The 72,089-nt window shown below is 41.1% G+C and overlaps 1 protein-coding gene across 3 annotated transcripts; it reads left to right on the top strand.

Annotated features, from left to right (window-relative positions):
• Positions 1-23,630: 23,630 nt before the first annotated feature.
• On the top strand, positions 23,631-70,772 carry LOC138808326 (uncharacterized). 3 transcript variants are annotated; one of them, XM_069994399.1, is made up of 12 exons: positions 23,631-23,706; positions 26,106-26,222; positions 41,236-41,306; positions 49,308-49,332; positions 51,271-51,332; positions 52,207-52,231; positions 54,446-54,496; positions 56,217-56,263; positions 57,298-57,373; positions 57,454-57,537; positions 68,396-68,454; positions 70,706-70,772. In XM_069994399.1, exons 1-12 carry the CDS (start codon positions 23,679-23,681, stop codon positions 70,715-70,717), a joined length of 657 nt encoding a protein of 218 aa, XP_069850500.1. In that variant the 5' UTR covers positions 23,631-23,678; the 3' UTR covers positions 70,718-70,772. The 3 variants fall into 3 exon arrangements, with proteins under 3 accessions (XP_069850500.1, XP_069850499.1, XP_069850501.1); XM_069994398.1 differs by lacking the exon at positions 70,706-70,772 and adding an exon at positions 70,048-70,495; XM_069994400.1 differs by lacking the exons at positions 68,396-68,454; positions 70,706-70,772 and adding an exon at positions 59,717-59,877.
• Positions 70,773-72,089: the final 1,317 nt, after the last annotated feature.

The raw sequence follows: 72,089 nt of genomic DNA, 5'->3' as shown, positions 1-72,089 counted from the left end.
CAGATTCTCCCCGTTCTTGCTGAGTTTCAGTAGATTGTCTTTTCTTTCTACACCCTTCTCTCTTTTGTGCCAGTACTGGGGCTTGAACTCAGAGTCTCACACTCTTGCTTAGCTTTTTTTGGCCAGGCCTACTATTATACTACTTGAGCCAAAGCTCTGCTTCTGGCTTTTTGATGGTTAGTTGGAGATAAGAATCTCACAGCTTTTTCTGCTCTGGATAGTTTTGAACTATGATCCTCTGAGATCTCAGCCTCCTGAGTGGCTAGAATTCAGGTAGGAACTACCCTAGCACCTGGCCAGTAGATTTTCTTGAATAAATGTTTCATTATTTACTATAGGCCCTTAACACTATTTCCAGAAACAAAAAGTAGACAAATATATTTACACCTGCATGGGTGTGCATGCACACACAGACACACAAAATGTCATTCTAGAAGTAGAACTTCTCCCCACACCCCAGAACAGTTTTGAAAATCTAAATGTGGATACAAGCTGGTGTTTATACTATCTCTCATAGCAAAAGACTTGAGAATATTTCCCCAGTAAGTCAAGTCCTCTACTTGATATTTAAATGAAAGCTTTAATCCTAACCACAGTTGGTTGATATTGTCTTGATTTTAATTTTCCTAGCCTTTAGGGGGGGTAAAGAGCACTTACAATCTAGCTGACCCTTAATGCAAACAAGTAGTCAGAAATCCCCCTTTTAGGACTGGATCCATTCTCTTTGCCTCCTCAGAGGATTCAGGAAATGGGAAGCAAGTTGTGTTAAGGGCCAGCACTTTCTGCACCACCACCTGGTGGACGATTTGTGTAGAACACATTGAGCTTGGATTATAGTTGATGGCCTCTGCTCCATCCTGTGATGAACCATCTCAGCCTGGTGTTTTCTGCAAATCTGATGCAATTTCATTTGTGATGAGGTCATTTTTGTTTTACCCAACGAGCTATACTTTGAACTTGTTAGTCTAAAGAGTATGACAACATGTGACTATCTATGGTCATAGGTGTCTGGGCTAGCATTTCTACCCCATTCTACCCTGACCCCATTGGTGGGTCAGGTTTGAGCTCTTGAGAGGAATATTCAAGCTATGTGCTTCCCTAGTCAATATTTATGGCCATGTCAGTGTTCAGAGTCTGCACCATGATTTTGGACTTTTGTAGTGATCCTAACAGATTTGAGTAGTAATTGTAAAGTATATATTGAGGCAGCCTTACATAGTTCTCTCCTAGTTTTGCTGGTCAGTAGTGAAAACACCAAGAAAAGAGGCTACTTTGGAATCTTGTTTTTACAACGAGACCTTCAAAGGACACAAAGCATTGATGTTCCTTCTTTTTTGGGGTTGCTGTTAGCCAGATCTTTATATCTCCTGCCTAGTGAGCAGTAGGGAATCACTTTCATAATTTGAATCTAGTTATTTCCTTCCAGGCTGATCCAACTGCAGATATACTAAGCTTAGCTATTTCTTGGTTTCCAGGACAAGTTACCTGAATTTGAACTCAGGAGCTGTATTCTGAGGTCCACTTAGCTTTAGTGGTTGATCAGTCTCTAGGTCTTAATTATTTTTCCAATTTACTTTATTGTTGTTTTAGAGGTGATACACAGTGGGGTCACCTTTACATACATCCAGAAATACATTCCTTTCACATAGTGTCATCTGTTCCCTCATTCTCTCCCATTCCCTCTCTCCCATCTTTGCCCACCAGTTGGATATTCACTTTCATCACTGACTGGTACAGCCAGTGTGCTCCACTGCTGCACTTTTTTTTTTTTTTTACCCTTTTTCCTCTGATTCTGTGCCCTGCCCTCACCATCCCTCAGATGTGGATGTGAATACACTGTTCATACGGTAAAAAATACAGAGTCAACAACAACAACAAAAAACAAATTAAGAAAAAAATCCTTTGTTTCCATATCTTTGGAGTTTGTTTCAGAATGTTTATTACTTTCAATACATAGAGGAGGTGCGTGAGTATTGCACCTTTGTGATTCTCTCCTAAGATTATCCTCTTTCGGTCTCACTGTATGTGGGTATCTAGAATTCTGTATATTTTGTCATTTCCCAGTGACTTTTAGATCTAATTTCCACATATGAAGGAGAACATGTGCAGTTTGTCTCTCTGATCTTGGCTTACCTCACTTAACATGATTTGTTCTAGTTCCATCCATTCCCTGCAAATGACATTATCTTATTTTTTCTAATGGCTATCTAAAATTCCATTGTATATAGGTACCACAGTTTTTGGATCCACTCATCTATTGTGGGGCATCTGGGTTATTTCCATATCTTGGCTATTATGAATAGTGAGGCAATGAACATGGATGTTTTATTATATTCTGGCCTATGATGCTCAGGGTAGATGCTAAGAAGTGGTATGGCTGGGTTGTTGAGAATGTCTATATTTAGTCTTTTGAGGAACCTCCAGACTGCTTTCTATAGTGGTTATGTTAGTTTTCCCAACAGCAGTTCAGTAGGGTTCCTCTTTCTCCACATCCCCACCAGCATTTGTTGTTAGAATTCAAAATGCTGGCCCATCTAACTGGGGTAAGTTAGATGGTATCTCAGGGTTGTTTTGATTTGCATTTCCTTTATGGCAGGAATGATGAACATTTCCTCATGTGTTTCTTTGCCATTACTACCTCTTCTTCTGAAAAGTCTCTTCTTAGTTCCCTTGCCCACTTAATGATTGGTTTGTTAGATTTGGGAGAGGTTAGTTTCTTGAGCTCCTTGTATATATTGGATATTAGGTCTTGGTCTTAATTTTACTCATGATGAATCACGTCCTGAGTAGTAGTTTACCCAAGAATGTTGCTTTCAATTATTACAAACTGTGTTTTATAGCCTTCTTTCCCTCTAGGAGGCTTCAACTTGATAGAAGCCCTTAAACTACTGATGATCATGTTTGAAAATATGACCCTGGAACCCTTGAGGATCAGAGTGCACCTCCTGTTTATGTGACAAGATAATACAACAGTTTCTGTGTTTTGTTAGACAAGTTGGAGCTGAGTGGACAGCTTCACTCTCATCCCATAAAGTGAAAGCAAAGGCTATAGGGAAATCACTTCCCTCTTTTTGTCTTACAGTGCAGTATAGAACTCTCAGGCACCTGATTTGACCATCACTTTTTACTACAAGACCTGAGGTATTTGCAGGTGTTTTTGTTTGACCCCAGGAGGTTACACTTGGAGTCCATGCTGTTGGACACACCTCTGAAATACAGCATCCTGAACTGAATCTCATGAATCCTAGTAGATATTTGCTCCACATTGCTTGTTATGGAGGAAGCGAACATCTGATCCCTCCAATGGCTGTCCCAAAGACAGCTGCCTGGCTTTGTACTTGCTCATATCTATCGTGTCCAATTTAGCTTAGATTTGGGTTGTCCTAACCAGCAATTGGGCTGTCGGTTGCAGCACTCACACTATGCTATTTCCTGTGGCAGCTGGCCATTTGCATTCAAGACCTAGTGCCTGGAGGCCTATCCTACAGAACCCCCAGAGGAAGTTGAATGTAGAGGGTAAGCCTCAAAGCTTCAAGAGAGTCAGGTACCAAGTATTGACCTGTTTTGCAGAGGTAGGTGGATCTCTCAAGAAGTCTTTGAAAATGTTTACCTCAACACTATCAGCTTTGTGTATGTGGAAAAATTGGGAAGTTTAGAGAGGTCGGCTTCCTATATAGCTAATGGCAATTGATTTGTGTGTGTGTGTGTGTGTGTGTGTGTGTGTGTGTGTGTGTGTGTGTGTGCGTGCGTGTGCACGCGTGCATGCATGCATGTGCACATACTGAGACTTGATCTCAGGGCCTTGTATTCTCACTTAGCTTTTTCTCAAAGCTGGTATATTTACCACATAAGCCACACCTCCACTTCTGGCTTTCTGCAGGTTAAATGGTGTATTTATATGATTGGGTATTCAGTGATTAGGATGAATGAACTAAATCTATAGATTATCATGGCTAGATCTAAAAAAACACATTGAGCCAAATGCCAATAGCTCACACTTGTAATCCTTGCTATTCAGAAGACTGAGATTTGAGGATTACAGTTCGAAGACAGCCTGGTCAGGAAAGTCCAGGAGAATCTTATCCCCAATTAACCAGAGAAAATTTAGAAGTATAGCTGTTGCTTAGATAATCAACATGAATTTCAAAATTCAGAAATAAATTTAAATTTTTTATCACACTTTGTCATTACCTGTTAACTATTTTTGTGTGCAAGTTTATTTATATCTTTCCTGCTTTTGAAAAAGGCTCTCTGAGGGCATGGACTTTGTAGCATTCACTCTGTATTGCCTTCTGTTTCCACACAGCTCTTAGGTAAATAAGATTGTTCACACACTTTTGAAAAGTTTGGCAGTTGCTTACAAAAATAAGCAGCTGCTAGATATTGTGGTACACATCTGTAACACCAGCATTTGAGAGGCTGAGGCAGGAGGATCTGGAGTTTGTGGCTATCCTGGACTACCTTGTAAGGCCCTGTCTTGAAAAACAAATAATTAAATTTAAAAGCATAGCCATTAATTATATCTGTCATGCGACCCAGACACGCAAAATATTCACCCACAAAGCAAATTGTATTTATACAAAGACTCATTCACAAATGTTTATTAGAATACTGCAAGATATGTAGTAAGTGGTCAGTGGATACACTGAGTGAATGACTGAGTAATGAATGAATGGTTGAGAAGGGAAAAGATGTAGTATGAGATGGGCGGCTGAGTGACACCATTCATCCTTAGACAGCATGAGCCAGCAGTTGGCTGACAAGTTATCTGTCCCATTGTCAGAGGACACAGGCCAGGTCTGCATAGGTGTGGCTCATCATGGCCAGAAGGTGAAGAGTATTGGAGCTGGTCATTCGCTGGAGAGAGAGTGTGCTACAGTGGAGGTAGCGGCCATATGGTCATAGTGGGGTCTGCATGCTGAGCAGGAGGTGGTTGGTCATTCAGGGATGTTGAGATGCAACTGGGCCATCCAAAAACCAAATTATAGGCTTCTCTGCCACACCTAAAGGAAAGCAAACAGGAAAAAGATACTAGCTTTCTGCTTTGGCCTTGTATTGTTCCTCTTGCGCCCTCTGTTGGCCAAGTCTAACATCACAAAAGCTGCAAAGGAGATGCTTACAGGCCAGGTTTGTAGAGTTGGGCAAGGGAGGAAGAATTTGGAGCCGAGGCATTAAATCAATAACTGGCAGAGTCCATTTGTTTTCATTCAACTTCTATATTCATCCTTTTACATACAATTGCACTGTTAAACAACTGAAAAACAGGGCTGGGAAGGTGGCTCAGTGGTAAAGTGTTTGCCTTGCATGCTTGAGGCCCTGGGTTCGATTCCTCAGCACCCATAAGCAAAAAAAAAAAAAAAAAAGCCGGAAGTGGCGCTGTGGCTCTAGTGGTAGAGCGCTAGCCTTGAGCTGAAGAGCTGAGGGGCAGCACCCAGGCTCAGAGTTCAGGCCCACGACCAGACCCCAAATAAAACAACTGTATTTTCACATCGGGCAGGGGATAGGCTTGTGGACAGAAGAAATCATTTGATCTGGCCCTCAGACAGGACCCAAAATTCAGTAGAGCAATTTTATAGCAATATAAATTTATATCAAATGAATCATTATAATAAAGCAATTTTTAAAGATGGATGACAGTGGCTCACACCTGTAATCCTAGCTACTCAGGAGGCTGAGATCTGAGGATTGCAGTTCAAGGGCAGCTCAGGCAGGAAGTTTCTGAGATTCTTATCCAGTGAACCATCAAAAATCCAGTAGTGGAGATATAGCTCCAGGAGTAGAATTCTAGATTTGAGCAAAAATGCTCAGGGACAGTGTGCAGGCCAGTACCAGCACACATACATAAAATTGTTCTAAGGAGCAAAGCAAAAAAAATGTTTATTATTATAGGGATAACACATAACAGGACAGATACACATTCTTCTCACCAGTTGCTGTCATCTATCTTATTTCAGTGACTCAGGACAGTCAATGTCAGGCAAAGTAGAAATACATATGTTGTAGAAGTGATAACACACTGTGGAAAAACTACAGAGGTCAGATGAAGTTGATTCCATGAGATATTGATGAACTTGCCTCTGATGACTGGCAATAATTTTTAGACTTGTTTGTCAACACAAATGATAACTTGATTCTCATCTTTATTCACATGTCTGTGATCAACAAACCTTGACACAACTGAATCTCAGATGAAGATTATGGAAATTTCAGTATACAAAAAAAGACCTCAAGGATCGATGATGCCAATGTTAACTATGTTGCAAATCCAACAGGATTAAAACTGTGCAGGATTAGAACAGTGTTCAAAGCAAAATAATCATGTTGCTGGGTGAGGATACATTCACACTGAATAGTTATAAAAACTTGAGTGGGGGCTGGGAAGGTGGCTCAGTGGTGGAGCGCTTGCCTTGCATGCATGAGGCCCTGGGTTCGATTCCTCAGCACCACATAAGCAAAAAGAAAAAAGCCGGAAGTGGCGCTGTGGCTTAAGTACTAGCCTTGAGCTGAAGAGCTGAGGGACAGTGCCCAGGCCCTGAGTTCAGGCCCCACAACCGGACCCAAAAAAAACAACAATAACAACAAAAAACTTGAGTGATGTGACATTCTATAAAGGACAGCTACAAAGTAAAGTTGATGCAGTGTTGACCTTTCCAAGAGAAATGGACAAATGATGATTATGATTATTATTTGTGCTGGCACTAGGTCTGGACACCGTCCCTTAGCTTTTTTGCTCAAGGTTGGCCCTCTACCTTTTGAGCCACAGCTTTTTGATGGTTAATTGGCTGGATTTGAACCATAATCCTCAGATCTTGAATAGCGAGGATTATAGATATGAGCAATAGCACCTAGCATTATAGTATTTTTAAGGCAAAGGCAAACTTGTGCCTGGCTTATGGCTGTTAGCAGTAACAAAAAAAAGGCTTACCTGGAGAATTAGTATAGCACAAAATGTGCTAAACTCAATAAACTGGGAGACCATTTGCATCTGTATAAAATCAATGTTCCACTGGAGTTTGGAATCACAACAAGCCATTATCTATTTGTGACAAAGACAACATTATTCAGACAAGTAATGTAGCAGTAAAGCTAATTGCAAAGAAGCTGAGGCTTCATGTAGAGGGAGAGTGGAGAGTCTGTGAGAGTGTGGTGGAGTTGTAGGCACTAAAGTTCAGGTTTCAGAATTAGTTTATCTTGGAGAACTACTCTCTCAGAGCAGCTTACTGATTTAGCACAAGATATGGAAAAAAAACATTGAAATATTCTACAGGAGATCTCCAACTTTTCTCTCTGGCTTGTGAGAAGACAATGAGTATAACAAATACTGTCCAGCTGGCTGTTTTTGTTTATGGGATGACTTCAGAATTTCACATGTGAGGGGAAGTTCTGTCACTGGAACCTATGCCTGGCACTACAAGAATGGAGGACTTGTTTTTATCAATGAAAAAAGAATTTCAGCTAACATTTGAAAAGTGGCCTTACTTCAGACAGGGCTCCAGCCATGGTGGGCTCACAAAAAGGGTTAACTGCACTTATCAAGATAAAACTGTAGGGGCTGGGAAGGTGGCTCAGTGGTAGAGTGCTTGCCTCACATGCATGAGGCCCTGGGTTCAATTACTCAACACTACATAAGAAGACCGGAAGTGGTGCTGTGGCTCAAGTGGAAGGGCGCTAGCCTTGGACTGAAGAGCTGAGGGACAGTGCCCAGGCCCAGAGCTCAGGCCCCACGACTAGCAAAAAAAAAAAAAAAAGATAAAACTGTGCCAAGGAGCCAGTGGCTAATGCCTCTAATCCTAGCTACTCACGAGGTCAAGACCTTGAAATTGTGGTCCAGGAGTCTCTTATCTCTAATTAACCACCAAAAACAAAAAAAACAGAAGTGGAGCTGTGGCTCAGAGTGGTAAAGCACTAGCCTTGAGCAAAAAAACTCTGAGTTCAAGCCCCACAACCGACAAAAAGAAAAAGTAAAAGAAAAACTAAATGTCTCAGCCTTGATTCGTCCGATTTACTTCTATGTCACTGCATCACGCACCAGAAAAGTCTGTGCACTGCCATTGCAAGCCAACATTGTGATGTAAACAATAGAATCAAACATTAATTTTATCAGAAGCAGAATGTTATCCTCCAGTTTAAGAAGTTACTGACTGATCTTGATTATGAGCTCAGTGATCTTGATTATCGCTATGAAATTGTCAGAGCAGTCTCAGGAACATGTTCAGGAGGTTTGACAAGCTTGAACTCAGGGCCTGGGCACTGTCCCTGAGCTTCTTTTGCTTAAGGCTAGCAATCTACCACTTGAGCCACAGAGCCACTTTTGGCTTTTTCTGTTTATATGGTACTGAGGAATTGAACTCAGAGCTTCATGTATGCTAGGCAAGCACTCTACCACTAAGCCACATTCCCAGCCCAGTGAATATACCATACTTGAGTCAGCTTCATCTTATACACACACACACACACATACACACACACACACACACACACACAGATACACAGAGCCACACACACACACATACACAGAACCTGTTGTTTCATATATATCACACACACACACACACACACACACACACACACACACACACACACACACACACACACACACACACACACACACACACACAACCTGTTGTTTCATGTATATCATTACTCGGGCCTGGGTGCTGTACCTGAGCATTTTTTTACTCAAGGCTGGAGTTCTACACTTGAGCCCCAGCTCCACTTTTGGCTTTTTGATAGTTAATTGAAGATAAGAGACTTAGGACTTTCCTGCCCTGGCTGGCTTCAGATTGCAATCCTTAGATTTCTACCTCGCATTATAATTGTGAGCCACCAGTACTCCACCAGGCTAATTTTTAAGTTGATCATTTTGTATGGTTTGTGAATGATGTTATAAATATCCAAATTTTACCCTCTCTGTAAATGAGGAGACATTTACAGGGCCATTGCACCTACAGCTAATAAAATCCACTTTCTTTTCAATTTAGTCACAGTTTCTCTAAATAACCTGTTGACAACTTATAATTAAGAGAATAGAGATAATGAAAAAAATGGTTAATAAATACAAACACATAAATACATGGGACAAGCAAAGAACTGTGCCAAGTTACTATCATCCTTCTTTTCAAATTGCTCATGAATAGGGTTGCAAGGTAAAAATGTAAGCTACATCTACAATGAATGACTTTAGTATAATTATGTTTCAAATATTACATAGGACATACTTATGGTAAAAATATTATTTGTTGTCTGTCTGAAGCTTAAGTTTCACTGGGCATCTACATTTTGTTGGTGGTTGTGGTTGTGGGGTTTGAACTCTGGACCTGGGCGTTGTCCCTGAGCTCTTTTGGCTCAAGGTTACCGCTTTGAGCCACAGTGCCACTTCTGTTTTTTTGAGTGGTTAATTGGAGATAAGAATCTCACAGGAACTTTTGTGCCCAGGCTGGCTTTGAACAACAATCCTCAGATTTCAACCTCCTGAGTAGCTAGAATTGCAGTCGTGAGCCACTGGCACCTGACTTGTATCTGCGTTTTTATCTAGCAACCTGTGTCTAGTTTATTGTCTCATAGTATAATACCAGTTTGGATACATTACATAGACAAAGAGGCTTATTTAGGCTCATGGCTCTGTTCCAAGGTTTAGGGGCTTCATCTGGTGATGGTGTATTACTTCAAGAACCCTGTGGTGTGACACAGGACATCATATGGCAAAACACAAGGAGAAGCCTAGCCAAACTGGCTTTTGTAACAACCCAACTTCTAGATAACCCATAAATCCACTAATCCATTAATCACATGAATGGATTAATCCATTTGTGAAAGTAGAACCCCTAATCACCTCTTAATGACTCACAATGGGGATTAAATTTCAACAGGCCTTGCAGAAGGAAAAAAACCATATTCCAGTTGTGATGCTTAGTTGATGCCTGTGGTTTTTATCTTCCACCACCCATTTGATATCTTCCTGGTCCTCAACTAAAACATTAGCTGACCATGGATCTTTACCCTACGGAGGGATCTAAACCTTCTCGTGTGTGTGTGTGTGTGTGTGTGTGTGTGTGTGTGTGTGTGTGTGTGTGTGTACATGTGCATATGTGCCAAAGCTGTCTTCTACCACTTGAACCACAGCTCCACTTTGGTTTTTTGCTGGTTAATAAGTCTTACATACTTTCTTATCCATGCTGGCTTCAAACAGTGATCCCCAGATCTCAGCCTCCTGAATAGCTAAGATTAGACATGCACTTGACTTTAAACCTTTGTGATTGAAGGGTCTGAATATGAAGAAGTACTAGGCTGCTTGGTACTCTGTGTTCTAGATAAGCCCCCTTTGTCCTCATTGTGTGGCAGTCCACTGACCTTTGGGAATCAGGATCAATTCATCCACCTTATTCCAGTTGGCTTCAATGCAATGGAACCATTGTTGCATCTCCTGCTCCAAGCATTTTAAACTGAGGGACTAAGGTCTCTCAAGCAGCAGAGGTCAAAGCTGCTGGGACAAAAAGCAGATATTAGCTGGGTATATTGTTACCTAATAATATACTTCACTTCCATCTCTTTATTCTCGAACCCATGTATTCTGGCTCCCAGGGAGACTATGTATATTCACCATGAGTTATCTCTTCCTAGAAGGAGAAAACAGTGCATCTTTCATATGCCAAACTAACATATCCAGAGGTCAGATCTTGAAACGCTTCCTTTATTGGATTCTTATACTTTGGGCCAATGTCCTTAGGTCCTTATCACCCCAGGGCCAGGTACTAGATATCTGCAGACATTCGTTGTCCCTCTGTACCAGAGATAATTGAACTTATTCAAATTAGTCATCCCATACCTGCTCATCTTTTCTCCCTTGTTCATTCCAGGCTCCTGTCCATGTCTCTCTCTTCTCTGCTTCCTGATCTACCCTGGGCTTCCCTTTGTGCCTACATGCATGATTGTGTCCCTTTCTCTAAAGATCTGTGAATATAACCAATTTCTTCCTTTATATAGGTCTTTTCTGTGTCCATGTATCTTTGCCATTCCTGACTAAAATTACATCATCTGATGGTCCTTGATTTGAAGCAAGAACTGCATCCTATAAGACAGAACCCTGTAGTTCAGGGTGTTGTCCCTTAATCCATGTTATGTCTGGGTCTTCAGTAAGCTGCTCCACTTTTTCTTATGCCACTGCTTCTGAGTAGTGGGTACTTATTAAGATCAATTAATTCCATGATGTACTTACTTTGCAGCAGTCAAATTCTCCTATTAGACAATTATATTATGATGGAGGCAACAATGTCCTAAGAATCCAAGGAAGGGGGTGAGGTAGAGGTAGAGGTAGGAAGAACAAATCCACATCCATGGTAGAAAGGGTGCAGTGCCATCAACTGCCACGAGGTGGCTGCCTTGTACTTGGGGAATAGTGCTCTCTAGAGCTTTTTGTTGGTACTGATCTCTGCTCTTGACAGAGTAGCCACTTGGCACATGACAGCAGTAGTCAAGTCAGCCTTGTATCAGGAGCCCTATTTGTGAGCCTATTGAGCAGATATTGGAATAGCTGAAGAATGAGATTGGGTAACATCTCTGGAGTGTGTCACTTTGTCCAGCTGATGAGTGCAGCATCCTCTGCAGTGCTGATAGAACATTTGGTGAGCAGCCAGGTAGGGTGCAATAATCTTCTCATGGAGTTTGTTATAAAAGGTCTCATCTCATTCTTCCTGATTCATTTTCAAATCATGATCTTGGATATTTTTTAGTCCCTGCCCATGCAACCACTGTTTACTAACTCTTCATAAACCACTGTATATTCGTATATTTTTGTCATCTCTCAATGCAGGCAAAGTTGGCAATGAAATGCATGTCCAATGCCTTGTTCACTGTTATCCCTGGGGTCAACCCTGATTGGGATTTCAGTGCTGCAACTAGTCATTTCCAGGTGGTACCAGCATGATGTAAATCTATCTGTAGACAGCAGCCAACCAGCCCTAAGGAGCAGCCCAGGAGGCCTTGACTAGATTGAACTGACAGAGAAGAGTTGGTGTTGTGAGGGTCTCTGGGTCATCTGCTCATGGGATGTATTTATTCCAACTAATCCAACAGAGACCAGCCTTTATATGCACTTTTCCTTGATGGTTGATTGCTGCTACAGCTGTGTGGATTAGAATACTCAGTTCATCTGAGACCAATGGTTACCTAGAATCTTCTGGTTAAGTTTTCAGTCTCTCTCAAGGCCCAGTTGTGACCTGAAACTGTTTCTCAAAGAGAGCACATTATCTGCAGAAGAGTCACATACCTGATCCCAGATCATATTGACCTGCACTGTGGTTCTCCCGATGCTTGCCAGTGGCTCCAAGCAGCACCCACACCTGACAAGGGTTCTTTTGCTATTATTGAGCTTGCTGGATCATAGGATGTAAGTGGCAGAGACCCCTGCAATGGAGCCTGGGCAGAAATAGACTCCATGTCTTATCTAAGGGGAGGTGAAGGGTCACTAGTGCTGAACCTGTATCCTATGCTCAATAATGTGACAGGTCATCTGCCAATATCAGATTTGAAAAGTTTGTAGTCAAGAAACATCACTTGAAATGGCTTGAAGAAGATTAGAAGGCTTTATTATTTGACTTAATAGATTTACATATTGAACATTGAACCCAGAGTTATAATATACATATTATTTCCAACTAGAAAAGAAACATTGATTAAAAAATTACTGTTATGGTCTGAACGTCTGTGTCCTTCTCAGATTCACATGTTGAAACCTAATCACCAATGTGATGGTGTTAGAAAGTGGGGCCTTTGGGAAGTGGTCATGAAGGAGATCAGTGCCTAGTAAAAGAAGTCCAGAGAATGTCCTTGTGCCTTTCATCCTGTGAGGCCACAGCAGATAGGCACCATCTATGACCAAGGAAGTGACCCCCACCACACACTGAGACTCCAAGTGCCTTGAAGTTGGACTTCACAACCTCCAGATTTGTAAGAAATATATTTCTGCTGTTTATAAACCACCCAACTTATAGAATTGTGTGATGGCAGCTCAAATGGACTAATCCAAGGACCACATACCAGGCCATAAGGTAAGCCAGTTTCACATAGCAAAATCATTCAATATATGTTCCGTAGGAAAATGCTAGAAATAAACAACAAAAGTTTACATAGAACATCCTCAAATGCATGGGAATAAAGAAATATGCTCCCAATGGTTTAGATAGGTGCTCAAGTTGGAAATTAAATAACATTTGGGACTAAATAATCATGAAAGCAGTCCATAAAACCTCATGGGATACAATTAATGTAGGACACAGAGGGGAATTGGTAACCTGAAGATAACCTGCACATAAATTCTAGAGATGATAAATAGCCTTAATATGAACTGAGCATTTATCTCACAGTTAGAAGACAAAGTAATCGGAAGGAAAATTAGAATGGAGAAATTAGGAAAAGTCAAATACTAAGAAAATAGCTAGCAAATATCCAGTTGGGACAGATAAGAGGGGAGATGACTCCTTTATATTACTGAAATTAAAAATGTCTTGGTGAGTTTATCAAGAATGAATGAAGACACAGACCACTCATATCAGTAATAAAAATATTCTTGAGAGACTGTGTGTGTGTGTGTGTGTGTGTGTGTGTGTGTGTGTGTGTGTGTGTGTATGCTGGTACTGAGGCTTGAGCTCAGGGCCTTGGTATTGTCTCCCAAAGCTAGCGCTCAGCAGTTTGAGCCACATTTCCATTTCTGACTTTTGAATGGTTAATTGAAAATAAGATTCTCGTGGATTTTTCTATCTGGGCTGGCTTTGAACTGCAATCCTCAGAGATTCCAGTCAGCTGAGTAGCTAGGATTACAGATATGAGCCACTGGCACCCAGCTTCCTGACATTTTTAATACCTAAAAATAGATAATGAGGGGCATAGTATAATATAAATGAACCAATAATTTGAGATAAAATTGGAACAATTTTAGAAAAATCCAATCAAATATACTTGATTCAAGAAGAAACAGAGGGGCTGAGAATGAGTCTTGGTGGTAGAGAGCTAGCATGTGAAAGATTAAAAATTAGAGTTACATTTTACAATTGCTAACTGCTGGTTTTGCTTCTGTAAACTTGCTTGCGCCAGCACTGACCCTTCCCCTCCCTGGAAATAAATAAAAAGTTTCAGAGTCTAGATGTCGGCCCTGGGACAAGCTCTGTAGTCGTAAATAAAGAGCAAACAAGTAAATTCCCCAAGTGGCCAAATGGGACCCAAGATAAGGACCCAAGATAAGGATCACCTGGCAAGTCCAGCAAACTAGGCCAAATGTTAATCACAAGCCTGTAACTATGTAAACTCCCCTCCAGGGTGACCGCTCCCCCTAGACTTGCCCCGAGCCAACTGTTTTACAAAGAGTGTTATAAACTTCCCTGCATAGTAAAAATGATTGCTGGAGTACATAGTGACTTTTAAATGGGCCAATCCCGGGGACACCTGGCGTTATATGCTAATCTTGTGGATTTTGCCTTTAAGAATGCCTGTAACCGCGGTTCGGGGCAGAGAGACCGTTTGCGCAAACGCTGAATAAACTCCTCTTGCTTATTGCATCTCCTGGCCTGGAGTCTGAGTTTTCTGGGGCACCCTCCCGTTGACGAAAGTATCCCAGGAGTCTGGGGTCTTTCATTTGGTGCATTGGCCGGGAACCAGGCGCCCCCAGACCCCAAATTCCAGGACCGGTAGGAGGTAAGATAGAGCTCTAACGTTTTGTGTCTTTCGTGTTTGTCGTTTTAGTTTTATGTTCTGGGATCCAAATCTGTATTTGGACTAGAGGGAAAAGCAGACGTGCCCAGTACCCTAGTCCCGCCCTGGAGCCCTGCTCCAGGGTCGTCTGAATCTGTATTTGAGCCAGAGGGAAAAGCAGACGTGCCCAGTACCCTGGTCCCGCCCTGGAGTCCTGCTCCAGGGTCATCTGGAGGAAGGAGGAGATCCGAGTGTCTCTCTGTTCTGGGGAGGTTAGGCACGGCCGGCCACTCCCATCTGTAATTTCCTTCCTCATCTGTATTCACTCGGTTGCCGCGCGGCATCTGGTTTTGTCTGTCTCTGTTTAGTGTTACTCGTTTTTAATGTGTGTTTTGTATTCCCTATAGAGATGGGACAACAAGTGAGTCCACTCCTAGGACACCCGAGACCTTGTCCTAGTTCGTTTAAAAACAAAAACCGCTGGTTCTGCTTTTGTAACTTGCTTGTTTGTCAATTCTGAAACTGCCACTGACCACCTGCGAGTGGCCTCAGTTAGATCTCAGCCTAGGGCCTTGGCTCGGGGGTCTGAGCGTGGGGGAGAACCTGTCAGTCTGAGGGGATGGCCGCTAGGGACTTCGTTCCCTTGCCCCAAGATGACTGGGAATTCTCCTCCACCTTGGAAGGCCCCTGGGTCAACGTCTGCAGGAATCTAAGAGAAAAATCCTCCGGAGGTGAGTAGGGGGTTGAGTCCCCTGGTAAGTAAATGGTGGTGAGATGTCGCCCCATTCACTGAGACCTGATTTTGTCCTTGTGGCCACTTGTTTGTCTTGTTAACTTTAGTGTATGTGTTTGTTTTATGTTTTCTGGGGTAGGGAAGTTCTGGGTGAGTGTGGCAGGCTCACTCAGCAGACTCTGGATTCAGCTTGCTGAGTGGGAGCAGCACAGAGTTCCAGTAGGGATAAACTGGGTCCCATTAGTCCCCAACTCAGCCTTTAGTTCTTGTCTAGTTCTGTTTTAGAATTGGTACCAGTTTTAAATGTGGATCCTTGGTTTTTGTGTTTATCTGTGTTTTTGTTATTTATTTAAACATCTCTGGGGGAATAAAAGTTCCAGCTGGGCTCAGTCACAGACCTGCTATGCCCACCCTCCCTGTGAGGCATGGAAGGTTACTGGGCTAGTTTGGTTCTCTTCAAGCCTCAGGCTGCATTTTCTCCTTGTGCAGGCTGCCAGCAGGGAGGGTGTAAAAGGCTGTGTGCCTGGTTTGGACTTTTTCAGCTAGTCCTGACAATGTAACAATTTGTAAAGTGCTTTTGTCTAAAATTGGATTAAAAAAATCTGGCCAGTTTAGTTTTAGGTGGCCCCCTCCCCAAGCCCTCCTCCAACAGAAGGGATTCAAAAGACTAATTAGTGAATTGCCTTGCTAGACAAACAAGCTCTGGGAAAATAAAGCCCAACAAAGGTACCTAGTTTGAAAGAAATACTGTCTTAAATTTTTGTTTAAAAAATTTAAAAGGTGTACGTACAACTGATTTTGATTTTTGCGTGCTTTAAGATCTATGTGAGTATTTTGTGTGTGTCTGTGAACGTGTTCAAAGATAAAAATTGTCAGCATGCTGTAACAATTAGGTGAGTTTAAATTTAAAATTCAAAAGGTTATGAGGTTTGGACATTACCAAAATTTTTTTTTAAAAACCTTCGCATTGTTTTAAATGGCTTTGTAAAGAATCTTTAACTTGCAAATTAGAAAATCTGGTATTTAAAAGACTAATGTTTTAAAATGCATAAGACTGTTTATACTGTAATCAAGTTATCTGGCTTAACAAAAATGCATTGGCTGTTTGGGATCTAGTTCCCTTGGCTAAAATTTGGGGATAAATATTAAAAATTTAAATGTAAAGGTTAGTTTAACACTGTCAAAGATGTTACCTGTTCTGTCTGTCTAAAACTGTGTATCTCATTCAAGAACCAAGAGAAGAGACAGGGGAAAAACTTAGAAACCTACAGAAGACCTTTAGGGGTGAGGGGTGAACAAGCAGAAGTGCAGTTCAGCTGGTCATGCATGGTGGGACAGGCCCTGGGAGGAGCCCACACATGGTGAGGCAAGCTGGCACAAACGCAGTTCATCTAACCCTAAAGAGTTGGATTGAGTGTGTGCCTATTCCATAGAAGGGGCTGAGTGGCCCATCTTTGTTCTCTCTTCCCTGCAGATAGAGACTGAAAACATGATGGTTAAAATGAGTGATGTGATGATCTGATTAGTATTGCTAAAACTTCCCCTTGGATGTGTTAACATTAGAATTAGAAAGGCCTTAAAAAGAGGGCTAAAAAGTTATTTGTATAATGTGACTTGCTTTTAATGTTTTACAATTAAGATGTTTTTAAAAGTTATAGAGGTGTTAAGTCTAGCTTCGTGATATAATGATGGTGACTGTAATTCTTGCATTAAGGAAAATTGTCATTTGAGTTTAAAAATCTTAATGTGTGACTGTTTTAAAACAAGCAACCAAGAGGCAATGAGTGACACTTGGCCTCAAGATTTCAAGGGATCTTTTCAAAATGCAAATAAAAACTAAAGTATAAAATATTAAAGGTGATTAATAAGAGGTTTTAAAAAAATTAGAAATGGATTTTTGGATATAAAATTTAAATGTAAAATTGTTCTTGACATTGGCCTCAATGTGCCCAAAGGAAAAATTAGGATTACCAAAATAATTGCTATTCTAGTTTGCTCTTATAGATTTTTTAAGTTTCCAGCAAGCCCAGAGCAAAGCACAGAGGATTCTTACAAGTTGTCAGATGTAACTTTGACTCTTCAGGTAAGAGCATGCTTAAAAGCTACTTCTATGTTGACCACCTTGTTGCTTTTAATTGGAGTAAAATGGCCTTTTGTAAGACTCATTGATCTGCAAACTGGTTCAAAGCCAGCCTGGGCACAAAAAGGTTCCTGTGAGACTATTCAACCAGCAGAGTACTAGCCCTGGACTAAAGAGTCAGGGGACAGTACTCAAGCCCCAAGCTCGAGACTCATAGTGGCAGAGTACTAGCCCTGGACTGAAGAGTTAGGGGACAGCATTCAAGCCCCGAGTCTGGGACTCAAAGTGGCAGAGTGCTAGCCTTAAGCTGTAGAGCTGAGGGACAGTGCTCAGGCCCTGAGTTCAAGTCCAGCAACCAGCTAAGGAAAATGCCAATAAGGCATTTATCCAGTGTAGAGAAGACACTCCTGGGACAAGAGCAATGGAGGAGCATCCAGAGGCAGTAAGCCACTGCTTGGATGGCAGAAATGTCAGATCGTAGAGTCATTTTGTGGCCCTTCAAAAACTGGTCAGAGCCGGGAGGTCATAAAAAGAGTTTGTAAGCATGCCAAATGTCCATGACTATCTACCTTGTAAGGAACAGAAACTTGCCAGTCCTCTGTGATAGTAAAAAAAGCTAATGTTATAAAATGTGGGGGATAGTTTAAATCTCAACCCCTTTATGTGCCAATTGGCAGCTCTAATTGAGCTGACACTAGTTACATGAAGTTCATCTGCTCAGGAAAAAGTTTGTAAACCTGAGAGTGTGTTTCTATTGATATCATTGATATCTGTCTAAAGGCCTGCAAAGGTAACTTAGGCATTGTTTGGGATCATTAGAGATCACATTCCTAAGCCATCTAGAAAGATGCTTTTGCAAACCAGAGTGCTAAACAAGCTACACTGCTGTAGCTGGAGAAAAGGTCTGTGCAGTTGTCAAAAGTTAAATATTGTTCTTAATGACATCTAACCCTGATGGCCTCTTTGTAAAATAGGCTAAGGTTATAGGTTCCTGGCTAGGTAAGATCAACGCCCCTGAAGTCAGCTTGAAGAAGTTACAGAAGATGGACCTTCGCCCTTCTACTCCCATTTTAAGATCAAGGGTCCAGAGTCAGTTTTGGAGAAATGAGGCAAAATAGATAAATAATTTTTTAAAAAAGGCATAAAAAATAGTGTTAACAGTTGTCGGTGTGCAAGGTGTGGAGACTGCATTTGTCAGAGATGGTTACAAGACTAAGCCTTCTGAGCCTTCTGTGTCTATTTACAAAAATATCTGGTTAGTAAAAAAGTTGTGATTTTGGTAAATTGTCCTGGGCTATTGTTTAAAGATCTTAAAAACCAGCAGGATCAAAGCCTGCCAAGCCTATGCAATGTCTCCTTAACCAGTCTGTGTAGGAATTTACAGCCCAGCATGAGGTGTGACAGTCCCTTGGAGCCACTGAGAGACCCTGCTGCTGCTGCTGCTGCTGCTGCTGCTGCATACCCTAATGGGTAAAGTTCAACGACGGCCTGACAGCCACCTGGAGGAACTCCTGCCTGATTCCATCACCTGAGTCTGCTTCCTCGTTGACTGCTGCTAAATCTAAGATCTTGTGGGACATTCTTTTGGGTGATATCCAGAAACCCTCTCTTCCCACAGTGGATATTGGGGACAAGGATATCACTGGCTTGCTTGCCTTAGGTACTTCAGTGCATAGTGACTGGAAATCCACTCTATGGTCACAGCCTAGTTTGGCTCTGGTATGGTAATAACCTGAGTGTGTTATCAATGGAAGTAATACTCTTAGCCTTAAAATCTAGCAAGCTTCTGCATCACAGTGGTGTCTTAAGGCTGTTCTAAGATAAAGGTTCCGCAAGCCAAAGGAAAATTGGGCAGTTTTAAACTCTAGCCACAAAGATGCTCAAGGAATTTTAAAGAAAGAAGGTAGTAAAGAAAGCCTTGGGAAAGGAATTGGGGAAATTTGAAAAGTAAGGATTGTCTTTAAGACAAACCTCAGAAAGTTTAAGTATGTAGCAAATGGTATGAGTATGTAGCAAATGGTATGAGTATGTCTTAAAATTGGAGCTTACAAGTACAGCTGGTATAAAATTAAGTTAACTGTAATACACAGAGTCAGGACTGGTAAAAAAAATGTAAGGGGCTCTGGTACTGTTACTTTTGTTACAATCGGACCTTGTATACTCAACAGACTGGTGTCTTTTGTAAAAGAAAAAGATCAGCGCAGTCCGTCTATTAGTTCTGAGATCCAAATATCAAGCATTGAAAACAACTGACACCCCACAAGATAATATAGAGACACCCTGAATTTTAAGATTAAAATTAGTCCAAAGAAAAAGGAGGGAATGAAAGATTAAAAATTAGATTTACATTTTACAATTGCTAACTGCTGGTTTTGCTTCTGTAAACTTGCTTGCGCCAGCACTGACTCTTCCCCTCCCTGGAAATAAAAATAAAAAGTTTCAGAGTCTAGATGTTGGCCCTGGGATAAGCTCTGTAGTCGTAAATAAAGAGCAAACAAGTAAATTCCCCAAGTGGCCAAATGGGACCCAAGATAAGGACCCAAGATAAGGACCACCTGGCAAGTCCAGCAAACTAGGCCAAATGTTAGTCAATCACAAGCCTGTAACTATGTAAACTCCCCTCCAGGGTGACCGCTCCCCCTAGACTTGCCCGGAGCCAACTGTTTTACAAAGAGTGTTATAAACTTCCCCGCATAGTGAAAATGATTGCTGGAGTACATAGTGACTTTTAAATGGGCCAATCCCGGGGACACCTGGCGTTATATGCTAATCTTGTGGATTTTGCCTTTAAGAATGCCTGTAACCGCAGTTCGGGGCTCTCTCCTGTGCTGAGGCAGAGAGACCGTTTGCCCAAATGCTGAATAAACTCCTCTTGCTTATTGCATCTCCCGGCCTGGAGTCTGAGTTTTCTGGGGCGCCCTCCCGTTGACGAAAGTATCCCAGGAGTCTGGGGTCTTTCAGCATGCATGAAGCCCTGGGTTCGATTCCTCAGTACCATATAAACAGAAAACACTGGAAGTGGCACTGAGGCTCTCAAGTGGTAGAGTGCTTAACCTTGAGCAAAAGAAGCTCAGGGACAGTGCCTAGGCCCTGAATTCAAGCTCCAGGACTGGCAAAAAAAAAAAAAAAAAAAAAAAAAAAAAAAAGATGTAAAATCAGTAGTCAAAAATCTTTCAATAGAATGTATGGCATGGTGACTGTTGTTCCAGGTAGTCAGACTGCCCAAGACAATCACCCAAGACCTACAGTCTGGGTCCAGCATAGACAATGCTGTGAGACTATCTAAAACAAAACAACAACAACAAAAACACACACAAAAACAACCCCACCCCACAACCAAAATCCAGCAGAGAAACCTGGCTCCAAGAACATCACTAGTAAGAAATGCCCGCCTTACACAAATTCCTCCAGAGAATAGAGCAATTCTCCTAGAGAATGTGTGATGCCTCATTATATGAAGTTCACATTAAACTCATCTAGAAAACTCGACAAAAAGGAGTGAAAGAAAGAAAGAAAAGGACAGTTTTACTTCACTCAGGAATATAGACACAAATATGCTAAACAAAGTAGTAGTATTCCAAGTTCAGCTGCTGTGCTATCATACCCAGTACACAAGTCTGGAACACACATTCTAGGTTTGTGCCATCTACTCATCATGCTCAAAACTGGGTCCCCAAAGCTGTTGTTATATTTCCAGGGCCAGAAGCAGTGCTGGACATCAAACTAGTCAGTGGCTTCATATGAGATGAGTGACTCTGGGTTCCTCAAAATAAGGGGGAATAGGAGGGACTGGGGAAGGGAAGAAGGTGACCTTCCCTGACCCCAGTGATTTCCTTTTAGTAAAAGCATCTACAGTGGTTGACAGCTTGTTCATTTGGTATTTCTGCTGGAGTGAGGGGTGGAGAGGAGGATGTGATCATATGTGTTCCTGTTCTTGACTTTCCTGTTTTCTTTTTCTTTCCTTTTTCTCACAAAGCCCAGCCCTTGTCTGCACCTCACCCTACCTGGGAAATCCATCTCTGGGACTTTCAATCTTGGGAATTTCAGAAGGGTGAAATTGTCAGAATCTAGCCACATTGCCACCATGCATGATTCAGTACCCTGAACAGAGATGTCACTGTCCTCCATGGGTACCATGTGAAGGCAAGATGTCTTCAAGGTAGGAGCATGAGATCCTGAAGATCCTCCTCTCCATCTCCTTCCTCTGAGAGACAGCCCAGGCCCTGGACTCTGGCTGGACCTTTGAAATTGAAATCAAGCATCAGGCCATGTGGGAGGAGAGAGCACACTGATTTAGGAGTGGGTGACCAGATATGTCATGTCTCCCCATGTGAAAAAGAAAAAGATTCATACAGTCAGGATTTTCTCGTGTGTGTGTGTGTGTGTGTGTGTGTGTGTGTGTGTGTGTGTGTGTGTGTGTGTGTGTATGTGTGTGTCTGTGTGTCTGTGTGTGAGAGAGAGAGAGAGAGAGAGACAGACAGAGACACAGAGAGAAACAGAGACAGAGACAGAGATTTACACAATGGAGACTTTTAGAGAAGGGAAAAGTGACCACTAGAGGGCACTGTTGGGGTATGTTCCTGTAGACATCAGTGTGAGTGTGAGATTTGTGTGGGAAGGGATTTGGGGATTTGGGGATTTGGTGATCACAAATGCACATGGTTCACCTCCATGTATACTCATGAAGAACACTCAGGTGAGGACAGTAATAGCTCTGTTTGGGTGACACCCCTGCAAGGTGCATGATGGCTGTGTGGCTAAATCCTGACCATGAGAGCATCTTGCTCCCAGCATGAGTTCCCAACAGCCTGATGCCTTCTCCCTAGAAGTGGTCCTGAGGATCCTTGGGCTGGGGAACAGCTGGGGTGGAACCTGGGTCCAGGGTGAATGTGAGGTATGGGGTTACTCTGCTCCCCAGGACTGGAAAGAGAAGAGACATGAGGGGATGATAGGAAAAAAGAGTCTTGCAGCTTCAAAGTGGAAGAGCTGGGGTATTTCAGTGGACCCAAGTATGCCAGTCATGGCTGAGCAGAGAAAAGGGCCCATGTAGTCAGCCCTGTGTCTTTGCTCATGTGGGTCCCACCTGGAATGTCATCCATCACAGAGCGAAGTAATCAGATTCTCTGTGTCTCTCTGGAGACAGGTCACTGATGGCCAGAATGACCACCCCTCCCCTCCTTTATGGTGACTCCAGAGAAAGTGGAATCCTATATGGGTTCTTGGTTTAGAGAAGGATTGGGTTTATAACCAGAGGGATGGGGAGTCAATTTGAGCACAGGAACCAGAGATTCACCATAAGAGTGGGGTAGGAGTCAATTTGAGCACAGGAACCAGAGATTCACCATAAGAGTGGAGAGGATTGCCCAATTCTCTTGGTGACACTCACAGGTCAGGTGTGTGATTGTGTATATTGTGTGGGGAAAGCCTGGAGGAATCAAATGCTTTCTCAGGAGGGGACCTTGTGCCTTGGAGGCTAAGGGGTGCAAGCTAACTGGAAGAGGTTCATAGGTCAGAGACTCAGTAGGTGTGCACCAACCTCAGGGTAGGGAGAATCCCCAAGGGCTGGGTGATGCAGTTACCTTACTGTCTTTTCACCTCATGTGAATGGAATCCTCAAGAGTTGATCCCATGACAGATTTGATTGATTGACAGATTGATTTCAAATTTCCAGTTAGAGTAATATCATCTTACTGTTTCTCCTACCTGAAAAACAAATCATATATCAACTACATAATTTTTGGATGCTTATTTTATAATCCTGTCTGAAAGAAACTTTAATTTCTTTAGATAAGTCTCCATCTCAATAATAATTGAAATGGGTAGGGTTGATATTTCAAATCAGGAATGCAGCCTCTTTTTTAGTCTAAACATGTTTGCTTTGTACCTTATTCTAATCAATGAAAATATTTGAAGAGCAGGTCATTTTTTTGCTTGTTTACCACAATATTGTATACATAGAATAGCAATTTATGAATCTCAGATTCAATTTTTAAAACAAAACATATACTGTCCAATAGCAAACTGCCTGGTGGCAGGTGCTCACAGTGAACATTCTGTGATAACCTGTCACCATGGTGATGTGATGATGCATGTCCTGCCTTCCTATCCAACTGTCACTCAGAACTGAGTCTCATAGCTGGGGCAGTTGGGACGTCCTCAGGTTCCTGCATAAAGTCCCAAGAAATGGGAAATCTGTGCTGTTGCTGTGAAGGTATGTTCATAACAGATCTTCTGAACACTTCCATTTACTCCATCTACAAAACCCATGTTCTTCCATATCCTCAATTTTAGTTTCTTTACTGATTTTTAAGTGTGTTTAAATATTCTGCCATATTATACAATTTTGTTAAAATGCCAGTACTGGGCCTTAAACTGAGGGCCTTGCGCCCTTGCTTTGCTTTTTGTGCTTACTGCTGGCACTCTACCACTTGAGCCATACCTTCACTTTTGACTTTTTGGTATATAATTGGAGATAATAATCTTATAATTTTTTCTGCCCAGGCTGGCTTCAAATTATGATCCTCAGATCTCAGCCTTCTGAGTAGCTAGGATAATAGGTATGAGCCACCAGTTCCCAGCCCAATCTGATTTTTCTAATGAGTTTGTTTCCTTATATTGTAATAACCCATGGGGCCCCGATAATCAGCAGGGCCCAATAGTCAGCGTGGCCCTGTGGCCCGGCCTGCTGGAGGGGGCAGGGCATCAAGAGGCGAGCCTCACCGCTCCACAGACCAAGCCACCGGATAGAGCAGGGCTTGCAGAGGCTGAAGTCATGGCCCCACAGGTGAGCGCCATGCCTCTGGAAGGGGGCGGGGCATGCCGCCGGAAGGGGGCGGGGTGTGATATTAGAGGGGGTGGGGCGTTGAGCCCCACATGGTGAACTGCCTGTGAGGATTGGAGAGGGGGCAGCTTGGGGGAGGAGCATGAATGGTGGTTTGAAACCGTTAGTGGGGGAGGGCACCGCTTATCTGGGTAAAATTCCGAGGCCCCGGGGGCGGGGGTAGGAGATAAACAGTGGCCGGAGGAGCTGTTAGGGGGAGGTTAAGGGGAGTAAGGGAAAAACTGGGGTCCTGAGGAGAGGAGAGGTTAGGGGAAAAGAGTCCGGAGGGAGGAGAGAGGAGTCCGGAGAGGAGTCCTGAGGAGAGGAGTCCGGGGGAGACCGGAGTCCTGAGGAGACAGCGCGGAGGAAGGGGAGGAGCAGGAGTGCAGGAGAGACGGCAGGACCGGAAGGCCTGCCCGAGCAGGGCAGGCCTGTGGAGGACAGGGCAGCCTCGGGAGATCATTTGGGGCTCATGACCTCTGGAGAGGGAGACAATCCACTGAGGCACAGACTGAAAGGTGGACAAAGAAGTTTATTTAGGCCAGAAAAGGGTCATGAGACTACCTTGTCCTGGGCTAGATACCAAGAGCAGCCTCCACCACCAAACCTCCAATAGGCTGTCGTCCTGACTCCCCAAATTTTATTAGTTGGTCTGCAAACCTCCCAACCTCAGACCTCCGAAGCTCCAAAGCGAAGGCTGTTCCCTTTCTTCCCTTCCTCCTGCTCTGCAGGCCTCGCCACTCTGCACAGGCCTGCCCTGCTCTGCTCCTGCGGGCGCCTCTCCACAGGCCTCTCTAGAGGAAGGTCCCAAATGGCCTCCAGAGGAGGCCCCAAATGGCTCCTTAAGGAAGATCACAGGAAATAACATACAATCTGTGAGCTGCAGAGCAAGTAAAGGAAGAAGAGCGTATGGCTCATCTGTATTTAACCATTGTTAGCCTTATGACATAACTTAGACTATGTGAATACTTCCACATCTCCAAATAGGGAATTTAGGCTCAAATTGTATAGCTTCTAAGATGGATTTGAACCCAGCCACCAGGCCCAGTCCCTACTCCCACTATTTGATCTGTTTTTTTCTAGGGAATTTTCTCTCAGTGAAGGCATTTGTCCACACAGTCATTCTTTTTTTTTGGGGGGGGGGGTCCGGTTGTGGGGCCTGAACTCTGGGCCTGGGTGCTGTCCCTCAGCTCTTCAGCTCAAGGCTAGCGCTCTACCACTTGAGCCACAGCGCCACTTCCAGCTTTTTTCTTTTTGCTTATGTGGTGCTGAGGAATCGAACCCAGGGCCTCAGGTATGCAAGGCAAGCGCTCTACCACTAAGCCACCTTCCCAGCCCCCACACAGTCATTCTTTTACACTGCAAGATCTCCCTAGAGCTTCCTCTGACTCTAGTTGCTTTGCCCTCCACAGGATGAAAAAGATAAAAAGTTCAGAGAGAAGCTTCAGTTTCCTCTCCTCTATTTGAAATATGCATTATATTACTACTAACTATATTCATCACTGGGCAACCAAACAAGAGAATTTATTGCTAATTGAATAATATAACACTGAACGCATAGACCTTTCTCTCCCTGCCTTCTTGTAACTATTATTGTACTCGCAATTTCTACAAAATGTTGAATCCACTTTCCTACATTCCATCTATGAGTGAGATTGTCCAGTCAGTATCTTTCTGTACCTGATTATTTCACTTAACGCAATATCCTGTGAAGAAATTATTACTAATTGCTCTGGGGTCTTCTCCCAGACAAATGTAAAGATCTGACTCTATTGTAATATATTTCCCAGGTTCTTGCTGCTCAGATATTACGATAATTCCATGGAGGTCAAGACACAAGCAGCGGGTCACTAAAATCCATGTTCGTCAAATCAATAGTGCATGTTCTGCAGAAGAGATAAATGAAGGTATTATGACAATTCCATCATCACTTCATTCAGCAATAATGGTAGTAGTTTATTCAGGGTTCTATATTTAAAAGTCCTCTCTAAAAGTGCTATTCCATAGTTTTCTTTCAGGTGTGCAGATGTAGATCTGTTAAGCCAGCAATTTGTGCTACAAACACAGATCTATACACCACTTAAAGTTTGGTTTAGTTTTAATAGTAAACATCTCAAAGTAACGTTAATGCATTTAGCCAGTTGCTAAACATTAGTTGAAACTGACCTGTTCTTGAAGTATCAGATCTGGGAGTGGGGAGTGGTATTAAAGTTTGAATTCAGGGCCTTATACTTGTGAGGTGGGTTTTCTACTGCTGAGCCACACCTTCAAACACTTTTTGGCACTTTTTTTTTAAGTGGAGTCTTGCTTCCTGCCTGGGTGTATACCTGGACCATAATCCAGCTATTTTTGTTTCCCACCATTTTGCTGCGATGTCAAGCATGAACAATTTTCCCAATCTCAGCCTTCCAAGTACTGAATTATAGGTATGCCAGGCACAACATCAGATTTTTTTTTGGTACCCATCTTGAAACTTGAACTCAGAACTTGAGTGCTGTCCCTGATTTTTGTGCTCAAGAACATTACTCTACCATTTGAGCCACAGCTCCATTTCTGGCTTTTTGGTGGTTGATTGGAGATAGAGTCTCATAGACTTTCTCCCTGGGCTGACTTTGAACCATGATCCTCAGCTCTCAACCTCCTGAGTAGCTAGGATTATAGGCATAAGCCATTGGCACTTGGTTGAACATCAGATTATTATTTTTTTAACAGAGAATTTAAGCTGGGTGCTGTGGTTTTCATCTGTAATCCCAGATCCTTGGGAGGAAAAGATAGGAGGATGGAGATTTAAGGTCAGCCTGGGCAAAAATATTATTGTGATTTTATCTCAAAGAACAAATCATACATGATGACCACACCTGTAACCAACAGGTGAGAGGTGTCTTTAGAAGGATAGAACAGTGGTTCAAGGCAGCCTGGCCAAAGAGCAGGAGACTGATTAGGAAAAGCTGTCTTCATTGAAAGAGCTTTGGCTCTGAGGTCTTTGATTGATTCTGGTGCAGGGTGATATATAAGGATCTAGCTGTAGTTTTCTACAAGTAGTTAACCAATTTTGCCAGCACCATTTACTGAAGAGGCTGTCTTTCTTCCATTCTATTTTTTAGCTCTCTTATTGAAGATTAGATGGCTATAGGTCTGTAGGTTCATTTCTGGGTTTTCAATTCTATTCCATTGGTCCTGAGGTCTGTTCTTGTGCCAATACCAAGCTGTTTTGATTACTATGGCTTTATAGTACAGTTTGAAATTTGGTATTGATATTCCTCCAGCACTGTTCTTTCTGCTAAGGATTGTTTTTGCTATTCGAGGTCTTTTATTGTTCCATGTGAACTTTTGGATTGCCTCTTCTATTTCCTTGAAGATTGAGGTTGGAATATTGATAGGTATTGCATTGAATTTGTAGATAGCCTTGGGAAGTATTGCCATTTTCACGATGTTGATCCTTCCAATCCAGGAGCATAGAGGTTTTGCTACTTTCTAAGTTCTGTTTTGATTTCTTTTTTCAGGTTTTTAAAGTTTTCATCATAGAGGTCTTTCACTTCTTTGGTTAAGTTAATTCCTAGAGTTTAAAAACAATTTTTTTTTTGGGTCCGGTTGTGGGGCCTGAACTCTGGGCCTGAGCGCTGTCCCTCAGCTCTTCAGATCAAGGCTAGCATTCTACCACTTGAGCCACAGTGCCACTTCCGGCTTTTTTCTTTTTGCTTATGTGATGCTGAGGAATCGAACCCAGGGCCTCATGCATGCAAGTGCTCTACCACTGAGCCACCTTCCCAGCCCGGTATTTTATTTTTTATGGGGCTATTACGAATGGCTTTCCTGATTTCAGCCACGCTTTTCTCATTGTTGGCAAACAGAAAAGCCATTGATTTTTGAGGGTTAATTTTATACCCTGCTACATTGCCAAAGTTTTGAATCAGCTTGAGTAATTTGGGAGTGCAGTCCATGGGATTCTTCAAATACAAGATCATGTCATTTGCAAAGAGGGAGAGTTTTACTTCATCTTTCCTTATTTGGATGCCCTTTATGTTTGCATCTTGTCTTATTAATGTAGCTAGGCATTCTAATACTAGATTGAAGAGAAATGGAGAGAGTGGACATCCTTGTCTCGTTCCTGAGTTAAGAGGAAATGGGGGGCTGTGGCAACTGGGTTCTTCCTATGGTTCTTGGGATTCTCAGTTTGGGTGAGGTTTCTTGGCCTTTATTGTGGTCTTGTTGGTTTTCTATGTGTAGGACATCTTTAAGTATCTTTTGTAGGGCTGGTTTGGTGGAGATAATATTGTTTCCGTTTTTCTTTGCTATGGAAGGTTTTTATTTGACCTTCGGTTATGAAGGAGAGTTTAGCTGGGTACAGTGTTCTTGGTTGATAGTTGTTTGGTTTTAGGGCATGGCATACATCATTCCAGGCTCTTCTTGATTTAATTGTGTCTGCTGAGAAATCTGAGGTGATTCTAATTGGTTTTCCTTTTTGGTGATCTTTTCTCCTTGACAGCTTCAAAGATCTTTCCTTGGTCTGAATTGATCCTGTGTGGATTATAATGTGACAGTGGGATGTCCTGTTCTGGTCTGGGGTTCTAAAAGCTTCTTGTATCTGAATAGGCTTATCTTTTTGCATGTTTGGGGAGTTCTCTGCTAGGATCCTGTTAAACAAATTTCCTAGACCGTTAACTTCTGTCTCTAGGTGCTCTTCTATACCCATTATCCTCAGATTAGGCCTTCTGATGGTGTCTTCCAGATATTGAATAGATCTATCATATTTCTTGGATTTGTCTTGGATAGCTGTATGTTCTTTCTGTATAATATCTAGGCTGTCTTCAATTCCCGAGATTCGATCTTCTGCATGGTCTAACCTACTGTCAGACTTTCTACTTTTTTATTTCTTTTCCTTCTAATTGGTTGGCTTTGATGGCTTCAAATTCTTTGTTGGAGTTTTGTTTTAGATCTTGTATGAACTTCTTTACTTCCTTAATTTGGTGTTCAGTGTTTATTCTCAAATCACTTAGTTGATTGGTTATGGTTTCCTTGGACTCCCATTCCTTCTGTTGGTCTCCATTCAGTATTCCCTTTGTGGTCTCCTTGACTTGTTTCAGCTGTCTGCTTATGGATTCCATGAATGCCTCTATTGATTTTTGTCTATTCTCATCCTGCCCTCGCAGTTCCTGTATTGCTCTTTATTAGCCTCCTCACGTTCACGCAATTCCTGCAGTTCTCTTTGTCTGTTCTCAGCCTGCTCACACAATTCCTGTATCAATCTTTGAGTAGCTTCCTCATGCTCATGAGATTCCTGTATTGATCTTTAGTTTGCCTCCTCTCTCCCTATTACGCTCACACTGAGTCCTTTGCAGGTTTTCAATCTTTTCATTCACCATGTTTACCAGTAGTGTTTGTAGAGCTTTATGGGTACTCTCCTCTGGATTATTCATTATCTGTTGTGTCACTGATTATCATGAGTGGGAGTTGAGATACCCAGACCTGCCATTTTTCTTGTGTTTTTCCAGCTTGTTCTGCCCATTTGGTATGAAAGTAACACCAGTTTTGTGCTAGAACATTATTTTAAGGCAAGCATCAACCAAAGTCCTGTAGTTGCACAGTCAAAAGTCTGCAGATACAATCTAGTTCAACAGATATAATCTATTCAACATCAAACAACTATGTAATAATTGGCTATGAACAGCAAAGAGGAATTTGGCAAACCAGAAATTATTAGGTTTAGGGAGAAATGTGGGGAAAAATAGGAATGGAGGGATGTGGAAAGGTAAAAGGCGAGTGAAATTAACCAACTCCTAATCTCTTTTTTTTTCTTGCCGGTCATGGGGCCTGAACTTTGGGCCTGGGCACTGTCCCTCAGCTCTTCAGCTCAAGGCTAGTGCTCTACCACTGGAGCCACAGCACCACTTCCGGCTTTTTCTGTTTATGTGGTACTGAGGAATCGAACCCAGGGCCTCATGCTTGCAAGGCATGCACTCTACCACTGAGCTACCTTCCCAGCCCCCAACTCCTAATCTCAAAGAGGGAAATGGATTGGACAGAATGATAGGAGAGAGAGAAGAGAAAAAAAAGAGACAAGAAAAAATGGAAGAATAAAAATTTAAATTTAAAAATGAAACACTTAAAAATTATGCAATTTTTTAAAAGTAATATTGAGAGAAGAATGGGGATAAGATGAGAGGAGGGGAGGGATAGAAAGGAAACATGAAAAACGAAACAATAAAAATACTTAAAATATTATATAAGTATAAAGACATAATATTGCTATTAAGGAATTTAAGTCTAAGAGTTTTTGAATTGAGTAATAAATTTCTGGATTAAGTGTGTATACAATGGGGGATAAGGTCTAATAATTGACGACGAGTATATCTGAGGATGAACAGAATACCAATTAAGTCACGCAAAAAAGAATGAAAGAGAAGAAAAAGTGAAAAGAATGAGAAAGAAAGAAAGAAGGAAGGAAAGAAAGAGACCAAAAGGTCAGTTGAAATTTAAAAAAAGCACCCACACACATACACCCAAAATAAACATAAGAGGAAGAAAAAAAAGATAAATAGAAAACAATTTTTTATTAAAAATTTTAAAAAAGGTAAAAAAAAAAAGAGTTCTTTGTTTATTTTTTGGGGGGCGGGGGGTGGATTGAAAGATCCTGTATCTCCCTTGTGTCTGTAACCAGTCTCTTGGTGGAGTCTCTAGTCTGCTTGTGGTGTTTGGTTTTCCTATGGCTTGATTGGTTTCTTTGGAGTGGGGGGTCCAATTGTGGGGCCTGAACTCTGGGCCTGGACACTGTCCCTCAGCTCTTCAGCTCAAGTCTAGCGCTCTACCACTTGAGCCACAGCGTCACTTCCGGCTTTTTTTTTGCTTATGTGGTGCTGAGGAATTGAACCCAGGGCCTCATGCTTGCAAGGCAAGTGCTCTACCACTGAGCCACCTTCCCAGCCCTTGATTGGTTTCTTAAGTCAGTTTGTTTGGGCAGGCAGAAAAATGCTCTGCTTTACCCAGGATTTTGTGATCCTCCTCCCAGGCTAGTTCAGTGGAAGGGAGATCTGCTTTGAGTTTCACAAAAGGAGATGGCTGTTTGGAGATGCTTTGATGAGTCTAGATTTTGAGTAGAGTTGAGGCCTTTCAGCAAACAGTAGCTTTTCCCCAAGGGGCTAGCTTGTGAGACACTCACAGAGCCCAGCCTGGAGCTATTCTCAGGGTTTATGTTTACTGAATTTCAATTGATTGTCTAGGCTACTGTAGGGAGGGGCAGCCTCTGGCTCTGTTTACCCAGTGAAGAAAGCCAGTAGGGTGGGGCCGAGCTTTCTCTGCCTGGACTGAGTGACTTTCCCCTGGGTGGAGCTGAGCCTGGCAGGTCAGGTTAGGTTCCTGTGACCTGCTAAATGACTCTTTTGTTTTCTTCCAAGGCCTGAGTTGGAGCTAGCTGCTCAGCTGGGCCTTTATCAATATCAAAGATGGAGCTTTCTGGTAGTGGGGGTGGGGAGGGAGGGGTGGCCTTCTCTCCTCTGCTCCCTGAGAAGGAGTGAGGATGTCAGGGTTCTACTCACGCTGGAGTCTTGGTTCCTGGGTCATCTCTGGTCTGTGATCTGCAGGATGAAGATGTCTGCTCCTTGTCAGTTCTTGCTGGTGTTGAGTAGAATCCGCTCACCCACTGCATCTGGCGCCATTGTCCTGGACTTTCTGTGTTGCAGGTATGGCGGTACAGCTGCCGCTGCCACAGCCGCAGCCACAGCTGCTGGCAAGTGCTCAATCTGTCTCCTTGCCTAGATTTTCCCTCTCTGGCCAAACTCTCTGTACTGTGATGGCACACTTGGTGTAATTCTCTGGCCTAGGACTGTTCATTGGAACACTAAAACTGCTTTCTATGCGAGAGCTTGTTTAGCCTCCAGCTTCTTCTCTGCCATCTTCCCGGAACTCCCTCCTTGAGCTTTTTTACTCAAGGCTAGCACTCTACCACTTAAGCCACAGCTCCACTTTTGACTTTTCTTATTTTTCTAATAGTAGGAGTGTCACATACTTCCCTTCTCTGGCTGGCTTTGAACCATGATCCTCAGATCTCAGCCTTCTGAGTAGCTAGGATTACAGGCATGAGCGACTGTGCCCTAGTACATCTCTATTGTATTTCTGCTCCCAAATTTCAGAGTTGGAATCACAGTCTATGCAACATTTTTAGACTCTTGTACTTTATTTCCTAATACACATTAAATATTTGTTTTACTGTATATTCTTTTAGATCTATACTTTGCTGATTCATTTTTCATAGCAATCAGGATTTGAACTCAGTACTTTGGGCTTGCTAGACAAGCATCTTACCATTTGAACCATACCTCTAGCCATAGCTAAATGATTTTTAAAAAATTACTGAGTAATTCAGGTGCTGGTGGTTCAGACCTGTAATCCTAGCTACTCAGGAGGCTGAGATCTGAGGATTGTGGTTCAAAGCCAATCTGGGCAAGGAAAGTCCATGAGACTTATATCTCCAGTTAACCAGCAGAAAATAGGAGGTGGCAGTGTCCCAAGTGGTAGAGCTCTTGCCTTGAGCTGAAGGGACAGCGCTCAGGCCCAGAGTTCAAGCCCCATGACCACCACCAACAAAATAATGAGTAATATTCCCCTAGATAAATGTTCTAGAGTTTATTGGTCTATCCTCTAACTGAGAAACAAACAGCTGGCTTGCATTCAGTTTAGACAGAAATCTTTCTGTACAAGCTTCTGTGTAAAGATATATATGTAGATAGATATCTATGTCTATACCCATATATGTTTAACTAGGTAAGTGTCTAGAATTAAGATCACTTGTTTGAGTGGGAAGATTATGTTTTCCTTTGTAAGAAAGTACAAGTCTTCAGTTATTTCAATTTTCCATTATGTGCTTGCATTATGTGCTAAAATATGATATACTTTGGAAAATGTTCCATGGACTTTTGAGAATGAGTATTGTGATGCTGCTGGATAAGATTCTAGATGTCTATCAAGTCTGTGGTATCATTTAATTTTGAAGTTTCTTTGCTGATTTTTTTTGTCAGTTATAGGGCTTGAACTTAGGGATTGGATGTTGTCCCTGAGCTCCTATTGCTCAAGGCTAGCACCCTACCACTGTAAGCCACAGCATTTGGCCTTTGCTAATTTTTAATTCAGACAGTGGATCTATTGGTGAGAATCAGCTATTAAGTTCCCTAGTATAATTATGTTGGTGTCTACTGTGTTTTTAAGTCTGATAGCACTTCTTCAATGAAATTTTGGGGCACCAAAATTGGGTGCATATATGTTAATTGTTAGTTCTTCCTGATGAATTATTCTCTTTATTAATATGAAGAGACTTTAATCTCTTTTAACTAATTTTGGTTTGTACTCTATATTATCAGATGAAGGTACAGCTACTTCTGCTTGTTTTGAGGATCCACTTGCTCGGTACATCTTTTTCTACTATTTCATTGTTACTGTAAGTCATTGTTATGTTTTTTAAGTAAGATGAATTTCTTATAGACAGCAAATGGTCAAGTTCTGTGTTGTAATCCATTTTTATCATTCTATGTCTTTTGGTTGAAAAACACATTTACATTCAATGTTATTCTTGAAAGGTATATAGTAATGCTTGCCTTTTAAAGTTGTTTCTTTCCTGTTCTCATTTGCTTATCTACTCATCTGGTGCAATTTATTTTCACCTCTGCTTTTACCTTTATCTTGTTCTTCATGGTTGAAAGCCAGTCAGGGCAAGGAAAGTCCATGAGATGCTTATCTCCAATTAAGCAGCAGTAGATAGGAAATGGTGCTGTGGCTCAATTAGTAGAGCTCTTGCATTTAGCTGAAGGGATAGTGCTCAGGCCCAGAGTTTAAGCCCCATGACTGACAAAAATAGTATCTTCTGAAGTGATCATAAATTGCTTTAAGTTTTGCTAATTATGGTATGACATCTTTTTGAATTTTAGTTACAAATAATAATTTACTGGGCAGAGTAATCTGATATTGGATTTGCTTACTTTCAGGCTTGAAATGCATTATTCCATTCTGTCCTTGCTCTTAAGGTTTCTGTTGAGAAATCTGCTGGTATTGTGATGGGTTTGCCATTCTACCTGAGTAGTGTTTCTCTCTTATTGTTCAGTATTCTTCCCTTGTTCTGCACACTTTTAACTGTAATGTGTCTTTGGGTGGTTATTTTCCATTCTTGTGTGTTGAGTGCTTTAAAAATCTTGTGTATATGACTAATTCAGTTTTTCCCCCTTCAAGATTTTAGATTATTGTCTTATTACTTTATTGAATATGTTTTCTACCCTTTTCACTTGCACCTCTTCTCCTTCTTTGCCTATGGTTTTTAGGTTTGGTCTCTTAATGTTGTGTCATAGGTCTTATATGTTCCACTCCTTCCTTCCTTCCTTCCTTCCTTTCTTTCTTTCTTTCTTTTTCTGTCTTTCTTTCTTTCTTTTTCCTTCTTTCTTTCTTTTTCTTTCTTTCTTTCTTTCTTCATCTGACTATTCTAATACGTTGCCATTGACCCTAATATTTTGTCATCAATTTGATCTACTCTTCAGGAGACATTTTCCACAGAGGTTTTGTTTTTATTTTTATTTTTAGAATTTAGCTTAATTCTTTTTCAGGATTTCTATATCTCTGTTGAAGTCTTCTTTCATAGCCTGCATTGTTTTTCTTCATTCATCTATTTATTGTATTCTGTTTTAGTTCATTTAGCTTTTTAGTATATGTTATCTTTCATTTTGTTGTTCATTCTTATAATTATACTTCTGAGTTTTGGGGGCTTTCTTTCTCTTCACTATCGTTAGCATCTACTACTGTGAGGTTCTCAAGCTCTAGAGATGCCATTCTGCTTTGGGTTTTTTTTCATATATCTTGGGTTTCACATCAAGGTTTATGCATTTTGAAGCCAATTTGCTGATTGGACATCTTAATTACCTGTAGTCTTTCATTTAAAGCATTCAAAATCCTCAGGTAGAATCATATAGTGAGAGAGTTGGAGTGTAGTTTCTCCTTACTGGACCAGGGATAGATATAACAGTAGCCAAACTTTCTGGCATGAGCCTAGAGAACCAGGCCTGGCCTCCTACTATCACTCAGATAGTGAGATGATATCTAGTTAGTGTCTTTTGTAATTCCTTGGATTTGTGTTGTTGCTCTCTATGTTTTGAGAGCTGACCTGATCAAGGGTCAGTTGTCTACTTCAGTGCTGTTTCCACGTTAGCAGCATCCCTTCCTTTTGTGTACTGTACTAGTCAAACTCCCACTTGCTACATAGGTCCCCTGTTTGTGTTTTTGGGGCAGCAAAGTGTCTACCTATGGGTGTCCCCTTAATGTACCTGACAGTGGGAGGGAAAAAAAGTAAGACTCTGAGTTCTGAGTGGTGTTTGAGAAATGAGGGGCTCAGGTGCTCTGCCTACAGATCTCAGTTCTCTCAGACCCCTCCCAGCAGTTTGTCATCCAGAGCCACTAGATAGCTTCTAGATGTAGAGTACCCTGCCAGCATGAGACTGGTGCTGTTTCTATAGTGGTTCTCAGGCACTGGGTTTTGCTCTATCCAGGAAGAGCATGGTCACTGCCCCCACCTCTGCCCCAGCCCTTCACTCCCTTAGTTCCTGTTGCTGTTTGGAGTTTTCTACTTTCCTGTATCTAATTCCTTTCCTTTTCATATTCACTTCTTGTAGCTGTGTCCTAATGGTTCTTTGCTTTCTAAGTCCTGGGATATGGCTCATTCTCTAGGCTTGCTTGTATCAGGCTGCTTGCAAGAAGCTAACATACATTAATCATACCAGCAACTCCTGCAATCTGAGGTCTTCAGTGGAGACAAGACCTTTATTTCCTGAAATGTCCTTTGGGCAGTGAAACCACCCTTACAGGACAGAGTGTAACCACCAACAGCTGAGCCTGAGTCAATACCACTACCCCTCAATTTCCACTTCTGGAGATAGTGTGCCTTTGGACACTTGCTGTGTGTTCCAAAACTCCCTGATTGCTGATTGTTTCTTGATTTCTAAGCTTCCTCATTGTGCCTCAGGCTAGGCCTGCCTGGCTATGGGCTGTGTGCACCCAAGTTAATGTTCTTCAAACTGCAATTCTCAGATCACAGCCTCCTGAGTAGTTAGGATTATAGACATAAGGTGCTTGTGCCTGGCCTTCTTTTTTCAAAATTAAAGAAGTCACTTTATAATATTATTATTGCACATATATCATTCACAATTAAAGTTATTATCAGCACATGTGAACTGATATCTATTTGTTGTCTATTTGGTACCATTAAAAAAAATCATCTTTTTCAATCTACCCCCTCTTGCTTGAACTCAGACATGGGCACTGTCCCTGAGCTTTTGTGTTCAAGACAAGTGCTCTACCACATGAAGCACAGCTCCACTTTTGACTTTTGAGCTAAGTCTCACTGGCATTCATGCCCTGTCTAATTTTAAACCATAATCCTCAGCTCTCAGCCTCCTGAACAGCTAAGAAGATAGGTGTGAGTCAGTGGTGCCACTCTCATCTCTAGTTTGTTGTTTGTTAGTTTGTTGTTTTGTTGTTATTGTTGTTGGTCATGCGGCTTGACCTCTGGGCCTGGGCACTGTCCCTCGGCTCTTCAGCTCAAGGCGATTGCTTTACCGCTTGAGCCACAGTGCCACTTCCAGTGTTCTAGTGGTTTATTGGAGATAAGAGTCTCACAGACTTTCCTGCATGAGCTAGCTTTGAACTGTGATCCTCAGATCTCAGCCTCCTGAGTAGCTAGGATTACAGGCATGAGCCACCAGCACCCGGCTTGTTTGTTTGTTTTGATGCTGCTTCTAGGGCTTGAACCCAGGACCTGGATGCTATCCCTGGGCTTTTTTGCTCAAGGCTAGCATTCTACCTACCACTTGAACCCCAGCTCCACTTCTAATTTTTTGCTGGTTAATTGGAAATAAGAGTTTCATGGACTTTCCTGCCCAGGCTGGTTTAGACTACAGTCTTCAGATCTCAGCTCCCAAGTAGCTAGGATTTAGGCGTGAACCACCACACCCAGCTCTCTTCTCTAGTTCTGATAGAGCATATTGTATGACTCCATTTTTTTCTTGTTTTAAAATAACAATTATATTTCACTTGTATTCTTTTGTGTGTGTGTCCAGTCGTGGGGCCTGAACTCTGGGCCTGGGTGCTGTCCCTCAGCTCTTCAGCTCAAGGCTAGCGCTCTACCACTTGAGCCAAAGTGCCACTTCCGGCTTTTTTCTTTTTGCTTATGTGGTGCTGAGGAATCGAACCCAGGGCCTCAGGCATGCAAGGCAAGCACTCTACCACTGAGCCACCTTCCCAACCCTTCACTTGTATTTTTTACATGCTTAAGTGGTTTACTCTGACTTCATTTATGCCTACATAGATAGTACAGAGAACTTTAGTTTTCTCCCTTCAAATTCTTGCATATTGCTGTTATGCACATCACCTTGCTTTCTATTTCCATTACCTAATTTACTGTTGTTATTATTTTAAACTTTTTGGTATTATTAGAACACTTAAGAAAAAGAAAAGATAATCATATGTCCTTTGTTTATTCACGTTCTAGTGATAGTCTTTTTCTTTTTAAAAAATGTAGATCCATCGACTGGAAAATAGCTTAGAGTGCTTGCCTAGCATGAAGCCCTAGGTTCAATTCTTCAGTACCATATACACAGAAAAAGCCAAAAATGGAGCCATGGCTCAAGTGAGAGAGTGCTAGCCTTAAGCAAAAGAAGCTCAGGGACAGTGCCCAGGCCCCTGATTTCAAGCCCTAGGACTGACAAAAAAAATGTAAATCCCACCATACATCAGTGCCTCACAATTGTAATCCTAGCTACCCAGGAGGCTAAGATCCATAAGATCACAGCTTGAAGCCAGTATGGAAAGAAAAGTCCATGAGACTTCACCTCCAAAATAACCAGCAAAAAGCTAGGCTGGATGCACAGCTCACATGGGTCAAGAGGTAGAGTAACATCTGAGTAAGCATGAGGCTGAGAGTTCAAAGCCCAATACCAGAAAACAAAAAACAAGAAAATTGATAACAAATGTCCCAATTATGTCTATGCCTTCTCTCTAAAGAATTTCTTTTAAATTTTGTGACAATGCAATTCTGCTAGTGACACATTTACTTATTAGTAGCTTGTTTGAAAAGTTTTTTCCTTCTTTTTGGAGCAATTTCACTAGACAAAGAATTTTAGGTGGATACTTTCTTTTTAAATCAATACTAAAAATGTTAGTAAAATTTTCTTCATGGTAATATCACTTCTGATGAGAAGTCTGAAAAAATTCTATCCCTTCATCTCCATAGGTCAGTATGTTTTTCTTTATTTGTTTAAATTGTTCATTCACTTGTTTCCTGTGGTCTGAATAAGATAAGGCAATGTGTAGAATTCTGATTGTTCATTTTTAGTATTTAACCTACTTGATGTTCTCTGAACTTCTTAGATTTATGACTTATGTTGAGTTATTGAAACTGTAAAATTCTTAGCTGTTATTACTAAAATGATACTGTTGTGCTTTTCTTCTTGTGTGTTTGTCCTCCTTTTCTTCTTCCTTCTATTTCCATTGTTTATCTTTGCTGCTGTCCAACAATATTTAGATATTCTTTTCCCATTCTTTTATTTTGCATTGCAATTTGATAATTCCCGTTGATATATTTATGCTCACTTTTTCTTTCTTATCTAGGTATAGCTTACTGAAGAAACCCTTTGAGACATTCCTTATTTATGATGTCTGCAACCTCCTTATGATTCCTGCTTGGATAATTTACTTCACACCATCCATTGCTTCAACACATTAATCTTTCTTTCTTCCTTCCTCCCTCCCTTCCTTCCTTCCTTCCTTCCTTCCTTCCTTCCTTCCTTCCTTCCTTCCTTCCTTTCTTCCTTCCTTTCTTTCTTTCTTGTTGGTTGTGGGGCTTGAACTCTGGTCCTGGGCACTGTCCCTGAGCTCTTCATCTGAAGATTAGTACTCTACCACTTCTGGTTTTCTGGGGGTTTATTTGAGATAAGTCTCACAGACTTTACTGGCTGAGCTGGTTTTAAACCACAATCCTCAGATCTCTGCCTCCTGAGTAGCTAGGATTACAGGTGTGAGACACTAGCACCTGGCTTTATTTATTATTCTTTTCCTTTCTCCATCTAAATATTCTGTATTCTGTGTCACATATAAGTCTCTTCTGGCTGAAAGTAGTGCTGTGGCTCAAGTGGTAGAGCACTTGCCTTGAGCTGAAGAGCTGAGGGACAGCACCCAAAGTTCAAGCCCCATGACTGACCAAAAAAAAAAAGGTCTGTTCTTCAGGGTAATTTTCCGTTTGTCTTTAGCATGCTATATACATTTTTATTATTCAGCTTTCTATCTCTGTGGCAAAATAACTTAAGAAAAATAAGTTAAAAGGAAGGAAATTTTCTGCTTTTTGTTTTTGCCTTACAGGTTCAGGGTTTAAGTCTATTTTTTCAGCAAGGTGGCTTTTGGCCACATATCACAATAGGGAGGAAACTGCTCATCACATGGCAGCCAGGAAGTAAAAGTTGAGAACAGGATCAGTGTCCCAATATCCTCACTAAGTCCACATTCCTAGTGTCCAATTTCTTTCCAGTAGGGCCCATCTCTTAAAAGTCCCAGCAGCTGCTAAAAGAGACTGATTATTCTGATGGGTCAAGCTTGTAAAACACAGCCTTTGAGGCAATTATAAGGTCTGAGCCATAGTGTACATTGTTATAAATGGAATTTCTTTTTCCATTGGTCTGTGCTCATGTATACAGACAAAATAATTTTAGCTTCTCAAATTTATAGAATTTATTCACTGGACCTGATTGTGTTCCTAAGGATTTTAGGGAAATTTCATATGTAGTAATATGCTCCCTGTGAGTAGAGATAATCTGATTTCTTCCCTTCAGAGATAGAGGCTTTAATACAGTCTTTTATGTAATTACTCCAGTAAAATTTCAAGTCAATCATGGATTGCTGTGTAGCCTTCTCTTTTTTTGGGGGGGGGTCTGGTCATGGGGCCTGAACTCTGGGCCTGGGCGCTGTCCCTCAGCTTTTCAGCTCAAGGCTAGCGCTCTACCACTTGAGCCACAGTGCCACTTCTGGCTTTTTTTTTCTGCTTATGTGGTGCTGAGGAATCGAACCCAGGGCCTCAGAGGCATGCAAGGCAAGCGCTCTACCACTGAGCCATCTTCCTAGCCCCTGTGTAGCCTTCTTTAAGCCAGGCACTGGTGGCTTATTCCTATAATCCTAGCTACTCAGGAGGCTGAGATCTGAGGACTGCGGTTCAAAGCCAGCCCAGGAAAAAAAGTCCATAACACTCATCTTTAATTAACCACCAGAAAACCAGAAGCAGTGCTGTGGTTCAAAGTGGTAGAACACTAGCCTTGAGCAGAAAAGCTTGGGGACAGAGCCCAGACCATTAGTTCAAGCACCATGGTCAACCAAAATAAAAGCCTTCTTTATAAGTTGCTGATGATATGAAAATTTCAAGCATTAATTCTCCTAAAGTGCATACTTACTTATTTAAGTGATTACTACTATGTATGTGTCAGCATAACCAACTTTTCTAAATCAAACAGAAGATAAGATAAATAGAATAGAGGCAGAACTATGGTAGCCAAATGATTTTAAAACATGGAAGGAGACTTTTTGGGAGCTGCTTGTGCTTTTGATATAGGCAGGAAGAGCAAGAAGACACTGTCATTGGATTGTAAAATGCATCATGAACCCATTTGTATTCTCATAATATCACATTAGTTAAGTTACCTAAAACTAGAAAGTCAAGACTCTGTTTTCATTCTCTTCCTGTTCCACACATTTTTTCCCCTTCATCTTCTAAGCACACTATTTCAGTAGCAATTCATCCCAGGTTTGCTAATCAAATGCTTCTATCAGTTCTAGCCCTGTTTCCAAACTTAGAAAGTTCCATGAATAATTGTTAAGTCACATCAATGTACCAAAATATATCCTGTGTTCTTCTAGGTCTACCTGAAGTCCTGGTAGAGGAGCTTCCAAGAGACAAGTCAATGAATAAGGCCCAACCTATTTCCAAGGTAAGGTTGGTTTCCTTATGTGAGATAGAAATGTGGTTTCTAGGTTTTGTTGCTTTTCAGTCCCATTTAGATATTTTAAAAAATCTGAACCTGTAGATTACAAAGGACTTCTACAATTTCCATTTGGAGAATATAAATTACAAGTCTATTATAAATTGATACTTGAGTTACAAAATCATTAATTATAAGAAAAAGAATTAAATAACGGAACACCCAAATTTATACAAGAAACACTATTTTACTACTTTCCCCAAAATCTCACATAAATCCAAAGACATTAATTGTTGGATACTTTAACATACCACTGTTGCCACTGGATAGCAAAAATGCAACAGAGAAACTTTGGATCTAAACAACTGCATAGATCAACTAGACTTAACAGACATCTACTGAATATTTCACCCAGCAGCATCAGAATACATGTTCTTCTCAGCAGCACATGGAACATTCTCCAAAATAGACCATATTCTAGGTCACAATGCCAATTTGTCCAAATTCAGAAACATTGAAATTACGCCCTGCAGTCTCTCAGACCACAAAGGAATAAAATTAGAATTCAAGACCAAAAGCCACCAAAGAAAATCCTGTAATAAATGAGGCTGAACAACACACTCTTGAACCACCAGTGAGTAATAGAACAGATTAGAAAGGAAATCCAAATATTCATGATATTTATCAAAAATGAACACACAGATTACCAGCTCCTCTGGGACACAGGCAAGTTTATATCTCTGAGTTCCTACATCAACAAATTGGAGAGATCTGAAATCCACAGTTTAATGAGGCACCTGAAGCTCCTTGAAAAAGAGCAACAAACAACAATCCAATAGACAGAAATTAAAATTAAAATTAAATCAGAATTAAATGAATTAGAGTCCAAAAGAATCATAGAATCAACAAAAAAAAGAGTTGCTTGTTTGAAAAAATTGACTAAATTGACAGACCCTTGGCAAATCTTATCTGAAAAAGAAGAGTACATACCCAAATAAACAAACTCAGAGATGAGAATGGAAACATCACCACGGAAACAACCAAGATTCAGAACATTATAAAGGAATACTTCTCAAACCTTTATACTAATAAGTTTGAGAACATGGAAGAAATGGATAAATTTCTAGCAAATATTGACATGCCCAAACTAAACCAAGATGATTTCAACCAAGTTAACAGACCCATATCAAGCATCAAAATAGAAATAGCAGTAAGAGATCTCCCACCCAAGAAAAGCCCAGGATAGGATGGATTTACATCTGAATTCTACAAGGCCTTCAAAGTAGAACTCACACCAATCCTCCTCCCACTCTTCAATGAAATTGAAAGTGAAAGTTTACTACCAAACTCATTCTATGAAGCCATCATAACCCTCAACTTAAAACCAGGCAGGGATTCATCAAAGAAAGAGAGGTATAGACCCATTTCTTTGATGAACATCTATGCAAAACTTCTCAACAAAATTTTGGCCAATTGACTTCAACAACTCATAAAAAAGATCATACACCATGATCAAACAGGATTTATTTTAGGAATACAAAGCTGGTTCAATATATAAAAATCAATCATATAATTCATCACATCAACAAGAGCAAGGATAAGAACCACATGATTATTTCAATTGATGCAGAAAAAACATTAGACAAGATCCAACACCCCTTTATGATGAAAGCTCTGGAAAAACTAGAAATCCATGGAACATTCCTCAATATAATAATGGCTGTATGACAAACCTACAGCCAGCATTATACTTAATGGTGAAAAGCGAAAGTCATTTTTCCTCTAAATTCAGGAGCAAGACAAGGATGTCCACTCTCCACTTCTCTTCAATTTAGTATTAGAATGCCCAACTATAACAATAAGACAAGATGCAAATATAAAGGGGATCCAAATAGGAAAAGATGAAGTAAAACTCTCCCTCTTTGCAAATGGCATGATCTTGTATTTAAAGAACCGCCTGGACTCCACTCCCAAGTTACTTGAGCTGATCCAAAACTTTGGCAAAATGGCAGAGTATAAAATTAACCCTAAAAAATCAATGGCTTTCAATATTATAATTAATGGGGAATTCTTCTAAAATCAGGAACAAGGCAAGGATGCCCACTGTCTCCACTCCTCTTCAATATAGTCCTGGAACCCTTAGCCAGGGCAATAAGGCAAGAAAAAAGACATTAAAGGGATCCACATAGGGAAAGAAGTTAAACTATCCCTTTTTGCAGATGACATGATACTATATATCTTCATGATCGCAAAAACTCCATCCCCAAACTCTTAGAAATTATAAATCACTTCGGCAAAGTAGCAGAATACAAAATAAACCCACAAAAATCAGTTGCCTTCCTGTACACTGACAATATACAAGCAGAGAGGGAAATAAAGGAAGCTACACCATTCACAATAACTTCCCAAAAAATATTTAGGAATTAACCATAGATGTAAAGGAACTATTTAATGAAAACTATAAAAAGTTTTTTTTTGTTTTTTTTTGCTTTTTAGTCGGTTGTGAGGCTTGAACTCTGGGCCTGAATGCTGTCTCTGCGCTCCTCAGCTCAAAGCAAGCGCTCTATCTCTTGAGCCACAGCACCACTTCCATGAAAACTATAAAAAGTTAAAGAAAGAAATTACAGAAGATACTAGGAAATGGAAAGACCTTCCATGCTCTTGGATAGGCAGACTTAATATAGTGAAAATGGCAATACTGCCAAAATTAACATACAAATTCAATGCAATTCCTATTAAAATCCCAATGATTTACATTTCTGAAATACAGAAAACAATCCAAAGATTCATATGGAACAACAAAAGACTAGAATAGCCAAAACAATTCTAGGGAAAAAAGGACAACATGGGAGGGATCTCGATGCCGAACTTCAAACTCTACTCTAGAGCCATAACAACAAAGACAGCATGGTATTGGCACAAAAACAGACCTGAAGACCAATAGAATAGAATAGAAGATCCAGAAATAAAACCACATACCTACAGTCAGCTGATATTTGACAAAGGAGCCAAAGACATACAGTGGAAGAAACACAGCCTCTTCAACCACTGGTGCTGGGAAAACTGGGCAGCCACATGCAGAAGACTAAAAGTGGACCCCAGCCTATCATCATGCACCAACATCAACTCAAAATGGTTTAAAGACCTTAACATCAAACCTGAATCTCTGAAACTACTGCAGGACAGAGTAGGAGAGACACTTGAACTTATAGGCACAGGCAGGAACTTCCTGAACAGAGTCCCAGGATCACAACAAATTGGAGAGAGACTCAACAAATGGGACTACCTTAAAATAAAAAGTTTCTGCACAGCTAAAGCTATAGCAATCAAGCTAGAAAGACAACCAACTAATTGGGAAAAAATATTTACCAGCACTATATCAGACAAGGGGTTAATATCCAGTATATACATGGAACTCAAGAAACGAATCCCTCCCAAAACTAACAAAGGGAACTAAAGAGAGACTTCTCAGAAGAAGAGACAGAAATGGCAAAGAAGCACATGAGTAAATGTTCACCATCCCTGGTTGTGAAGGAAATGCAAATAAAGACAACCCTGAGATACTACCTTACCCCAGTCAGAATGGCCCACATCCTCAAGTCAGCCAAGGACAAATGCTGGAGGGGATGCGGAGAAAGAGGAACCCTATTACACTGCTGGTGGGAATGTACACTTATACAACCACTTTGGAAAGCAGTCTGGAGGGTCTTTAGAAAGCTAAATATTGACCTCCCTTATGACCCAGTCATACCACTTTTAGGCATCTATCCTGAACAACAGGTACCAGTATACAACGACACATGCACCTCCATGTTTATTGCAACACTGTTCACAATAGCCAGGATATCAAAACAACCCAGATGTCCCACCACAGATGAATGGATCCAAAAATTGTGATATCTATACACAATGGAATATTATGCAACCTTAGAAACAACAAAATAATGGCATTTGCAGGGAAATGGATGGAGCTAGAAGAAATCATGTTGAGTGAGGTAAGCCAAGTGCAAAGAGACAAATGGCACATGGTCTCCCTGATAAGTGCATGTTAAATCCAAACTTTTAGGTGATATGACAAAATTAACAGGACTTAAGAAACAAAGGACTTCCACTCATCTGGTCGAATCACTACTAAATAACCCCATGCTGCTGATCACATGTATGGCATATATGTGGACACTGGAGGGAAACCAAGAGGACGACATAGAACTAGAAGGAACCAGGGCAAAACAACAGCAGGACCCATCAACTGCACTGGACACTGACCAAAATGAACTAAGCAACTCAACGGCAGTGATGGGAGGGAGGGAACAAGTGGGAAAGAGGGAACAGCTGATGCTATACAAACAAAAGAAATGTACATATCACCCAATGTGGAAGAAATAACTGTATTGCAAAGCTCAGAGAACTCATAAATTTTTTTTGTTTTATTTTTGTTTGTTTTTTTGTCTGGTTGTGGGGCCTGAACTCTGGGCCTGGGCACTGTCCCTCAGCTCTTCAGCTCAAGGCTAGCACTCTACCACTTGAGCCACAGTGCCACTTCCGGCTTTTTTCTTTTTGCTTATGTGGTGCTGAGGAATTGATCCCAGGGCCTCATGCATGCAAGGCAAGCACTCTACCACTGAGCCACCCTCCCAGCCCAGAACTCATAAATGTTATAGACCATGATAGACAATTTGTCCTATGAAAGTTAGAATGTGTTTGTGACTTTAACTAAGCTTCACTATCCCACAATACTGTGAAATTTGGGAAATTATGTAACCACTTAATCACAATAAAAATTTTAAAAAATCAATGGCTTTTCTGTATGCCAATAACAAGAAGAGCATGGCTGAAATCAGGAAAGCAACTCCTTTTGTAAGAGCCCCACAAAAAAATAAAATATCTAGGAATTAACTAAATAAATAAAGGACCTCTATGATGAAAACTTTAGAAACCTGAAAAAGGAAATTAAAGCAGAACTAACAAAGTGGGGAAACCTCCCATGCTCCTGGATTGGGAGGATTGACATGAAACGGCAGTACTGCCAAAGGTTATCTTCAAATTCAATGCAATACCTATCAATATCCCAATCTCATTCTTCAATGAAATAGAAGAAGCAGTCCAAAAATTCACATTGAACAATAAAAGACCCCGGATAGCAAAAACAATCCCTAGTAGAAAAAACCATGCTGGAGAATATTAATATCAAATTTCAAATTCTACTACAAAGCCATAGTAACCAAAACAGCTTGCTACTGGCACAAGAACAAACCTAAGGACCAATGGAATAGAACTGAAAACCCAGAAATGAACCAACAGTCCTATAGCCACCTAATCGTTGATAAGGGAGCTAAAAAAAAAAAAAAAAAAGAATGGAAGAAAGACAGCCTCTTCAGTAAATGGTGCTGGCAAAATTGGTTAAACACCTGTAGAAAACTAAAGCTAGATCCTTATATATCACCCTGCACCAGAATCAACTCCAAATGGATCAAAGACCTTGAAGTCAAAGCAGACAACCTGAAAACATTGCAGGAAGGAACAGGAGAAACTATTGGGCTCCTTGGCACAGGCCAGAATTTTCTTAATAGAGACCCAGAAACACAACAAATCAAAGAAAGGTTGGACAAATGAGATTGCATGAAATTGCATAGCTTCTTCATGGCAAAGGACATAGCTAGCAGGATCAATAGAAAGCCCATGGATTGGGAGTAGATCTTCTCTAGCCATACAATGGACAAAGATCTCACATCTAAAATATACTTAGAACTCAAAAAAATTTAATCCCCCAACAACAAACCCTCAAAGAAACAACTGCCTGATTAATAAATGGGCTAAAGACTTAGACTTCTCTGAAGAGGAAATAAGAATCACCAATAAACACATGAAGAAATGCTCAACTTCTCTAGCCATGAAAGAAATGCAAATCAAAACCACATTGAGATTCCACCTTACCCAAGTTAGAATGGCAATAATCAAGAAATCTAATAACAACAGATGCTGGAGGGGATGAGGCCAAAAGGGAACCCTACTGCATTGTTGGTGAGAGTGTAAACGTGGTTCAGCCACTTTGGAAAGTACTATGAAGGTTCCTCAAAAGACTCCACATAGAGCTCCCCTATGACCCAGCAATCCCACTTTTGGGCATTTACCCAAAGGATCACAAACAAGACCATACTGAAGCTACCAGCACAACTATGTTTACCACAGCATTATTCACCATAGCTAAGATGTGGAACTGACCCAGATGCCCCTCAGTAGATGAATGGATCAAGAAAATGTGATAGATATATATAGATATATATATCTATACACACACACACACACACACACACACACACACACAAAGGAATTCTATACTCCATCAGAAAGAATGACACCACCCCATTTGTTAGGAAAATGGAAAGACTTGGAAAAAATTATATTAAGTAAAGTAAGCCAGTCCCAAAGAAACATAGGTCACATGGATTCCCTTATTTTCAATAACTGGTATATGTCTAGGACAAGCAAAAAAGTCAAAAGCTATGTACATATGACCATATAATATGATGCTAAGTGAAATGAACCCAAGATAGGTACACAAGAGGTTTTATCTTTGTTACTGTTGTTTTCAATGTACTTACAATGGACTGTGTGATTTTTTTGTTTCTTTTGTATGTTCTTCCCCCATGGTATAACCTCTGTTATCACTGTATTTGATTCCAGTGTTCTGCATCTTGTATATACATTTTTCTATTTGGGGAGGGGAAGGGAAATAATAAAATGCTGAAATAAGGATACAGGTTGACCCATTGTAACAATGAGACATACAACACACTGTGTTGAAAATGAACTTTATAACTTTGGGGTGGGGAGAAGGAGGAGTTGGGGAGGTGGGGAGGGAAGGGATGGTGGGGAAAAACAAGAGAGGGTAACAATGCTCTTTAGGAATTGTACTCATTACCTTACTCATGTAACTGTAACTCCTTTGTACAGTATCTTTATAATAAATATATATATTAAAAATATAACTGTTCTAAAGGAGAAAAACAGAAAAAAAGTATTAGAGGTGAAAATATGGTGAAAGTATATTATACACATATATAAAAATATAACAATGAAGCCTCTTGCTTTGTTCAGATAATATATATTGATAATTTTTTTAAAGAAAAGAGAAATATTGGCCTGATACTGGTGGCTTATGCCTATAATCCCAGCTACTCAGGAGATTGAGATCTGAGGATCATGGTTTGAAGCTAGACTGAGTAGGAAAGTCTGTGAGATTCTTTTTTTTTTTTTTTTAGTCTGTGAGATTCTTATCTCTGATTAACTAGCAAAAGCCAACAGTGAAACTGTGGCTCAAGACAGCTGTGCTCATCTTGAGAACAAAAGTTCAGGGTCTGCACCCAGGACTGGCACAAAAAAAGAGAGAGAGAGAGAAAAGAGAGGGGGGGACAGATGCTGAATTAAATGGATTTATAGAAAAAATGTTCATATATGACAGCATCTGTTACAAAATATATAAGAGAGTGTTTTTACCAGGGGCTAATTTTCTTCATGGAAAAGAATTTTGTATGTGCCAAGGCAACAGGCTTGATAAGCTACATGTCAGTGGCTCACTCCTGTAATCCTAACTACTTGAGAGGCTTAGACTGGGAAGATTGTGGTTCCAGGCCATGTCAAGGAGAAAAGTTAGGAGATTTCATCTCAATGGAAGCATCTGAGTGTGTTGGCACATTCTTATCATGTAATCCCAGCTATGACAAGCACATGCCTGAGCAATGAGCAAGACAGAACAGGCTTAGAGACATGGCTTAGTTGTAGAGTACTTGATTTTGAATTCAAATACCAGTACCTCCAAAAAATAAAAAATGAACTTAAGAAATCTTCCAAGCAAAGTTCATGCCTTTCTTCCCAGCTTACTTTCATGGTCACTGTCTAAAGCACTGTGTGCTGTACAGTTTTTGAATGTCACTAGCATGGACAAAACATCTGTAGAAATCAGAAATGACATGACATGACCTCACGGTGCCCTTCTTTCTCTAATTACAGATGACCTCAGAAGCAAATGAACATTGTACGTATTCTTAACTCACTCACTTGCTGAGAAAAAGTCTAAGTTCTGTGAAAGGTTGGACTTTCTTGCCTGTTTTTATTTAGAAAGCCAGCCTGATTTTAGATCCTGCTGGAAAAGAGGAGTGGGGATGTGGTGACAAAAAAAACAATCAAATGAAGAAGTAAGACCATCTACTACAATCTCAGGAAGCAGCTGAACCATTTTGGGCTTGTGGATTTATATCCAAGAGGGTTGGGAGATACCAATGTATGAGTCCTTCTGTATTGATGGTGAATGGGTATGCAAATATGGTATTTTACCAGAAAAAATGTTCCACATATATAGTGTAATGTGTGCCATTTCTCTAAAACAAACCCACACCAATATACTCTTTATATAAAGATATTCTTTAGTTTTCACTACTTCCAAATCTGAAGAGTACTTTAGTATTCCCCACCTTAGATGGAAATAGAAAAGAATGATCCAAGATCTCGACCCTGCAAGTGAATGAGGAAAATATGAAAGCAGGCTTGTGTCCTAATGTTAAAACTCTGGGCTACAGAACTATATTTACCAGTCAACATGAGACAAGTCATCACCATACCTAGACTTTAGGTTGCTTCTGGATATAGATTAACCTGTAAGAACTCAAAATTTATCTTGGTTGCTAGCCTAGTGTCTAGCACCTATATTACAAATCTCTGGTGAGTCAGGATAGAGTATGAGCACTTTCCCCCAGGTGATGTCCAGCACAATCTGTATCACTGTTTGGAGATCAAATGTGAATGGGGGTAGCCATGACTATGTGGATTCACTTATGTTACCTGGAAAATGAAAGCAGGGAGGGAAACTCTTAAATGATATGTAGGACCTATTTCTAACTGATAGGATCCCAGTAGTTTCAGATATTTACTTATTATTTTCATTTAAAAGATGAGCAAGCTGGGCAATGGTGGCTCATGCCTATAATGCTAGCTACTCAAGAGGCTCAGCTCTAAGGATTGCAGTTTGAAGCCAGCCTGGGCAGGAAAGTCCATGAGACTCTTATCACTAATAAACTACCACCCAAAACAAAGCCAGAAGTAGAGCTATGGCTTAAGTGGTAAAACACTAGCCTTGAACAAAAGAAACTCAGGAATAGAGCTCAGTCCTTGAGATCAAATCCCAGGACTGGCACATGCACACATGCTTGTGCACATGCACGTGCACTCGCACGCGTGCACAGAGACACAGACACACAGACACAGACACAGACACACACACACACACACACACACACACACACACACACACACACACACACACACACACACAAAAGCTGAGCAAAGCAGAGTGGGGAAGATTGCTCAGTGGTAGAGTGCTTGCCTTGCATGCATGAGGCCCTGGGCTCAATTCCTCAGCATCACATAAGCAGAAAGAGCTGGGAGTGGTGCTGTGGTTCAAGTGGTAGAGTGCTAGCCTTGAGCTGAAGAGCTAAGGGACAGTGCCCAAGCCCAGATTTTAGGCTCCACACCAAAAAAAAAAAAAAAAAGGATGAGCAAAGCAATATAGTAGAAAACTTTTCCTGGTGTTGGATCCAGTCCTCCAGCCATAGTGTTTTTAAAATCAATCACTAACACCTCTAGATAATACAGTATCTATAATAGCAGCACATGTGGATCCTTATGGAACATATGATGTTGGAAAAATCATGAAAGAGACAATGCCAATTTAGCTTGGCAATTTAGCTGAACAGAAGGAGGCTTTAGACACTGTCATTGATACATGGAATGTATTGTAGTGACTGTCCTCTTGTTACACTCAACATTTTATAGCAGTTGGGTTGTCTTTAGCTGACATTTCTTGCCTGCTCCTCTCCTTTGTCTTGCATTCTTACCTCATGGCCAAATCAACTAATGCTTCAGAATAATTCATGAACAACACTATGAGCTTTCTGCCTGTCACTTTGTGTCCTTGTAGGTCCTTCTGAGTCATCATGTTCTGATGACACTACTATTAAGGAGGAACTCCTGAAGATACTGGTAAGATTCCTTGACTTCTGAAATAGGTGTTATAGACTGGCTCTTTGTCTCTGTTTCTCTGTCCATCCCAGTACAAAGGTTTGAATTCAGAACATTGCACTCTCCCTTAGCTATTTGCTCAAGGATGGTGCACTACCACTAGAGCCACAATTCCACTTCTGGTTTCTTGCTGGTTAATTGGAGATAAGAGTCTTGCCAATTTGTCTGCCAATTATGGCTTCAAATTGCAATTCTCAGATCTCAGCCTCCTGAGTAGTTAGGATTACAGGAATGGGTCTCCACACCCAGCTTGGTATCTCTTCTTGCAAGTGAATTTAAATAGAAAATAGTGAATTTTCATGTTGTCAATGATATATATATATATATATATATATATATATATATATATATATATAATTAGCTGAGTGAGGGGAATCAAATGGAAAGTCTGTTACCAAATGAGACCCCATTGAAGGCAACATTAAACAATTATAATTTGATAACAAATAGTAGGGGAGCAAGCTTTCTCTTTAGCATTTTTTTCTCCTTAGAAATAATTTTGTGGGATTGGAGGAAAGGCCCAGTTGGTAGGGAGCTAGCCAATGAGCAAAAGCATCAGGTACTGAGTTTGAGTCTTAGTCTCAGACCAAAAAACAAAACAACAGTAAAGGATTTTGTGATTGATTAAGTAGACACACACACACACACACACACACACACACACACACACACACCATGAAGAACCTGTGTCTTTTGCTATGAATAGATTTGTTCTTTTCTTGTCTTGTGTTCTGTTTTGCATCTTCCTTGCTAATGTCGTCAAGTGAAAAAAACCTATGCACACAGAACATGTCATAATTGGATCCTCATTTTGATTCCTTCTCTGTAATTACAGGGGAACAACACAGAGTCAGGAGATGGTATGTACTGTGGGGTCCCTAACTTGCTGAGGAGTAGTCTAGATGATGAAAAGGATGCAAAGGTCTTGGTGGCTTGAGTTTGCAGAGCCACTGATTGCAGCTTGCTGCTATGAATGAAAATTGGGAGTACAGTTGTAGAAATTCATTTTCTAGGTAAAGAAACTTAGACAATCTCTATAGTGTTTACAAGCAGCCATGCTCAATTTGGGTGATATGGAGTTGTGTGTACGGAATGAGGGCTCTATGTGTATTCATGTGGTTTGATTGCGAGTATGCCTCTGTGGGAGTTTATATGTGTTCACATGTTTCAAAAGTGTTGTTCCCCTAATTGCCAGTGAATGTGGGGTTTTTGGGGGGTTGTGTGTGTGTGTGTGTGTGTATGTGTGTGTATGTGTGTGTGTGTGTGCTGGTCTTGGGACTTGAACTCAGGGCTTGAGCACTATCCCTTAGCTTCTTTTGCTCAAGGCTAGCACTCTACCACTTGAGCCACAACTCCACTTCTGGCTTTTTCTGTGATTAATTGGAGATAAGAGTCTCACAGACTTTTCTGTTTGGGCTGGCTTTGAATGCAATCCTCATATCTCAGTCTCCTGAGTAGCTAGGATTACAGGCCTGAACACTGGCACGCAGCTAAGTGCACATGCTCTTAATGTTAAAAATGCAGTAATCATTACAGCATGATTATAGAGAGAAGTAAATTAATCGAATTATAATGGAGACAGGAGGGTCACTTGAAGGAATGTACTGCCATTGCCTGTCTTAAATATTTTCTATATCGCCCTAGTGGGATCCTGGCCTTGGCTGGTCACTACAAGTTAGAGACATATATCATCTTCATGGCTTCTCACCCTTGAGGCTCAGCCCTGTGTTGCCTGTTTGGGTTCCCATGTGTGAGTGATGAATAAGTTCCTAGGCTAGTCCATTATGGCGTGGTTCTGTGCTCAAATTGCCTACTCTTGTGCACTAAGCCTGATGCCTGCTCACATTGTGATCCAAGGTCAGGAGGACACGGGTGGGTTCTGACAACAGTGTGGTTTCCTCATCCAACCCCCTTTTTGGTTAGTCCTGGGGTTTGAAAAGGCTTGGGAGGGCTGGGAAGATGGCTCAGTGGTAGAGCGCTTGCCTTGCATGCCTGAGGCCCTGGGTTCGATTCCTCAGCACCACATAAGCAAAATGAAAAAAGCTGGAAGTGGCGCTGTGGCTCAAGTGGTAGAGCGCTAGCCTTGAGCTGAAGAGCTGAGGGACAGCGCCCAGGCCCAGAGTTCAGGGCCCACGACCGGACCCAAAAATAAAAAAAAATAAAAAAAAAAGAAAAGGCTTGGGAGCTGTTCCTGAGCTCTTTTGCTCAGAGCTAACATTCTAACCACTTTAGTCACAGCTCCACTCTGGTCTTCTGGTGATTAATAGGAGATAAGAGTTTCAAGGACTTCCTTTCTTAGGCTGGCTTTGAACCAGGATCCTCAGATCTTCAGCCTCCTGAATAGCTAGGATTACAAGCATGAGTCACCAGCCTTTTCCTCCCTTGTCTTATCACTGTTCTCATCACTTCTAGGAAGTATGCTGAGCTTGGCGACTTCATTGTTTTATGTACCATTGTTTTATGTACATAGAGTACCTAGACCTTGTGCATGTGCTCAGGGAGTACTTAAAAGGAAGTGATCAGATCAGTCCTGAAAACACTGCAAGGAAACACCGTGTATTTGAGGACATGTCTTCCTCATCTTAGGTCATTGCCCTCCAGAGTGCCACTAGAGAGAGTGTTTGTTCTACATCAATCAATTTAAATAAGTAAAACTAAACATTCAGAATCCCATTCCTCTAGCCGCATTTCAGTATTCAGTAGACGTGTGTTTAAAACACAGTGAAAATATTCCTCTCCTCTTGTGGGCAGCTGCTTCAAGCCTGGCCTTATGTCTCTCTCTGGTCTCGGATGTGTCAGTTGTGTGCATGTCCAAAATTGAATTTCAGGCTGACACAGTTGCAGGTGAGAGTGTTTATGTTGATAAACTAGTAGATGTGAGAAGTTGAAAGACTATGTCAGCCGCTCTAAGTTTCTACAGAGCACATTCTTATTGAAGACCTTAGAGCCCAGAGAGGGTCTGCAAATCCAGAGAAAAAAATATGGCTATGTTGTGTGAGCCAGCATGGACTCTCAAGTAGCCTAGCAAGGAAAGGATGCCATTCTGTAATAACTTACTGTCTATGTTTCTGAAGGCTTTTCCTTGAAGTCCTCTGAAGAATACCCAAATGAGGAAGAAGCCCTAGGTGGGTAGCAACACACCAGGTTAGTCCCAGTGGGAGCCAGTTTGGGGAATAGCTGGATCTCACTTGCTGTTCTGGGGCCTAAGGAATAAAGTGTAAAAAGACAAGGAAAATGAAATGAAAAAGGGAGGAGAAGATATCAGAGTAGAGGGGGAAAAAGGCAAAACAAAAAAGAAGGAAAGCAAAGCAAAGGAAGAAAATAGATGGAAGACAGAGTTATACTTGCACCTTGATGACAGCAATGACACATTTTGTTCATGGGCATTGACTGTATAGTGGTGTAACTTCTTTTCTTTCCCTGATTTAAAAGTCAACATTTCCCAAATCTGTTCCTTACTTGCAAATCAAAGGGATTTGGACAAGTCACATTATTTCTAAATTTTATTGTGTTGGTATGAAGATTAAATGTTTACAAGTCACTTAAGGTATTCCAAAGCATAATAGAACCATTCTCAAGCTGGGCATGGGTGGCTCATGCCTGTAATTCTAGCCATTCAGGAGTCTTAAGATTTAAGGATTGTGGTTCCAAGCCAGGCTGAGTAGGAAAATCATGAGATTCTTACTTCCTATTAATCACCCAAACGCCAGAAGTAGAATTGTGGCTCAAGTGTTAGAGTGCTAGCCTTCAGCAAAAATACTAAGGAACAGCTTCCAGCTCCCTGAGTTCAAGCCCCAGGGCTGGCATATACATACATACATACATACATACATACATACATACATACATACATACATACATACATACATACATATATACGTATATACATACACAAAAATAATTCAAGCCATGGGGCTGGGAAAGTGGCTCAGTGGTAGAGTGCTTGCTTTGCATGCATGAGGCCCTGGGTTCGATTCCCCAGCACCACATAAGCAAAAAGAAAAAACCGCCGGAAGTGGTGCTGTGGCTCAAGTGGTAAAGTGCTAGCCTTGAGCTGAAGAGCTGAGGGACAGCACCCAGGCCCAGAGTTCAGGCCCCACGACCAGACCCCAAAAAAATAAAAAATAAAAATAAAAAATAATAATTCAAGCCAGGTATTGTAATCCTAGCCACTCAGGAAGCTGAGATCTGAGGATCAAGGCTCGAAGGCAACTTGGGCAGAAAAGTCCACGACTCATACTTCCAATTAACCACCAGAAAACTGGAAGTAGCACTATGGCTCAAAGTGGTAGAGTGCTAGTGTTAAGCCAAAAAAAAAAAAAAAAAAAAGAATCATTCACTATGTGGCATTGGTTGTACTAACCCCTCACAGAACCTACACAGGCTCAGAAAGTGCTCCTAATATGGGAAGCAACTCTTTAATTTCTTGGAGTGGATAGAAGAGTATACCTTGAATATTTCTCCCAGAGTTTTATATTGCTGAATAACATGACTGGTGGAGTCTGACAGAAAGGCAGGCAGTGAAGTGAGGAGTAGAGAGGGAAGTCTGTCATGTCTTAGAGACAGTGGCTGCCTCCTGGAGGAGGAAGTCAGGAGAATAGCACAGATGTCTCTTCCTGGTTCCAGTCAACCAACCAGCAGGGCAGGAAAAGTACGTTGGAGATGAGCGACCACCTCTGTCATTGCAGGAGGGAGGCACTCCAGGCCTTGAGACAGAAGTGTAGGCATGAGGTTAGAGAGGGTGCTGAGAAACAGCAGGGGATTTGAATTCTCATCTCAATTTTGACTCTCTCTCCTTTCATCTGCATGTCTATTCCATCACTGCTACTGTTCCTGGTCACTCAGAAGATAACGTATCTGTCAGCTCTTCAAAAAGAACCTACATATTGCATGTAATTCATTTCTTCCTTAAATTCCTTTTCTTTCTTTCTTTTTCTTTCTTTTCCTTCCCTTCCTTCCTTCATTCCTTCTTTTTCTTTCTTTTCCTTCCATTCCTTCTTTCTTTCTTTCCTTCTTTCTTTTTTTTTTTCTTTCTTTCTTTCTTTTTTTCTTTCCTTCCTTCTTTGTCAGTACTGGGGACTGAACTCAGAGCCTTACTCTTGCTAACCAAGCACTGTACCAATCAAGGCAACAAGCCTCCAGTCCTTTCAGATTATTTTTCAGATAGATTCCAAAACTTTCTAGGTCAGCTCAGATTATGATTCTCCTACCTCTGCCTCCAAGTATCTGGGACCACAAGCATGCACCATCATACCCAACCTGTTGCTAACTTTTGTCTGGCTGGCCTCAAACTTAGTTCCTCCTATCTCTGTCTCTCAAGTAGTTAGTATTACTGTTGTGAGACACCTAACCTTTTATTTCCTTTTTACCTTCTTTCTTTCTGGTTCATGAATTACTATTTAGTTGTTACTTTCTCTTTTTCTTATTTCCAATAATTCTCAGGCTGAAGGACCTGCCTCATACAAGGCAGTTGGCACACAGTGTTGTGCCAGTCAGATAGGATTGGTCCTGAGAAATGGATCTTCAGGTGATTTCTTCAAGTTTAAACATCATAGATCATACTTAAGCAAATAAAGTTGGCAAGGACCTCACTCAGCCACACATTGTCTTTATGGTCCATGATTGACCCAAGCATCATTGTGTAGCCCTTAAGTGTTGTTATATATACAATGTCTATAAAATTCCCTTCTGGTCTGCTCTCCTTTAACATTGCACTGGTGTCTGAGCCCAGACCACACCAATGAACTGAACTGAGCAGCCTCCAGGCAGTTAGGTGGCTGGACTGGGATTAGAAGAACTGAGCCCCATCCTGCTGCAGAACCAACAGATCCAGAGAAGTCAGGTTTTGCCCTGAGGGGCCCCCACCCCAAAACATACTCTTGTCCCAAGTGGCTCTGAACATACACAGTATTTCTGTTCTCTGCAGATGTCAATGGATTCTCTGTATCTAGAGTCCATAGGGAGCAGCGAGGGCTTCAGTGAACTAGAAGAGGAGGAGGAATGTAAGTATGGTCGTGTTGATGGAGGACAAGGTGAATGAGTATAAGCTCCCATTGCTTGCCTAACTTGATGTGCTTTTCAGTTCATCAAGGTCTCCAGGCAAACCAAGCAGGACCCAAATTGGCCACTGATGTATGCGAAAAGCAACATGAAGATAAAAGGACAGGTAACAGTTGGCATTCAATGACAGTTTCCCCAAGAGCAGAAGTCTATCCCACAGCCTTGGGCTCCTGCCATGCAGAGCCTCCCCAGCTGCTAGAGTAACAAGGAAACTGGGGGTGGCGGCAAGGACCATTTTGTTCACAACTTTCGAGGAGGCTGTGCATTGCGTCCTTTGTGGCATTGCTGCCAGTGCTGTGCACATGCAGTCTGCAGGAAAAGTCTTGCCTGTCCGATGCCCCATAATGAACAGAGAGATGACTTGTGAATCACTGGTTATGGCAGGTGTTGGGAGATAATTCTGTCCCCACTCTTTAAGTACGAGTTTGAGAGAGGTAGCCCAGGCTCCTTTTCATACAGACAATAGCGTGGCCGCCTCCTCACAGCCCACTCTGGGATGCTCAAAGATCCTGGGATTTGCCAGGGTACCCTAGCCTCTTTGGAGTCTCATGGGAACCCAGGTCACCTCATAACATCATGGCTCTAGCCAAATACTGCTGTTTTATATGTATTTTATGTATTTTGGTATGTTAAATAAAACACCTATCTGAAAGCAACACAATGAAGACAGGTGCTGGTGGCTCACACCTGATACTAGCAACTCAGGAGGCTGAGATCTGAGGATCGCAATTCAAAGCCAGCCTGAGCAGGAAAGTCTGTGAGACTCTTATCTCTACTAAAACTATCAAAAAAAAAAGCTGGAAATGGAGCTGTAGCTTAAGTGGTGGAGCACTAGCCTTGAGCAAAACATCTCAGGAACAGCACCTAGGCCCTGAGTTTAAGCACTAACACTAAATAAATAAAGCAAGCAAGCAAGTAAACAAGCAATGCAGTGCTCCTAGGGATGAGTTAAAGAAGTCAGAATTACAACATTTTAAAATTTCTTTTCTCCTTTTCTTTTCCCTTCTTGCCCCCATTCATTCTCTCTCTCTCTCTCTCTCTCTCTCTCTCTCTCTCTCTCTCTCTCTCTCTCTCTCTCTCTCTCTCTCTCTCTCTCGTTTGAACTCAGAACCTTGTCTTGTACTTACTCCTCTCCTTCTTTCTGGGCTGGAACTCTTACCACCTGAGCTACACCCTAGTCCAGCTTTTTTTTTTTTGTCTGTGATGGCTTTGAAATGCAATCCTCTGGCTCTCAGCATCTTGAGTCAACAGGAACGATACATTTCTTACATCCTTTTTATTCATTATAGATGTTATATTTCTAAGACCCTTTTCATAATAGTATCTTCTAAAGTGACACAATATTAAACACCAGAAAATGCTTTATTTGAAATAAGAAGCACTAACACAGTTGGATAGGACTATTAGAAAAGTACTTTTCTTTTGTGCCAGTCCTGGGGCTTGAACTCAGGACCTGGGCACTCTCTCCAAGCTTTTGTGCTCAAGGTTAGTACTCTACCACTTGAGCCACAGCTCCACTTCCAGCATTTTTGATGCTTAATTGGAGATACAAGTCTCATGGACTTTGTTGTCCAGGCTGGCTTCAAAGCATGATCCTCAGATCTTAGCCTCCTGAGTAGCTAGGATTACAGGCAGGAGCCCATAAGCACCAGTGCCTGGCTGGAAAAGTACTCTTGAATGATGGAAGAGCTTGAGGAAGCTGCCTGTGGGTCTCAGGATGGGGAGTAGGTTCCACAGAGGGTAGAGGTGAAGGGCAGATTATGGTTCTACCTGTTCACTGAGTCTCCCGTTCCTCAGGGTGCACAGGTGTGTGGGGTATAGTCCTTTCCATCTGGAGTTGGAGAAGCCCTTCTTTCCTCTCTTTAAATCCACTGTGAGGTGTGCAGCCCTTGAAGGCTGTCCAGGGGAATGGCTGCGGTATTTCTTCCTAGAGGGCATTTAGACTCTCTCTGCACAGAGACAACTTCAGCAGAAGGTAGAAGGCAGGCCTTGGAACCCTTAGAACTGGGCCTTTAAGGAGGCCAAAGATCATCACCTTCCTGGGCTTAAGGAGCCTCTGGGTTACATCTGTACTCTCCAGGGAAGCCTGTTCCCTCACCTTTGCATTCCCACCCCTCCCCATGAGCCTTCCTCCCTCATCTATGCATCTTCTAGTTACCCCTCTTCTCTCACTTCTCCATCTCTCCAATGAGCCCACCTATATCATCCCTGCATCTCTGCAATGAGCCCACCTCCCTCATCTCTGCAACTCCCCCAATGAACCCAAACCTGTATCTGTGTTGCAGATTCCTCCCCTGCCACCCATAGGAACGACATAGATTCCTTATACCTAGAAGATCTGGAATAAACAGATGTCACGTCAAGACCCTCCACCTAAGATCTCTATGCAATCAACTTTATGTTTTAAAATTAATAATTTATGTTGTTATATGTATGTTAAGGATTAGTTTAATTGGATAGATTAAGAATAAATTGTATATTTTATACAGAATATTACTGCATTAAATAGTGATTCTTGAAATAACAGTGACAGTAATGTTTCATTGTATAAATTATATTTTGGATGTTGTAATATTAAATAATAGTCTTATTACTAGTTGTTTCATACATACATGCACGCACACACACACACACACACACACACACAGTGTATGTGTGTGTATGTGTGTGAAATGAGGCTTATCTTAACCATCACGTTTTCTTCCATCTCTTTACACAAGAATGAATTATAATGGAGTCATTCTAGTGAGTGCTCCCACTTCAAACAAAGCCTCCTTTTCCAATCATTTAATCTTTTTTGTTTTTTGTCAGTATTGGGGCTTGAACTCAGGATCTGGGCACTGTCCCTGAGTTTCTTTTGCTCAAGGCTAGTGCTCTACCACTTGAGCCACGGCACCACTTTCAGCCTTTTCTGTTTATGTGGTACTGAGGAATCAAACCCAGGGCTTCATGCATGCTAGGCAAGCATTCTACCACTGAGCCACCTTCCCAGTCAATCATTTAATCTTATTTGAGCACACCATCTACCAACTTAGCATTTATCATCTGTCCTTATTGTCAGTATCTTTTGTGATTGCTGACTGAAGTCCATTTGGTCATCTGGAAGGGACCATAGGAATAGCATTACTTGAGATCTTCCAGGACAACTTGCATGCCAGGGCTTTTATACCTAAAAGTCACCTTGGCTGCTATCAAATGCATGGTTTCCCTATGCCTAGCCTTGTGAACCTTCATTCTGCTGCTCTATTTTCCTCTGACACAGAAGATTTCCTTCTAAAAGGTTGAGGAGATTCTGCTTTTCATTATCCGGATGTTATTTGCACTTATAGATACACAAAGGATTATGTTTTCTTCCAAGCTGGGGACTTTCTAGAATATCTGTTGATATTCATTATACCAAATAGAGAGCCACTCCCCCCATCTCTCTTTCTCTCTCCCCTGCCCCTTTTCAGTTCTGGGGATTAAACCCAAGATCTTTTGCATGCTAGTGAGGCACTACACCACTACTGTTAAAAAAAATTCCAAAGCACTGTTTTCTATTTCTAAAGAAATTTTGACTACAGACTTGGGGAAGGATATAGCATATAAAACAGCCTTGTCATCTTAGCTTCCCAAGAGCTGGCTTCGGAGAGCTGGAATTACAGGCGTGGACCACTATACCTGGTGAGTCTATGGTCTTTAGTATTTGCTTTGTTTCTTCATTTAGGTTTTTCCCTTTCAGACACCTACATTTCTTTTATTGGTTAAGTGACTTGGGGTAATCAAGGGTGGAAACTCTAGAGCCCTGTGGGGACTGTGACTGGTTGCACATGATCTGATTGTGTGCTTGAAGCATGAATGACACCATGGAAAATCACTGGTTGAAAAAGGCAACAGGATGATGAATGTTTCACCTTTTTCATTCATTCCTACCAAAAGACAAATCCCCATATGTACCCTACCTTAGTGCAGCAATTCCTGGATCCCTTACAGAACTTCTTAAGTGCTTTCTGACTTCCTGTCCTCTACTTCCTGGCATGTGCCCTTTTGCCTGTTTTCCTGTGACCCCTTAAGTTTGCCCTGGGCTAATGTGAACCTATAGTAGTGGAGGTTGGGGGAGAGAATGGGATCTTCACCTTGTCTATGGGTTAAACTCATTCCTCACCCTAGGGTAGTAATTAAAATATTATTTATTTAATAAGCAGTATTCTGAGATACCACTGCATGGCCATTTCTTCATCTATCACCCTGGAATCTGCTGTTTGGAACTGGCAACCAATGATGGATGTTTATCTTATATATTTGTCAGCTCTTCCTTCTTCATCTAGTTGTTGTCAAAACCCTTCACATCTACTTTACAATTCATGTCTGAAGTGTTTTTTCAGTGGTTTTTCTTCTCTCTCTACTTCTGTTCCTTTCATTTCTGAATTTTTCTCATTCTCATTAATAGGCCTTTCATGCTTTGTATCATTTTCTCAGTGATTTTTACCTCATTTTCAGAAAGTAGCTTGCACAGTAGGTAATTATTATCAAGAGTGACATTAGTCCTTTTCCCCTTTTCTACTATGGTATCTTTGTATGGAATTAGCAGCAATATTCTCCTGTTAAGTCATTTTTCTATGATGCAAGGTTCAGCAATAGTTTTCCATTCCATCAGAGCTTCTCTCTGATGTGTCTGTGCAATGCTTACAAAACATGATCTTTCTTGATGTTTCCTGGCTCTGTACCCCACCTCTGTTCTTTACTGTGAGCCTTCTCTCTCACACCACCTCTGCACCTGTCTGTCTCCATTGTGACTCTGCATCTGCTTGTTGTTTCTTCGTGTGAGACCTGTCTTAGAAGGGGACACCTGACATCTCATCACCTTGTCCTTGTAGTCTTTCTTCCCCTTAAATCCTATTCATTTTCAGAAACCTTTACAAAGTTTATATTTTTCCATCATCTAAAGTTTTTATTTTTTTATGGATCACTATTTCATCCTTTCATTCTTAGAATTATTGACGTTTAATTTCTTCTGGTTAATTCTAGTCCTTTTAAAAAGATCTTTTCATCTTTGTATTTGAGTAATCTACTTTGCAGTTTATTTGTAGTCGTAAAGTTTGCAGAGTGCTCAGTTTTACTGTGGCAACTTATGTTTAGTGTATGTGCGGTGTTTTTTCTTTTGAGTTTCATAGATCTCTAGATATGTTTGTGAAAGTCACATGCACCTGGGCTATAACTCCATTACAAAATAAGTTGTGAAGTTATCAGGTCTGAAACTTCATATATAATCAGGATCTCCAAGGATTAGCCTTAAATTTTTACCCATGTTTTATATATGTGTGTGTGCACATAATATGTATGTATATATTATGTTCATATATATATATTGCCAGTCACAGGGCTTGAACTTTGGGCCTGGGCACTGTCCCTGAGCTCTTCATCTCAAGGTAAGTGCTCTACCACTTGAGCCACAGCACCACTTTTGTTTTCTGGTGGTTAATTGGAGATAAGAATCTCATGGATTTTCCTGCCTGGGCTGGCTTTGAACCACCATCCTCATATCTCAGCCTCCTGAGTAGCTAGGATTACAGGCATGAACCACCAGCACCCAACTTCAATTTATATTTTTAAAATAAATTCTAAAAGTGAAAAATCTCTTCAATTTTTCTTAGTGATTTTTATAAAACCCAATCCATGCCTAAAACATTCCAGCTATATTATGCCAAGGATATGATAAATGTCTAAAGGGAAGAAATGCTGTTATTTGAAAGAAATATTTATTGGAAGGTATTCTGCTATGTGAACAAAATAGAAACAGCAAGAAATATCACATGATCGTAGTTGGTAGCATCTAAGTCAGTTCAAGTCTTAAGAAGCAGAGAGGAGGATAGTGGTCGGGAGTTTGGAAGATGGGCAGCTATAGGTCAAAGGCTGAAAAATTGCAGGGATAGTCAATAAGTAATGCTGGAGTACATGCTAGAAATCTAATCCACAGGCAGCTTCCTTTCTGATACAGAGTTGTATACTTGGAAGCAGCATTTCATTCTTATAATCTTTACTTTGAGGAGGATATTTTTGCTTCTTCAACCATGAGTAGTTCTTTCTGTGTTATTTCAGCCACAGAATTTGTCTTTCATATTTGAGTCACTTGATTTTGGAGCTACTAATTTTCCTTTCATTTTCGATGTATGTATTTTTGGAGTATGCGTTTTTGGAGTTTTAACAAATCAGCCTAAAAATAGACACTTGAGACTTACTTATAGAGTATATCTTAAATGGTCTCATTACACACAAATATGGGAGTTGGTAGAAATGCTAATTAGCTTGATGATTATAATTATTTCAAAATGTGTGTGCAGATTAAAACATCAAATCATATTTCAAAACATACACATTTTGTCAGTGTTATTTTCCAGAAGATTTAAATTTTGGAAATAACATTTATGAAATTATTTTTGAAGGTTTAAATCATTTTTGAATCATTCAGCAAGAATTTTTAGCTGTAGGCATAATAAAATGTATTCTTTTAAAATTGATCAGAAATGTTGTTATAGCCATAAAATATCACCAAGTTCTACTTGTGGTTGAAGAAGCAAAAAGATCCTCCTCAAAGTAAAAATTTAAGAATTAACAGAAGTGGAGGTGTGACATATAATAGAGTACCAATCTTGAGCAAAAAAGCCAATCAAAAGTGTGAGACCCTGAGTTCAAGCCCCCATACCAGCACACACATACACACAAAAGATTATGTGTGATCTTTCAATTGCCAAAAATGATTAGTGTTGCTTTCAATATATTGATTTAATATGACATTGAATGAAACTATGCATTCTCATGATATAATTAGTACTTATACATAAATATAAGCCAGAAACGTTTTAGAATTGATGAAGGACCTTTCATATTCATGAAAGGTTATGTTCATACTACATTACACGAAGGATGACCACAAAATAATTCTAATGTATAAATTTGTGTTGTTCCGTATGTATATCTTTGTCAGTTGTACTATGTTGTATAAATATAAAACACTTTAAAGGAAAACAGTTCAAGATTGATTACTGTAGTTATCCTTTCCCCAATTTTTCCCTAAGGGCTTTTGATTTTCTATTTAGCTTGGATTTCTTAATCTGTATTTTGCCATGTAGTGCCTGCTTGGTGTTGCAGCTCAGTGGTAGACAATGCATGCTAATGCTGCAGCTGCACTGCGGTTGCCTCTGTAAGCCTCTTCAGGTTTTTCTCTCAAGAATTCGATGAAGTCTAGGACAGCAGAGAGTGAGTATGAAGAACTTTATGAAGAAGAGAAGTATCTTGCTCGAAGGCCACTGCTGCTCTGTCTATTGTGTGTCCTCTTTGCCATCCATTTTCTCTTTTCCCCAGGTGGCTCTCTCTAGGTGACTCTGAGTTTAGGGCTTCGTATACCCTGGGCTGTGTTCTGATCAGTTGCTCTTTTTATAATTAGGTGTTTGTGGAACGTGACATTTTATTAGTTGGGTCCTACAACATTCAGATTGGTTGTTAATTCCTAATTAGGTCTCTTCTGCAAATCCTCTCCCAATAGGAAAGGGATAAAAACTAGAGTAGGGAGAGGCAGAGGCAAGATATTTTGAAGCAATATCTCTTTCCCATCTGGTTTCAGCTTGCTAGACCACAATGCTGTCCAGGAGCCTTGGGTAATAACTGATTTGCTCTCTCAACAGAACCACAGATAATGGGCAATTAATAAACAAAAGCAATGTGCTGGTTAGCTCTAGATGGTAATAAGTCTAACATCAAGGTGCTCCATCTGGCTAAAACTTTCCTGCTACATCACTCATGGCAGAAAACAAGAGGGCAACAGGTGGCAAAAGAGGCTTAAATTTGTCTTTTTTTATTTTTATTTTTGTTTTTGTCAGTACTGAGGTTTGACCTCAGTACTTACTAGGTTTGACCTCTTGTACTTACTAGGCAAGTACATTACCACTTGAGCCAGGGCCTTCAACTGCCTTCTCTGTAGTTTATTATTCAGAAAGGGTATCATGCTTTTTGCCCAGAGTGGTAACAGACCTTGATCCTCTTACATCTCTCTATTGAGTTGTTGCACTACCAGACCTAGCCTGTTTTTTTGAGATAGAGTCTTGCTTTTGCCAGGGCTAACCTCAAACTGTAATTGTCTCATTTCTCTGTATAAAGCTATTTATCTCATATGGATTGGGACTACGGGCATAGAAAACCAAATGCAGCCCCAAATTTGCCTTTTTAACATCCATTCTCAAAAGCATGAACAAACTCCTGGATAAGCACTTTCTGGTAGAGCCCTCATGATAGATTCACCTCTTAAACATCCCATTTCAAATCCCAGTGCAATGAGGATTAAGTTCCCAGCACCCAAACTTGGTCCACTCTGCACAGAAGGTTCTGGCAGCAGCTCATCTCAGGGTGATTCAGGGTTGTGAGGCGTAGGTACAATAAGAGTTACTGATGGTCTAGACCTTCCAGATCCCAAGCAAGATGGCTGTAAAGTGACAGCAGGAAAAATGGCTCAGAGCAAACAACAAAGATAACAAAGGAAGTTGAGATGACTGACTTTTTTTGTTGGTTATGAGGCTTGAATTCAGGGCTTGGTCACTGTCTCTGAGCTCTTTTGTTTAAAGTTAGCATTCTACCACTTTGAGCACTACTTCCAGTTTTCTGGTGGTTAACTGGAGATGACAAAGACTTTTCATTCTGGGTGGCTTCTAACCACAATCCTCAGATCTCAGCCTCTTGAACTAAAATTGTAGAGATGCCTAGCTTTTGTCTTGCTTTTAGTTAATTTATGGACCCAAGTACAGAGTTAGTATTTCTCAACAAAAGCAATTGTTAAGCACCTGTTATAAAAACAGAGAGACCTAAAGCAGGTTAGCTACAGGGAAACAATGCTGAAACCAACTCCTTCTATTAGACGACCTAGGAAACAATCATGAGTTCTATATCCTCCCCCCCTAGTACTTCCTAGGGCCATGTCTTTTTTGTGTGTAATTAGTAGCCAGTTGGTGGCTAGAACTTCTTCCTAGAGGTAGCAAAAGTAAACTCTGGGCCAGCTCTAACCAGTCTGAAGCATCTGCATCATATGTGTCCTTCCCCTGACCTTTCCTCCACAAACTTAGGGCTTCATGCACACCTACTTAAAACTATGGGATGGCCATGCACTGGTAGCTCTTGTCTATAATCTAGTTACTCAGGAAGCTGGGATCTGAGGATCACAGTTCAAAACCACTCAGTAAAATAAATCTGAACGTGCTGGTTGCTCACACCTGTAATCCTAGCTACTCAGGAGGCTTAGATCTGAGGATTGTGATTCAAAGCCAGCCTGGGCAGGAAAGTTTGTGAGACTCTTACCTCCAGTTAATCACCAGAAAACCAGAAGTGACACCGTGCCTCAAAGTGATAGAGCACTAGCCTTAAGCAGAAGAGCTCAAGGGTAGCTTCCTGCCCCGAGTTCAAGCCCCACAACCACCACCGCCAACAACAACAAAGATAAATCTGAGAGACTTTTATCTCCAAATAATTAGCAAAAGGCTGGAACTAGAGATGTTGCTCAAGAAGTAAGGAACCAGCCACGAATTAAAAAGCTGAGCAAGAGTGGGAGGCTCTGATTTCAAGTCGTGGTACTACCTTTCCCCCTCCAAAAAAAGTATACAGACACATTCATTCAAGAAGTCTGGCAAGTCATAATTCTTCATTTCCCTAAAATCAGCCCACAGTGACCTCCTTCAGAGTCAGGACTGATCAAGGAAAACAAGGTATGGGAAACAGCAGCCAGGAATTTGGAGACAAACACTGTATCAATGACTAGCTTGATTAAAAGCACATAAACACTATTTTCTTTGTTTTAAGCCTTATACTTTCTCATAAGCTACAATGTTAGTAACAAGGACACAAAGGCAGAAGAGTTTGTTTCTCTCTCTGACCCTTGCCTACTTGTGTCCCCCAAACTAGTGTGCTCTGCAAACAGACAAGAATATCTTTAAAAATAGACACATTTTGACAGGGATGGGGAGATGACTCACCTTGGCACAAAATACATTTAAAAATACTTATCTCAAGCATGGAAACCTGTCTTGAAGGGAGTGTGTGGCAGAATCCATCCTTTGTTTGAAGAAATGTCCAAATATCAATGACCCAAGTTTGGTGAGCAGGCCAACCTTGAAATCTCTGGGCTCTATTATTATAATGTGCAACAACAAGAATGGTAAATTGTACCAGGTGGTAGAACAAAGGGGAGCACTTTTCTTAAGGTGCATTTGAGCCAAACCCCAATCTACTCAGTGTGTGTGTGTGCGTGCGTGCGTGCGTGCGTGTGTGTGTGTGTGTGTGTGTGTGTGTGTGTGTGTGTGTACATATATCCATACCTCTACTCAGCTGAATTTAGAGCTTGGGTGCCATCTCTTAGCTTTTTTACTTGAGGCTAGCATCACACTTCTATTTCTGGCTTTTTGATGGTTAAGTGGAGATGAGTCTCATAGATTTTCCTTCCTGGGTTGACTTAGAGCCACAATTCTCAGCCTCCTCAGATCTCCACCTCCTGAGTAGCTAGGACTACAGGTATGAAGTTTCCTTGCCCAAGCTATTTTTAACCATTAATATCCACATTGTTAGAGCAATCATCACACTTATTATCACACATGCTCGCACTCATGTCTGGATTGTGTTTCTATGTTTCTATCATCCTTCACTTTGTTTTATTAATAAACTTTCTTTAATCTGTCTCTGTGTGTCCTTATATTCTCATTTGGGACAATATCAAAATCTTAGTACCCAAGGGCCAGGCAGAAGTCTCCTTTCTTTTGGAGACTTTCTTCCTGGAGGAGCACCAATCACCAATCTGGTAGCACTCTCACACTCTCCAAACCTTAGAAAGCTGATTTTTAAAGAAAACCACTGGGCTTGCCCATGAGCTACCATTTCCCATAACAGTATACTTTAGCCTTTTCTACTAAACACCTTGCTTTGCTATACTGTGTTTATGTTCTTTGTTTCAGATATCAAGAATCTTGGCTCTTCACCTATCCAACCACCCACTGGTCACAGTCACCCTCAGGTAACAATTCTCACAGGCCACACTCCTGGCCAAGGTGAGGTGATTTCAAAGAGGTTTATTGGGGGAAGGAGGAAGGAGGAGGGAAAAGGGAATTGATTTAGGCATCCAACTCTGCGAAAGGAGGGAGGTAGCAGGATCAGGAAAAGAAGACATCTAAGATACTTTAGGCTCTTCTCAAGTATCTGAGTAGTCCACAAGTGAGTAAGAAACTGGATGGAGAGAAGGCAAAGAATAAGGGCAAAAGGGAGAGAGAATAAGATCTGAGTTGTCTCTCCAGAGGTTACCTTAGATCCTGGGAACAACTGGATTGAAACCAGCTTGTAACAATATTTACAAAATGTCCAATTTCCATCCCAAGCCTTTCTCTTACCCTGGCAAATCCTGAGATAATGATCAACTAGACATAGTTGAACTGAGACCAGTTAGCTATACATACATCATGTCTCTTCTCCCATATAATTTAGTTCCTATCAGTACCTCCATGATGGATTTGGGGTTATTGAACCTTCTTATCTATACTTCCCAAGGTGGCCATGTTGATTACATCTTATTTTTCTGCCAATCATAACTACCCATCTCTTCAATTTGTAGATTGGGATGGGCAGCTAAGTCTAGTCTATTGGGACTTTGGGAGATGGGTTTTTTGCCCTAAAACTCCAGTAACCCCAATAGTACTGTGCTTTGGGCCAGTCCTCCTGGATGAGCCTAGCGATAAAGATCCCTGGGAACTTCTCTAAGCATTGTGGTGATACTGGAGCCTCCCTGGCTGTAGAATGCTAGGCTTTCTCAGTGCCATATGATGTGTTTCCATCCAATTTTATGATAGAAGAAACAATTTTGAAGACCTGGGGCACACGAACTTTTTTCTATTGTTGTCAGGGTGACAATATTAGATAGCTTATGAGCATACTAGTTACTTATGAACTCAAATTTCCCAGATTTTGAAATGCAACAAAACTCAGCTCTTTACCCCCATGGTGCCCCATGTTGGTAGCTGCAGTCCAGTGTGAGGGCTAGGTGGAAGAGGCCTTCTCAGGCTTGTCACCGACTCAGTACTCAGCTTTCAGTATGTGGCAGATAAGTTCAGAGCCTGGCTGCTTCCCTGGGACCTCCTCAAGGCACCTGAAGAGAGTGGCTACTGTTCTTGAGCATACACATCATGTTCCATTCCATAGGAGAGTGTAACAGGTGTTTAAAACCTGCTTTCACTGGCCAGGTGCTGGTGGCTCATACCTGTAATCCTAACTACTCAGGAGGCTGAGATCTGAGGATCTAGGTTCAAAGCCAGCCCGGGCAGGAAAGTCTGTGAAACTCTTATCTCCAATTAAAAAAGAAAAAAGAAAAAGAAAAAAAAAAACAGAAAAAATGGAAGTGGCGCTATAGCTCAAACAGTAGAGCTAGTCTTGAGCTGAAGAGCTAAGGGACAGTGCTCAGGCCCAGAGTTCAAGCCCCATGACTGACAAACAAACAAACAAACAAAAACCCTGCTTTTACTGAAGATCATTGAGTACTAATATGGATGCATAAATTAGCTAACATCAGGGGAAAAGGTTGTCATCCTAACCTTCATTTTGTATTTGTCCTTGTTCTAAGCCATGTATTCACAATGGAATCACTTGGAAATCCAGGAAAGACAGGACAATAACATTTTTATGACAAGGGTCTGGAACTGCCCCTAAAGAATGAATAATAGAGCCTATGAACAGTCCACCCTCTAAATGAGGACAATTTCCTATAATGATATAGCTGTATCCTGGAGAAGGAATAATCAACATGAAACCAAGACTGACCCCCTCAAGTGATGACTCTGATGATAACTTCTCTGGAATCCAGGAAAACCAGAACTGTGACCACACCTGTGGTCATATGGAAGGTCTATTTTGAGTTTTTGGAGGAACTTCCATACTGATTACCATAAAGGCTACATTAGTATACATTCCCTCCAACAGTGTATGAGGGATCTTTTTTTTCACCTGAATCCTCACCAGCACTAAATGGAAAATTTTAATAACTTCTGATTTATGTGATGATTTCAAGCCCAATGTAATAACTGTACCTGTCTTCCCTCTCTCTCTCCCTCTTCCATTTCCTTCCTCTCTGTTTTTCTTTCCTTTCTTCCTTCCTTCCCTTCCTCCTTTCCTTCCCTCCCTCCTTTTCTCCCCCTCCTTCCTTCCTTTCTTCTTTCCTTCATCCCTTCCTTCCTTTCTTCCTTCCTTCTTCCCTTCCCTCCTTACTGCTTTCCTCTTGCTAGCTAGGAATCTAAAACTCCCCTAGTCCATAGGCATGAAGTAACAGGGCAAAAGCAGGACAGATCCAGGGTAAATGGATTCCCTACCACACTGACTGCTTATATCAACCACCAGAGTCACTATAATCTGTGTTTGACATTTTGGGTCATTTGGGTAACAGGGACAACGTCCCAGAGCCTACCTCACATACCCCCCAGAGTAATAAAGTTCATGGGGGCTGAATTCTTCCTAGGCATGAGTGAGGAAGATAAATTTAAGACTCAAAGAGTTCCTGGGTACAAGCTTAAATGACACTGAATGTTACCTCCATTTCATGATTAATTCCTCCTCCGCCTTCTCACCAGGGAAGGATCTACCTTATCTCTCCAGAAGCCTGACTCTACTTCCCATACCTCTACAAGAGACTGGGAGGAAGCAAGTGCTAGGTCTAGAAAACTATCCCTGAGATTTCAGCACCATCCTCACCAACTGCTAGTCCTGATGCAAAATCTCCCTGGTGGTCAAGCAAATTACATAATCTGAGCCCCCACTCCTCTGTTAAGACTTATCAAGAGGTATTTGTTGGTAAAAGAAGAAGCCTTAAAAATCATTTAAAAAAACACTCATGGACTTAGAAAATAAAAAAGTAGAAGCCTTGAATTTAGGAAAAGTGGAAGCTAAAGTCCACTAGATTCAGGAGGAAATAACAGATGAAGAGCAGAGTAGTAACAAAGTAAAAACAGAATAGTAAAGTAAAACAGAGTAGTAATTAAAAAAAAACAGCTTGTTACTGGCACAAGAATAGCCCTGAGGACCAATGGAATAGAATAGAAACCCTAGAAATGAACCCACAGACCTATAGACACCTAATATTTGATAAAGGAGCAAAAAACACAGCATGGAAGAAAGACCTCTTCAACAAATGGTGCTTGCAGAATTGGCTATACATATCCAGAAAACTGAAGCTAAATCCTTATATATCACCCTGCATCAGAATCAATTCCAAATGGACCAAAGACTTCAATGTAAGACCAGATTCCTTAAAAAAAATTACAGGAAAGGACAGGGGAAACACTAGGGTTCCTTGGCATGGGTGGAAACTTTCTAAGTGAAGATCCAGAATCTCAACAAATCAAAGAAACACTGGATAAATGGGATTGCCTCACACTGGGGTTTCTGCATGCCAAAGGACATAGGTAGCAAGATAAATAGAAAGCCCACAGAATGGGAGAAGATTTTTACTAGCTATGCATCAGACAAGGGCCTTATATCTAAAAGATACCTAGAGCTCAAAAATGAAATGCCCCTAAAACAAACCCTCAAAGAAACAACCCTGTGACCCAGCAATCCCACTCCTGAGCATTTATCCAACTGACCACAAATCAGGCCTCACTAAAGGTACCAGCA

This window comes from Dipodomys merriami, unplaced genomic scaffold (genome assembly GCF_024711535.1).
Source record: "Dipodomys merriami isolate MVZ:Mamm:240054 unplaced genomic scaffold, mDipMer1.0.p SCAF_45, whole genome shotgun sequence".
NCBI classification, from domain to species: domain Eukaryota; kingdom Metazoa; phylum Chordata; class Mammalia; order Rodentia; family Heteromyidae; genus Dipodomys; species Dipodomys merriami.
Note: the sequence above shows the minus strand (reverse complement) of the source record. Positions and strands in the feature narration are given on the sequence as shown.

Coding starts and splice junctions, on each gene's coding strand:
- LOC138808326 (XM_069994398.1), top strand. CDS start 23,679: ATGGGAAATCTGTGCTGTTGCTGTGAAG. Junction 49,333..51,270: donor CTCAGAAGCAAATGAACATT/GTACGTATTCTT, acceptor GTGTCCTTGTAG/GTCCTTCTGAGTCATCATGT. Junction 54,497..56,216: donor AAATGAGGAAGAAGCCCTAG/GTGGGTAGCAAC, acceptor CTGGTCACTCAG/AAGATAACGTATCTGTCAGC.